The sequence below is a fragment of the Petaurus breviceps genome, unplaced genomic scaffold (genome assembly GCF_028583685.1).
Source record: "Petaurus breviceps papuanus isolate PSGF00001 unplaced genomic scaffold, PetGlider_PUasm1.0 91041, whole genome shotgun sequence".
NCBI lineage: Eukaryota > Metazoa > Chordata > Mammalia > Diprotodontia > Petauridae > Petaurus > Petaurus breviceps.
Window position 1 is genome coordinate 41183962 of NW_027187400.1, and position 69783 is coordinate 41253744.

The 69783-nt window shown below is 47.1% G+C and overlaps 3 protein-coding genes across 4 annotated transcripts; all 3 read left to right on the plus strand.

The window, feature by feature from the left end:
* The first annotated feature begins 28342 nt into the window (after positions 1-28342).
* Positions 28343-49503, plus strand: FCGBP (Fc gamma binding protein). Its single transcript, XM_069078681.1, has 20 exons — positions 28343-28444; positions 28740-28796; positions 35069-35418; positions 35965-36535; positions 36903-37507; positions 37871-38438; positions 38813-39405; positions 39633-40212; positions 40538-40737; positions 40935-41076; positions 41306-41634; positions 42505-43078; positions 43251-43858; positions 44769-45336; positions 45616-46187; positions 46646-47225; positions 47576-47775; positions 47859-48236; positions 48905-49176; positions 49324-49503. Exons 2-20 carry the CDS (start codon positions 28742-28744, stop codon positions 49331-49333), a joined length of 7755 nt encoding a protein of 2584 aa, XP_068934782.1. The 5' UTR covers positions 28343-28444; positions 28740-28741; the 3' UTR covers positions 49334-49503.
* Positions 49504-55735: 6232 nt separating this feature from the next.
* LOC138154116 (rRNA 2'-O-methyltransferase fibrillarin-like) lies at positions 55736-59809 on the plus strand. Its single transcript, XM_069078607.1, has 9 exons — positions 55736-55945; positions 56956-57108; positions 57219-57335; positions 57517-57611; positions 57981-58151; positions 58445-58577; positions 59175-59287; positions 59379-59524; positions 59679-59809. The coding sequence occupies exons 1-9, from the start codon at positions 55936-55938 to the stop codon at positions 59713-59715; spliced, it is 975 nt and encodes a 324-aa protein (XP_068934708.1). The 5' UTR covers positions 55736-55935; the 3' UTR covers positions 59716-59809.
* A 306-nt stretch (positions 59810-60115) lies between these two features.
* Positions 60116-65872, plus strand: DYRK1B (dual specificity tyrosine phosphorylation regulated kinase 1B). 2 transcript variants are annotated; one of them, XM_069078543.1, is made up of 11 exons: positions 60116-60317; positions 61634-61803; positions 62341-62460; positions 62551-62739; positions 63001-63148; positions 63251-63537; positions 63698-63844; positions 63940-64080; positions 64321-64639; positions 64893-64999; positions 65133-65872. In XM_069078543.1, the coding sequence occupies exons 2-11, from the start codon at positions 61741-61743 to the stop codon at positions 65538-65540; spliced, it is 1929 nt and encodes a 642-aa protein (XP_068934644.1). In that variant the 5' UTR covers positions 60116-60317; positions 61634-61740; the 3' UTR covers positions 65541-65872. The 2 variants fall into 2 exon arrangements, with proteins under 2 accessions (XP_068934644.1, XP_068934643.1); XM_069078542.1 differs by lacking the exon at positions 60116-60317 and adding an exon at positions 61203-61454.
* The last annotated feature ends 3911 nt before the right edge of the window (positions 65873-69783 follow it).

Genomic DNA, 69783 nt, shown 5'->3' on the forward strand with positions numbered 1-69783 from the left:
GGCATGCATTTGTGGACACAGCTACTGGCAATATTCAATAATCATTTATTATGTGCTTGCTTTATGCCAGGGGCTGTGTTAAGCCAGGGATACAGATGCAAAAAGGAAGGAAGGAAGGAAAGAAGGAAGGAAGGAAGGAAGGAAGGAAGGAAGGAAGGAAGGAAGGAAGGAAGGAAGGAAGGAAGGAAGGAAGGAAGGAAGGAAGGAAGGAAGGAAGGAAGGAAGGGGCAGGGAGACAGAGGGAGATCGGGAGAGAGAGAGAGAGAGACAGAGAGACAGAGAGACAGAGAGAGACAGAGACAGAGACAGAGAGAGAGAGAGAGAAAGAGAGAGAGAGAGAGAGAGAGAGAGAGAGAGGACAGTCCCTGCTCATATGAGAAGGTAACACACAAAGAAAGCAGGGGCTGGGGAGAGGTCTTTGGGGAGGGGAAGGTTCTCAATAGGAGCCAAAGAATTCCAAAATGGGTGCAGCCAGGTGGGAAATCAGGGGATGCAAGAGATGTCTGATGAAATGTGTCTTTGTTTTGCTTGGCTACCCTTATCTACAAGGTTTTCAGCCTTTCTTTCTCTCAGGTAATTGGAAGGGCCATCAGTTAGGGAGGGGATTAGCATTACCAATGCCCCCCCCCCCAAAAAAAAAAAAAGTGCCATTGAAACTTTTTTTTTGATGAATGGTAGACAGAAGGAGTTCAGAAGGAAGCACAGATAAGCAGATTTTGAAAGTAGCAGGTAGAATTTATATCGACTTAAAAAAAAAGATATGAAATGGAGAGTCATAGTTTCATGTAGAATTTTATTTTTGAATTCTACTTTGTGTAAAGAAATGCTTTTTAAAAATTTAATTTCAAAATAAAAAGTAAAATTAAAAAAAAAACTCAACCCTGTGGGAGAATACACTGGAATCCTGGGGACTCAAGCCATAAAGAAAGTCACTTCTGAACCCTCAAAGTTTTCACTAGAACCTGAAGGGGTGATGTAGCCAGCATTGCTCTGGGAAAGCAATTCCAAGGCATTGCTCTATCAATAATAATTTATTAAGGATAATATACCAGGCATAGCTATTAAGTGCTGGGGTGGGGTGTGTGGGCAAAGATACAAAGACAGAATGAAAATTATCCTTCACCTTAAGTAACTTACATTCTACTGGAATTCACACAGGTAGCAATGCCATAAATGGGAGGAGACACACACACACACACACACACACACAAAACTATCCTTCCCAACAAAAGAGAGTGTTTCCTTTTAACAAGTAAAGCAAAATAAACTGGCACATTGGTCTCATCTAAAAATATATGTCCCATTCTGCACCTCTAGTCCACCACCTCTTTGGCAAGAGGTGGGAAGCAGGCTTGTTTTTTGATCTCTGGAGTCATGGCTTGTCATTGCATTGATCAGAGTCCTTGTTCTTCCAACCTTCTTTTCCTTTACAATATTATTCTCATCATTCTGCTCACTTTACTCTGCATCAATTCATTAAAGTCTTGCCAGGATACTCTGAGTCTGTCTCTTTTTGTCATTTCTTCCAGTCAAATAATATCTCATTATATGCATAGACAATAATTTACTGAGCTATTAAGATAGACACTTGTTTCATTTTCAGTTCTTATCTTAAAGAAGAGAGTCACGATCATTTTTTATGCACATGTAACAGTTATACATATCAACCATTCTCATATATAGCTCGGCTCTCACTTGAGGGATGTGTGTGTGTATGTGTATGTCTACGTGCACACACTTACACATACACATACATCTCCACTACTTGACCTATTACCATATTCATTCTCATTATCTTGAGTCCTAGGATAATCCAGGGATATGTTCAGATATTTCTTCATTAACTATTCAATTATATCTCTCTCGACAATAAGTCAATTAGCTTGGAGTTCTCACCACAATCCAATCAATGTTGTTTATTTAATAAGCTGAGAAACAACTTTACCCGTAAGCAGTTGTTCATATTTTTATATATCAAAGCCTATAATCTCCTAAGATTAAATAAATATTGAAGTTACTGCCAAACAATTTATTAATGATGTAATCAATAATAAGGAAATCTATAATAATTATGTGTTAGCTGTGAGAATGAGTCAGTCATCTCTAGATTCAATGTAACTTCAGATGACTTCTCCTTCTGGAAACACCACTCCTTTCTTCATTTCAATCAGGATACTAAGCAAGTGTCTTCTAATAAAAACTATAAGAACTAACATTTATATAATACTTTAAAGTTTGCAAAGGATTTTACATCTATTGACTCATTTGATCCTAATAACAATACTGTTATTATTATCTCCATTTTACAGATGAGGAAACCAAGGCTAACATAAGTTAAGTGACTTTTTCAGGGTCACAAAACAAAAGTCTGAGGTGGGATTTGAAGTCAGGTGTTTTGGGTTGGGTTTTTTTTTCTCCTAGTCAAACACTATCCACTTAGCCACCTGAGAATTCTTTATAAGAATTCTCTTCACCTTCTTAGCAAGATAAAAGTTGAAACAGTTCCATCAAGAAATAAAATGTCTTAATCTTCTTTCTCTGCATCTTCTCAATTTATTCCATCACAGGAAAATGGTCTAAGCATTAGACTCAGAAATCTTTTTTATACTTTTTATTCATGAAATAACAAGATAATTTTCCCAAGAAAGAAATCTTTTATCATCTTCTTTCTCTTTGTTTTCTCCACAGTTTCTTTCAACCTATTTCCATTAACTTTCTTCTCTTTTTCTCAAAAATTGCCTGCTCCAATTGCCAAATCCAAATATTCCATTTGGATATTAAAGCTATAGTAACAGTAATTACAATACTTGTAGAAGAAGTTTTGGAAACAAGTGTTATATACCTACTGGGATTTTTTCCTCTCTAACTTTGATCTCTTTGGGATATTTGTCTCATAGTAGTTAAATGGTTTCAAATTGCTTTCCAGAATAGTTGAAAAACGTGGCTCTCCCACAGTCCCTCCAACAATTGTCATTTTATTTGTCATAATCTTTGCCCATCTAAAGGGTTTAAAGTGGAGTCTCAAGAGTAAGGAAGAAATTTAAAAGATGGGTACCAGCAATCTCTATTAAGTATAACTTGACAATGATTGTTTCAAGTGGTTTTGAAGGTTGTATGTAGGTTTTATTATATACTTTTTAAAAAAGTAAATATTATGAAATGAAGATTCATGGTTTCACTTTTTCTGCTCTGCTCTGTGTATGGAAATGTTTTGATGCTGAATTTCAGAATAAAAAATAAAATTTAATAGATAAGTAAAATATGCCTTCTGCCTCACAGTAGTTAGAGGATTCCTAATAAATAGCATTGCACATGTTATCAGATGTACCCATTCTATTAAAATGCTTTTACTTGTTTTTGTCTCAAGTGAAAATTCAGTGGTGGGTTTAGTGTAGACACAAGGGTTGAAATAACTGATGAAAAGACAAGAGGTATCAATAATATTTATTTTCAATTTCAAATTCTGCCCTTCCTTCCAACCCCTCCCTCAGCCATTGAGAAGGTAAGTAATACAATACCCATTATATGTATAAAGTCATGCAAAACATATTTCCACATTAGCCATATTCTGAGTGTGGGAGGAAAGCAAGAAAAACAAAGGAAAAAATATCTACTGTTCTCTGTGGGCAGCTTTTTACACCATGAATCCTTTGGAGTTGTGATGGATCATTGCATCAATCAATTATCAAGTTTTTCAGTTGATTATCTTTACAATATTGCTATTACTGTGTAAATTGTTCTCCTGGTTCCACATACTTCACTTTGTATAAATTAATGTTTTCCCAGGTTTTTCTGAAATCATTCCCTTTATAATTTCTTTTTTTTTTTTTAAGCAATCAGGGTTAAGTAACTTGCTCAAGGTTACATGGCCAGTTATTTCTGGGTATGGTACTAAGTATCTGAACCCAGATTTGATCCCCAGGTCATCCTGACACTGGGGCTGGTGCTCTTACTCGCTGAGCCACCTGGCCCGCCCTAAGCAATTGGGGTTAAGTAACTTGCTCAAGGTTACATGGCCAGGTGTTTCTGGGTGGGTGCTAAGTGTCTGAGCCCAGATTTGATCCCCAGGTCATCCCGACACTGGGGCCGATGCTCTTACTCGCTGTGCTACCTGGCTACCCCCCCTTTATAATTTCTTATAGCAAAATAGCAGTCCATTACATTCATATGCCATAACTTGTTCAGTCATTCCCCAGTTGATGGGCATTCCCTTAGTTTTCAGGTCTTTGTTACCACAAAGAGTTGCTATAAATATTTTTGTACATATAAGACCTTTTCCTTTGATCTCTTTGGGATACAAACCTAGTAATGGTGTTGGTTTTTTGTTTGTTTGGGGTTTTTTTGTCCTTTGATTTTTGAAGACCGATGATATCACTGATGATGTCTTGACTGTTGCACAAATTGGATTGAAGTGAGGCAGAGTTGCACAGGGTTTTCAGCCTCATTCTCTCTTCCCAAGTTATCAAAGTCCAGTGGCAGGGCATAAGTAAAATGACGAGTGATGGCCCAATGGCATCTTCAATGCCTGACTGAGCTCTCAGCTCCACAATGCCTGCCTCAGCCACCTTTGTGGCTGGTTGGAATGTGTTCTCATCCGCCCGTTCTGCCAGGGAAAGTCTTCACATGCTTGGGGTGGACACCCCCCTAACTCACTACCAGGTCGGAGGCCTGTCAGTTACCTTCACCCTGGCTTAGCCCATTTGCCAAAACAGTTTTGCCAGAGTGTAGCAACTGCACATGCTATAGCTTCTTGGAGCCACAGATAAGAACTGGATGAATCAGTTGGACACCAAAGATGTGTAAGCAGCTTTGAAAAGGGCTCCGCAAGCCCTCATACCAGTTCTTGAAGTGCACAGAGTGCCCAGGCTGGAGTCAGGGAGACTCATCTTCCTGAGTTCAAATCTGGCCTCAGACACTTCCTAGTTGTGTGACCCTGGGCAAATCACTTCACCCTGTTTGGCTCAATTTCCTCATCTGTAAAATGAGCTGGAGAAGGAAAGGGCAAACCAGTCCAGTATCTCTGCCAAGAAAGCCCCAAATCGAGTCACAAAGAGTCAGACATGACTGAATGACTAGTAGTGGTATTGCTCGTTCAAAGGACGCATGCCGTTGTATAGCCCTTTGGGTGTAGATCGAAATCATTCTCCAGAATGGCTGGACCAGTTCACAGCTCCACCAACAGACCATTAGTAAAACTATTTTTCCATATCCCTTCCAAGATTTATCATTTTCCTCTTCTGTTATGTTAGCCAATCTGATGTAGATGAGGTGGTCCCTCAGTTGTTTTAGTTTGCATTTCTCTAATCAGTAGTAATTTAGAGCATATTTTATGTGATTGTTGATAGCTTTGATTTTTTCCTTCTGAAAACTGCATGTTGGGGCAGCCAGGTGGCTCAGCGAGTAAGAGCACCGGCCCCAGTGTCGGGATGACCTGGGGATCGAATCTGGCTCAGACACTTAGCACCACACCCAGAAATAACTAGCTGTGTAACCTTGAGCAAGTTACTTAACCCCAATTGCTTTAAAAAAAAAAACTGCATGTTCATATCCTTTGATATGTTTATCAACTAGGAAATAGCTCTTACTGTGGTGGGTGAGAGATAGTGAGGAGTCCAGGATCACTCCTGGGTTGAGAGCCTGGGGGACTGGGAGGAGGCTGGTGCCCTGGACAGTACGAGGGACAGTGGGAGAAGGGAGGGTTTGGGGGGAAGATAATGAATTCTGTTTTGGACATAATGAGTTTTAAGATGACTGCTGGACCTCCCCCTTCCTTCAAATTTTTGCCATTGATTTCTTTCAGTTCAATCCAATAAGCATTTAAGTGCCTACTATGTGCTGAATACTAAGTGCTAGGGATACAAATAAGAAAAAAGAAAGACAGTTCCTGTCCACAAAGAGCTGACAATCTAGTGGGGGGAAAGGAAACAAACAAAAGGAGCCTGAAAATCAGGGTGGAGGGGTGAGAAGAGGACACCAAGTGTGTCATTGTTCAGTCAAATCTGAGTCTCCTGATCCTATTTGGGGTTTTCTTGGCAGAGATACTAGAGTAGTTTGCCTTTTCCTTCTCCAGTTCATGTTACAGATGAGGAAACTGAGGCAAACAGGTTGAATTGACTTGCCCAGGGTCACACAGCTCGTGTCTGAGGCCACATTTGAACTCAGGAAAATGAGACTTCCTGACTCTGGGCATTATGGCACCATCTCACTGCCCACACCAGAGGGCACCAGGAGTTAAAAGCAGGTAGAGCAGCAAATACAAAGAGGAGAGGACTAAAGTTCAATTTGTTCCCTCTATAAAGGAAGGCTTTGGGAGGTGTTTGGTCCCCCACCCTGCAGTTCTCCAGTCACAGGAGAGAAGAAGCTAAGGGAGGTGGTATCGATAAAGGCTGGGGATGAGATTAGAGAGGAGCTTCACCTGGGAGGGCTATCTTGTTCTATGGGGCTGAAACCAGGGGGAACAACAGATGTAAAGTGGAGGGGAATCTTGATAGAGCCGATCTTTTGTTCCTCCAGATAAACTTTGTTATTGTTTTTTCTAGCTCTATAAAGTAATTCTTTGGTAGTTTGATTGGTATAGCACTGAATAAGTAAATTAATTTAGGCAGTGTTATCATTTTTATTATATTGTCTCAGCCTATCCATGAACAATTAATATTTCTCCAATTAACATGAAGCATTTTGTAATTGTGATCACATAGTTCAGATTGGCAGATAGATTCCCAAGTATTTTATATTGTCTGCAGTTATTTTAAATGGAACAGCTCTTTCTATATTTTTCTGCTGGTGTGCATGTGTATAAATATATACACATATAGATACACACATACACATACAGATGTATATGTACGTGTGTGTATGCTGATGATCTGTATAGGTTTACTTTATATCCTACAACTTTGCTAAAGCTATTAATTATTTCAGCTAGTGTTTTAGTTGACTCTCTAGGGTTCTCTCAGTATACTATCATATCATCTGCAAAGAGTGATACTTGTGTTTTCCTTATTGCCTATGCTAATTCCTTCAGTTTTTTTTTCTTGTCTTATTGCTTATTGCTATCAATATTGCTAATATTGTCATATTGCTATCTTATTGAACAATATTGAATAACAGTGATAATAACGAATATCTTTGTTTAACCCCTAATCTAATTGGAAAAGCTTCTAGTTATCCCCATTACAGATAGTGCTTGCTCTTGGTTTTAGATAGGTCCTACTTACCATTTTAAGAAAAACTCTTATTTATTCCCATACTTTCTAGTGTTTTGCTTTGGGGTTTTTTTGCTTTCTTTTTGGAGGGCAATTGGGGTTAAGTAACTTGCCCAAGGTAACACGGCTAGTTTTTAGTGTGGCTGTGAAGTGTGTGAGGCCGGAACCAAACTTGGGTCCTCCCAACTCCGGGGCCAGCGCTTTACTTGCTGCGCCACCTAGCCGCCCCCTCTAGTGTTTTTTTTAAATAGGAATTTTGCCTGAAAAGAAACTTTTTCTGTATCTATTGAGATGATTATATGATTTTTTCTTGTTTTTGTTACTGATACACTCAATTACACTGATAATTTTACTACTATTGAACCAGCCCTGCATTCCCAATATAAATCTAGCCTGTTCACAACATATGATCTTTGTGATATATTGCTATAACCTCCTTGCTGGGTTTTTTTTTTTCATCAATATTCATCATGAAAATTGGTCTATTTTAGTTTAGGTATCAATACCATATTTGTGTCATAGAAAAAAATTTATAGGACTTTGTCTATTTTTAAAAAATAGTTTACATATAACATTGTAATTAATTATTCTTTTTAAAAATTTAATTTGTCTGATTTTTGTTATATTTTAAGTTTTGAATTGTCTCCCTCTCTCCCCACCCTGCACTAAAGAAGGTCACCATTTGACACAGATTTATAAATATATGTAAAACCATACTATGCATACTTATATTTATCAGTTCTTTCTCTGGAGATGGATAGCATCTTCCTTTGTAGTTACTTTGAGTATTTATAATACTCAAAATTACTTACTTGTTCAAAGTTGTTCTAAGAACAATGTTGCCATTGCTATATCCAGTATTCTCTTGGTTCTGTTCTTTTCACACTTCATTATTTCATGCAAGTCTTTCCACGGTTTTCTAAAGTCAAGCAGCTCATCATTTCTTACAGCACAGTAGTATTCCTTCACAATCACAACTACAACTTATTCATCCATTCCCCAATTGATCAGTTCCTTGCCACTGCAAAAAGATCTGCTATAAATATTTTAGAACATATAGACTCTTTCCCTTTTTGTCCTGATCACCTTTGGAAATAGACCTAATAGTGGTGTTGCTGGGTCAAAGAGTATTAACAGTTTAAAACCCTTTGGACATAATTCCAGACTGCTTTGAAAAATGGTTGGCTTAATTCACAGTTACACGAATAGTGTATTAATGTTCCAATTTTTCTACATCCCCTCCAACATTTGTCATTTTCCCCTTGTGTCATTTTAGTCAACCTGATAGGTATATGATGATATTTCAAAGTTGTTTTAATCTGCATTTCTCTAAAAAATAATGAGCATTTTATATGACCATATATAGTTTTGATTTCTTCATTAAAAAAAAACTGCTCATGTCCTTTAACTATTTATCAACTGGGGAGTGACTTATAGTCTTATAAATTTGAAAAAATTTCTCTCTATATATGAGATATAAAACGTTTTTCTGAGAAACTGTGCATATAAAATTTTCCCCAAATTTTCTGCTTTTCTTCTAATCTTGGTTGCATTGATTTTATCTATACAAAACCTTTTAATTTAATGTAATCAAAATGATCTATTTTACATCTCATAATGTTCTCTATCTCTTATTTATTTATAAATTCTTCTATCCAAAAGTCTGATAGATAATATGTTCTCCTAATTTTCTTATGATACCTTCCTTTATATCTACGTCATATATCCATTTTGACCTTATCTTGGTAAATGGTATAAGATATTGGTCTATACTTGGTATTGGTTATGTTGGTCAGTTCCTCCTAAACTACTTTCCAGTTTTCCCAACAATTTTTTTAACTAAATAGTGAATTCTTATCCCCAAAGCTTAAATCTTAACATTTGTCAAATACAAGGTTACTATAAGCATTTACTACTGTGTATTGTGTGTCTACTCTGTTTCACTGATCCACCTTTCTATTTCTTAGACAGTACCAGAAAGTTTTGATAATTATGCCTTATAACATAGTTTAAGATCTGATACTGCTAAAAATCCTTCCTTTATGTCTTTTTCATTAATTTCCTTGATATTCTTGACCTTTTGTTCTTCCAAATGAATTTTGTTATTATTTTTCCTAACTTGATAAAATTATTTTCAGATCATTTAATTGAGATGGAATTGAATAAGTAGTTTAGGTAGAATTGTCATTTTTAGTATATTGGCTCTGCCCACCCATGAACAATTAATATTTCTCCAATCACTTATATCTGACTTTATTTGTATAAAAAGTGTTTTAAAATTATGTGTTTGTGTAGTTCCTAGGTTTGCCTTAGCAGGTATATGCCTACAGTTATTTTAAATATCTCTTACTACCTCTTCTTGCAGAGTTTTGTTGGTGATATATAGAAATTCTGATGATTTATATGGGTTTATTTTATATCTTGCTACTTTACTAAAATTAATTGTTTCAACTAACTTTTTAGTTAAATTGCTAGGATTTTCCAAGTATATCATCATATCATCTGCAAAAAGAGATAGTTTTATTACTTCATTACCTGTTCTGATTCTTTCAACTTCTTTTTCTTCCTTTATTGCTATTGCTAATATTTCTTTTTTCTTATTGTTAGCATTTCTAATAAAATATTGAATAACATTGGTGATAATAGACTTCTTTGTTTCACACCTAATCTTATTAAGAAGGCTTCTTTCTAGCTTATCTCCATTACAAATAATATTTACTGATGGTATTAGGTAGACACTTCTTATCATTTTAAGGAAAAATTCATTTAGAACTATAATTTCAAGTGTTTTTAATAGGAATTAATGTTCTACTCTGTCAAAAGCTTTTCCTGTGTCTATTGATATAATCATATGATTTTTGTTACTTTTGTTCTTTATATGATCAATTATGTTGATAGTTTTCCTTTTGTTAAATCATCCTTATATCCCTGGTATAAATCCTAGTTGGTCCTAATGTATAATTTTTGTGATATATTGTTGTAGTCCCCTAACTCATATTTTATTTAAGATTTTTGCATCAACTTTTCTATAATTTTCTTTCTGTTTTTGCTCTTTCTGGTTTAGGTATCAGCAACATATTTGTCTCATAAAAGGAGTTTGATAAGGCTCCTTCTTTGCCTATTATTCCAAATAATCTGGAATAATTCCAAATATTAGAATTAGTTGATCTTTAAATGTTTGATAGAATTCACTTGTAAATCCATCTGGTCAAGATGCTTTTTTTCTTAGTAAGCTCATTTATGACCTATTCAAATTTTTTCCTAAAATAGGTTTATTTTGATATTCTATTTCCTCTTCTGTTAATGTAGGCAGTCTATATTTTTGTAAGTATTCTTCCATTTCACTTAAATTGTTAAATTTATTGGCATATAACTGGGCACAATAACTCCTAATAATTGCTTTGATTTCATCTTCATTTCATTTTTGGTACTAGTGATTTGGTTTTATTCTCTCTTTATCTAATTTTTTGGTTTATCTATTTTAGGTTTTTTTTTCATAAAACCAACTCCTAGTTTTATTTATTAATTCAATATTTTTTATATTCAATTTTATTCCTTTTTAGGATTTCCAATTTGGTATTTAATAGGGGATTTTTAATTTGTTCTTTTTCCTAGGTTTTTTTTTTAAATTGCAAAATCAATGACTGCTCTTTCTCCATTTTACTGATATAAGCATTTAGAGATATAAATTTTCCTCTGATTACTGCTTCTGTTGCATCCCATAAGTTTTAGTATGTTATCTCATTATTATCATTCTCTTTAATAAAATTATTTATTGTTTCTATGACTTGTTCTTTATCCCACTCATTCTTTAAGGTTAGGTTGTTTTGTCTCCAGTTAATTTTTAATCTGTGTTTCTATGGTTCCTTATTAAATATAATTTTTATTGCATTGTGATCTGAAAAGGATGCTCTTAATATTTCTGCTTATCTGCCTTTTAACTATAAAGTTTTTATGCTCAAATATGTGGTCAATTTTTGTAAAGGTACCATGTGCCTCTGAGAAAAAGGTATATTCCTTTCTATTCCCATTCAGTTCTCTCCAGATATTTATCACATCTAGCTTATCTAAGATTGTATTCATCTCCTTGACTTATTCCTTTTTTGGGCTGGGGGGCTAAATTTATCCAGTTCTGAGAGGGGGAAAGTTGAGCTTCCAAACTCAATAAAAATAGTTTTGCTATCTATTTCTACCCATAATTTATTTAGTTTTTCCTTTAAAAATTTGGATGCTATAGCATTTGGTGCATATAGGTTTAGTGTTGATATTACTTCATTATCTATGGTACTTTTTTTTTTTATCATGATGTAGTTTCCTAAATCTATTTTAGCTTTAACTTTGTCTGAGATCATTATTGCTACCTCTACTTTTTTTTTTTTTTACATCAGCTGAAATATAATAAATTCTACTCTGGCCTTTAATTTTTACTCTATGTGTATCTCTCACTTTAAAATGTGTTTCTTGTAAACAATTTATTAACAGATTCTTTAATTAATTTAATTAATTTAACAGATTTTTTAATACATTCTGCTGTTTCTGTTTTATGGGTGAGTTCATCCCATTCATATTCAAAGTTATAATTACTAGTTGTGCATTTCCCTCCATCCTATTTTTACCCTATCCCTCCTTAAACATCTAATTTACTTCTGACTACTGCCTCCCTATTCTTCACTCTTTCTAAGAATTCCTCCCTTATCTTCTCGTCCCTCACCCTTCTATTTCTCTATTTGCACACCCTTCTAAAAGTCCCTCCTTTATTCTATCCCCTCTCCATCCTATTTCTTTGTAAGTTAAGAAAACTTTTATAGGTATGAATGACATGTATATGTCATTCCCTCTTTAACCCAATTCTGTTGCCTCTACTGCAACAGTTCTTCTACTCATGCCTCTTTGTATAATTGTTCCATTTTACCTCTCCCTACACAATTTTATTTTTTAGAACTATCCTATCATACTTAACTTAATTCTAAGTTTTCTATTTACGTATGCTCTTTCAAACTACCAAAATAGTAATGACATTCTTAAGAGTTACAGATAGCAATTTCCTATATAAAAAGTAAACAGTTTGGCCTTATTAAATCATTTACAATTAGTCTTTAATGTTTACCTTCTTATGTTTCCCCTGATTCTTGTAGTCCAAATTTCCTGTTCAGTTCTGATCTTTTCCTCACAAATACCTGAAAGTTTTTTAATTCATTAAGTATCCATTTTTTTCCATGAAGTGCTATACTCAGCTTTATTGGGTAAGTTATTCTTGGTTACAAACCCAGTTCCTTTGCTATTTGGAATATAATGTTATGTTCCATGCTCTTCGGTGTTTTAGTGTAGAAGCTGCTAAATCTTGTGTTATTCTGACTGTAACTCCACAGTATTTTTTTTCCTAGTGACTTGTAGTATTTTCTCCTTGTCCTGGGAGCTTTGGAACTTAGCTATAATGTCCCTGTGAGTTTTCATCCTGGGATCTCTTTCAGGTGGTGATCAGTGAATTTTTTCCGTTTCTATTTTACCCTCTAGTTCTAAAACTTCAGGGTAATTTTCCTTAATGATTTCTTGGGGCAGCCAGGTGGCTCAGCGAGTAAGAGCACCGGCTCCAGAGTTGGGATGACCTGGGGATCGAATCCGGGCTCTGATACTTAGCACCACTCCCAGAAATAACTGGCCGTGTAACCTTGAGCAAGTTACTTAACCCCGATTGCTTTAAAAAAAACAAACAAACAAAAATAAATGATGCTGTTTAAAAAAAAAACCAATGATTTCTTGAAGTATAGTGTCTAGACTCTTTTTTAATCATAACTTTCTGCATTCCAACAATCCTTATGTTGTCTCTCCTCAATCTGTTCTCCTGGGCAGTAGTTTATCTAATGAGATGTTTCACATTCTTTTTTAACTTTTCATTCTTTTGCTTTTGTTTTATTATTTCTTGGTGTCTTGTGATGTCATTAGCTTCCCCTTACCCAATTCTAATTTTTAAGGCGTTGTTTTCTTCCATAAGTTTTTTTATTTCTTTCTAATTGGTTGGCTTTTCATAATTTCTTAATTTTCTTGCATTACTCTTATTTTTTTCCTTAATTTTTCCTCAACCTCTCCTATTTGATTTTCTTTCTATTTTTTAAGCAATCGGGGTTAAGTAACAGATTACTTCTCTCTTTTTTTCTTTTTTTTGCCTTTTGGAGGGCAATTGGGATTAAGTAACTTGCCCAAGGTTACATGGCTAGTTTTTTTTTTGTGTGGGTGTCAAGTGTCTGAGGCCAGAACCTAACTCTGGTCCTCCTGACTCCAGGGCTGGTGATTTACTCACTGTGCCACCTAGCCACCCCTACTCCTATTTGATTCTCAAAGTTATTTTCAAGCTTTTCCAAGAACTATTTTTGGACTTTTGACCATTTGTCATTTTTTTTTTTGAAGTAGAAGCAGCTGTTTTAACTTCACTATCTTCTTCTGAGTTTAAAATCAGATCTTCTCTGTCACTATAGTAGCTCTGTATGGTTGTCTCTATTCTCTTTTACTTACTCATTTTTTTAGCACCTTATTCCTTGGCTGTTAACTTCTGTGTTAGAGTCAGGCTGTGACTCCTAACTGTGGAGGATTATATCTCAACTTGAGGTTTTTTGTACTGTTGTTTTCTGAGCTATATCTGGGAGCCTAGCCTCGGGTTATTTACCTATTTACCCCTGAGCCATACTAGGGCTTCTAGCAATGCTGTCTTGCTCACTCCCTATGGTCCTTCCTGTGGCTGTAAGTTTTTGTTCACCCCTCTGTCCTGGAACAAAACTAGGGACCCTGCTCGCCTCTGAGTGCTCAAAGTCAGTGGAATTCCTTCCCCTCTGAAACTGCATTCACCAGCATATGCTCCCTGCATGCCCACAGCCACAGCCTGGAAACATATCTGGTCAGCACCACTGAGCCCCACACCCAGCACCACTGAAGGGCATGGCAATCTTCTCCTAATCAGCTGCCCAACCCCCACACTGTCTGTGGAGTGAAAGTTTCTGAAGCAAAGGCTGCTACACAGGTGCCCCCATAACTTGTTTGTTAATTCAGAGGGATTTGTCTGGAGGTATATGTACTTCAGACCAGATCACCACCCTGGGTACTGACCTTACAAATTGTCTTGGACTAGACAACTGCTTTACCCTGACTTTTAATTATTTCTGCTACTCAAAATTCATTTTGAGGCATTATTTTAAATTGTTTGTGGGGGAATTGGGTAGAACCAGCTAACTTCCTACCTCATTCCACCATCTTCCCAGAATCCCCTAATTAATTGTTCTTTAAATGTTTGGGAGAATTCATTTATAAATCCATCTGGTCCTGGGTTGTTTTTCTTCTTATGACTTTATGAGTTCCCTCAGGAGGAGGAAAAAAACACCCCAGGACCAGATGGCATAAGATTAATGGTGTCTTCAATTCCGTTTTCTAAGATAAGGTTATTGAAATATTCTATTTCCTCTTCTTTTCAGCTGGGCAATTTATATGTGTATGTGTGTGTGTGTGTGTGCAAGTATTAATTTCATTTAGATTGTTGGTTTTATTGGCATAAATTGGACAAAATAACTCCTAATAATTGGTTTAATTTTATCTTCATTGGTTGTGAATTCACCCTTTCCAGTTTTGATACTGGTAATTTAGTTTTCTTTTTTAAATTAATTAATTAATTAATTTTTAGTTTTCAACATTCACTGTTAGAAGATTTTGAGTTCTAAATTTCCCCCTTTCCCTCCTCCCCAAGACAGTATGCAATCTGATATAGGCTATACATGTACAATCATATTAAACATATTTCCACATTAGTCATGTTGTGAAAGAAGAATTAGAAAAAAGGGGGGTAGAGAGAAAATGGTATGCTTCAATCTGCATTCAGATTCCATCGTTCTTTCTCTAGATGTGGATAGCATTTTCCATAATGAGTTTTGGAATTTTCTTTAATCATTTCATTGCTGAAAAGAACTAAGTCTATCAAAGTTAATCATCACGCAAATGTAGCTTTTGCTGTGTACAATGATCTCCGGGTTGTGCTCACTTCACTCACAATCACTTCATGCCTGTCTTTCCAAGTTTTTCCGAAGTTTGCCTGCTCATCATTTCTTATGGAAAAAATCGTATTCTATTACATTCACAATTTGTTTAGCCATTCCCCAATCAATATACATCCCCTTAATTTCTCATTCTTGGCCATCACAAAAAGAGCTGCTATAAATATTTTTGTACATGTGTGTTCATTTTTCCTTTTTTATGACCTCTTTGGGTTACAGACCTAGTAGTAGTATTGCTGGATCAAAGGGTATGAAGAGTTTTATAACCCTTTGGGTATAGTTCCAAATTGTTCTCCAGAATGGTTGGATAAGTTCACAACTCCATACACAATATGTTAGCGTTTCAATTTTCTCCAACATTTATAGCTTTCCTGTTTTGTCATGTTAGCCAATCTGATAGGTGTGATGTGGTACCTCAGAGTTGTTTTAATTTGCATTTCTTTAATTAATAGTGATTTAGAGCATTTTTTCATATGACTACAGATAGCTTTAATTTCTTCATCTGAAACTGTTTGTTCATATTCTTTGACCATTTATCATTTGGGAATGACTTGTGTTTTTATAAATTTGACTTAGTTCTCAATATATTTTAGAGATGAGACCTTTATCAGAGATATTGACTGTAAATTTTTCTCCCAGTTTTCTGCTTCCTTTCTAATCTTGGTTGCATTGACTTTGTTTGTGCAAAACCTTTTTAATTTAATGTAATCAAAATTATCTATTTTGCATTTCATAACGTTCCCTATTTCTTGTTTGGTCATAAATTCTTCCCTTCTCCATAGATCTGACAGGTAGGTTTTCTTTATTTATTAGAAAATCAAATTAGTCAATGGTTTATTTATTTTGTTGTGTTGTCTTTTTTTTTTAATAAAACCAACTCCTAGTTTTACTTCATAGTTCAATTTTTTTCACTTTCAATTTTTATTAACTTCTTTGATTTTTCAGGATTCCTATTTTGGTGTCTAATTAGGGGTTTTAAATTTGTCCTTTTTCTGTTGTTGTTGTTTTTAGTTGCATGCCCAATTCATTGATTTGCTCTTTCTCTCTTATTGATGTTAGAATTTAGAAATAGAAATTTTCCCTTAAGTACTTCTTTGGCTGCATCCCACAAATTTTGGTATGTTGTTTCATTATTGGTATTTACCTTCAACAAAATTATTGTTTCTGTGATTTGGTCTTTGACCCCCTCATTCCTTAGGATTAAATTGTTTAATTTCCGATTAATTTTATCTGTGATTTGAAGGTCCTTTATTGAATGTAATTTTTATTGAATTATGGTCTAAAAAGGATGCATTTAATATTGCTGCTTTTCTTCATTTGTCTGTAAGATTTGTATTTCCTTATATATGGTCAATTTTGTGAAGGTGCCATTCACAACTTAATAATAGGTATACTCCTTTCTATTTTGATTTAATATTATCCAGAAACCTGTCATACCTAACTTTTCTAAAATTCTATTCATCTTCTTAATTTCTTTCTTGGTTATTCTATGTTTAGATATATCTATATCTAAGAAGGATAAATCAAGTTTCCCCATTAGTATAGTTTTACTGAATAATTTCCTCCTGTAATTCACTTAACATTTTCTTCAGTAATTTGGATGCTATGCCATTTGATGTATACATGTTCAGGATTGCTATTAATTCATTGTCCATTGTTTTTACCAAACAAAATGTAATTTCCCTGATTAGCTCTTTTAATTAAATCTATTTTTTCTTTTCCTTCATCTGAGTTTCATTGCATAGGTTATTCTTGGTTGTAATACTAATTCCTTTGCGTTCTGGAATATCATATTCCAGACTTTCCACTTCTTTAATGTTGTAGCTTTTAATCTTGTGTGATACTTGACTGTGGCTACATGATATCTGAATGCTTTTTTTCTGGTTGCTTTCAATATATTCTTCTTGATCTGAGAGCTCTGGAATTTGGCTATAATATTCTTGGACTTTTCACTTTGGGATCTCTTTCAGGAGGTGATCAGTGAATTCTTTCCATTTCTAATTTGACCTCTGGTTCTAAGATATCAAGGCAGTTTTCTTTTATAATTCTTTCAAATATGATGTCTATGTCATTTTATTATCATGGCTTTTGAGTACTCCAGTGATTTTTAAATGATCTCTCCTTTATCTATTTCTAGGTCAATTGTTTTTTCTATGAAATATTTCACATTTTCTTCTACTTTTTCAATCTTTTGACTTTTTATTGTTTCTTGTCATTGCAAGTCACTAGCTTGCACTTGAATAATTCTAATTTTTAAGGAATTATTTTCTTCAGTGAGTTTTTGTACCTCTTTTACCATTTGGCCAATTTTTATTTTTCAGGAGTTATTTTCTTCACTATTTTTGTGCCTTTTTTTTATCAAGCTGTTAATTCTCTTATCATATATTTTTTGCATTGCTTTCATTTCTTTTCCAATTCTTCTTCTACCACTCTTATTTGGTTTTTTATTTTTTTCTCTTTCTTAAATTCTTTTAGGAATTCTTGTTGGGCTTGGGTCCAATCTGTATTTTTCTTTGAGGCATTGTTTGTAAATGTTTTCAAGTCATTGTCTTCTTCTGAATTTGTCTTGAGTTTCCCTTTCAGTATCATAGATATTTATAGTCAGGTTCTTTGTTGTTGTTTGCTCATTCTTCCAGCTTATTTATTGATTTTGATCAGGATGTTAGACTTGGGCTCTGCTCACCTCGGAGTTAGAGAGAATATCTGGCATGATCTTGTGACTTTTATGTCCTGCTGTTTTCACATCTAGGTCTGGGGGCCTGTAAGTTTTCAGTGCTTCCAAGGTGTTGTGATCCAGGGAGAGGTCTGGTCACTGCCCTCCTTATTTGTTTTCTGGTCCTTTCCTAGGCAGGTCCCTACTCCCTTGGGACCACAACTACTCCTCTCCACCCTGGAACTGTGACCCCAAACTGGGTAATGGGCAATGGGGTTGCCAAATGGTACCCAATCCTATCTAGCAGAGGGATCCCCTGGAATCTCTTTCTGACCAGGTGTTCAGTCTCCTCACTCTCACTGTGCACTAAACTCTCCAGTGCTACTTCTGCTGCTATGACTGTCACATCATACTCCAGGCCATCCCTTAACCCTGTGCCTGCAGACCTCTCTTCCTATCTTACTGAGTTGCCCTAGGATGGAAAAAATGACTTGTGACTTTTCATTGGTTTTCCCATTCAGAATCCAGTTTGACACACTTTTTAAATTACTTAGGGGGATTCTGTATGGGGATAGGCCAGAGCCTAGAAATGTGACCTCAAGTCTCACAGTTAATGTAAACTCTCTTGAGTAAATGTAAACAGCAAAAAACAAAAAAAAACCTTTAGCTATCTGGGAAAATTTGGGAAAGTTACAAACCTTCCCATGGGAAAACTTACACGTGACCCTGGGTTATCCCTGGCACTACACCTTCTTTTCTCTGTACCTAACCTGGCCTGGGGTTGCTATGGGGATCCACAATGTTACTTTATCCTGCTGCTACCCAGGACAACTGGCTTCTTGTGAGTCAACTCCCTTAATTAACCTAATTAACCCTAATAAAACCTGCTAATAACCAAGCTAGTATGAGCCCCTTTTTCTTTGGTGTCTCAGTATCTCTTGGGGAGGGATGTCAGCCTACAATTGACATAATTAGGGCAGAACAGATCTGCCTTTTATTTTGCAGGTTATCAGAGAAAGGGGATTGGGGAATGAGGCTTTCCAGAGGGGTAATACTGACCATCCTCATCCCTGAGGGAGAGGTGGCATGTTGGCCACCCACAAATGTAGAAGTTAGGCCTGAGATGCGGGAATATGGGGACACCTGGAAAATGCACATTGACTTCAGCCTTAATAGGCTTCCATGTCTGGCTATTTATGTTACTTAATGAAATATTGATAGCTTAGGCAAAGATTAGAACTTCAGTTGCTATTAAGAGAGACCTTAAAGTGGTAATTGCCCTCTGTATATAGGATAAAGCACAGAGATAGTTTCTCTCCTCTCTCTCTCTCTCTCTCTCTCTCTCTCTCTGTCTCTCTCTGTCTCTCTCTGTCTCTCTCTCTCTGTCTCTCTGTCTCCCTCTCTCTCTGTCTCTGTCTCTCTCTGTCTCTCTCTGTCTCTCTGTCTCTCTGTCTGTCTGTCTCTCTCTCTCTCTCTCTCTCTCTCTCTCTCTCTCTCTCTCTCTCTCTCTCTCTCTCTCTCTCTCTCTCTTTCCCTCCCTGTGCAGAGGAGGAAAAGCTCAGTAAAGTTAAAATTATTTGAGATATGATTGATAAAGGATGTGTCATCAAAATATGCAAGAAACAAGACAGGTCCAATTTTAAAAGGGTAATAATTTCTTAGGCTGCATGTATTTGTATGTGTGTGTGTGTGTGTGTGAGAGAGAGAGAGAGAGAGAGAGAGAGAGATAGCATGGCCTGGAGATATCTAGTAAGGCAGGCAAGGAGAAATAAGTTTTGATATTGGGGCCACTGTCTCACAGTTGTCAATCTGTTTGTGTTTTTATATGCCTATGTTTGTATCTCTCAGAATCTAAAATGGTGTACACAAAGTTTAGAAGGGAAAAAATGTACTCATAAATCTGTCTCTCTATGTCTTGTTAACTAACGTGAACCTCTGTAAGTTTTCAGAAAGATTCTTTCTTTTCTTTCCCATTTCTGAACTGTGGCCAGGTTCTGGACTGTAGAAGAACAGGTAAGAAAAAAAGAAGGAATTTTCCCCTTAGACCTATATTGTAGTTTGAATTTTTTTTAATCAGTGTTGAAATAAATGCTACCAAATATTTAGTTAATATTTTTAGAATTTGTTTTAAGAGAATTAAGAACATTTCCCACCCCCCAAAATCACTAAAGAAGAAGTTCATCTCACTATAAAGAGATGTGTTTGGGGGTGGTACCAGTGAAGTTTCAGAGGAAAAAAAATTAGACCAGCACTTAGAAACTTCCTGCTTATATTAACTCTTTCATGGCTAACAAAAAAAAAAGAGAGAGAGAAAAGCTTTGTGAATCAGGGAAACAACCAAAAAGTAATTGAGTTTGATTTGAACATTTAGTTAGGTAATAAGGGAGTCTTACAAACTAAATTTAAGTACTGATAACATTTTTAAATTGGTGCATGTCTTCGAAGTTGATGACATTGCTGTAATTATATGAGATTCCCACCCATTTTTGTAATAGATTATGTTCAATTTGAATTTTAAAAACTATCTTGCTTCCTCCCTACAAAAAAAAAAAAAAAGAAACTTATTTAAGAGAAGTGGAAGAAGGCGCAAGCCCTCCTGAGAACTCCCCTATAGAAGAGCTACAATAGCTTGGTGAAAATTCTGCCAGTCATGATCCATGATCCATTACTGAGTGATGACACTATATTAAGGACTGGAAAAATTATGAAAAGGAGGGGAGGGGGTTGGTAATTACTGTATTAGAAAAGGTACAGAGTCTTCTGCCATCCATCTTCTTCAGCCCATCATTGCCCTTGGCTAAGCCCCTTGACTGAGGGATCCCAGCAGCCTGGACATCAGAGAAGCCCCGTTGGAAGCACAACCCTGCCCTTTGGTGAAAGTCCTGAAAACCCAAAGAACTTTCTGCAAAGGAGCATGGCAAGCACCAGCCTCACACAGTGATGCAGTATGAGAAAGGCAAGGATGCCTTGTGCATGTAGGGGAAAAGGAGATATAATCAAAAGCAGAGTGGCTATAGGGGTCAAATAAAACCAATTTTCCAGAAAAAAAGACAAAGACCACAAAAAAGATTGTACTGAGGCTTGAATGTGTAAAACCCAACTGCAGGTCCAAGAGGATCCTTGCCGTAGAGAGATTGTAAGTATTTTGAACTGGGAGGAGTGTAGCAGCAAGCACCCCAGTGTCCCCAGGGTGCCTGCTCACACAGGTTCTTGGATCTGCTTTGTTAAAGGAAAGCAACTCAAAATGGGTTAACAAGCTTACTTTAATCAGTCAGACATATATCGTTTACCTTGTTCAGGAGAAAAGGTCAGCACCCTGAACCTCAAAGTATACAGGCATAATTATCAAGACAGAAACATCAAGTAGACAGATTTCCAAACTGTCCAACCATTACATCCATACCCAGTCAACATCTGGGTTTCCACATTCTGGGTTTTTCAAAGCCGGGGGACTCTCAACATCGGCTTCCCAGAATTCAGATCAAATCACAGAACACTTCTCAAAGTGAGTCCCAAAACAAAGCTACACATCAGGGCTTATATAGCCTTCTCCTGGCTCAGAGAATGTAACAACCTTTTGGACTCACTGGCCAATCAAGAAGTATCTACTGAAAAACAATCCTCCCCCCCCAGGCTCCAGGTGCACTCTAGCCTAGGGGCAGGGAAGATCTTTAAAATTTACATTTCCATTACAAGGAGATAAGAGGAGAAAGGGCCAAGTGATCCAGTTTCATTGTTTTCATCTTAATAGGAAAAAAAACATTCCATTCTGTTCCTTGGTTTTGTGTTTTCTGTCTTGGAAAGGAAGAGGCTTGAGTAAAACAAAGTCTGATATAATGTGAAGCTTTTCCCATGTAGGAAAAGTTCTTGAGGAAGTGACTGAGTTCAGTAACTTTAGTCATCTACTTAATGAGATTTAATCATCTGCTTAATGTCATGGAGAGAAAGCCCAGATGGACATTTCTGGAGGGTCTGGGCAGCCTTGGTTATTAGTACTATGACTAAAATAGTTACTGACAGCCTAGATCCCCAGGAAAATTGGGACTGGGGGAATTAGGGATACAAAGTCATAAAGATAGGGACAACTAGCCCCTATTTTATAGGCTTTCAGCAAATCAAAAGTAATTAAACCATCACCTTCAGGGGTTGCCCTGTTTTCAAAATATTAATGAAGTGGTTTCCTATATCTCTTTGGGTTGTTAGGAGAACTAACTAATAATGATTTTGAATTGCCTGGTGATTAAAGGGATGCCTTATTAATTGAAAACTCATTTATACCCTGTTTTCAAAGTATTAATAAAGTAACTTCCCGTATCTATTTGGGTTGAGTTAATCCTCTATGGAGAACTAATTAATAGTGATCATTAAGGGAATGGCCTGTTAACTGAAAACTGATATTAATTAGGTTTAGGGGTAGGTGGGAATGACAGCTGGTCAAGACTTGGAACAGTAAAGAATGGAGGTTATTGTTCCTTTATTTTACATTTTTTTTTAATATTACATAAACTCATATTAGACTTTAAGCCCTCTTAAGGATAGAATGTTTGTCTGTGTCAATCTTTGTATCTTGGCATGGTGCCTAGCACTGTGTCTTTCACCCTAAAGATGTTTAATAAATATTGAGTCTTCCTGAAAAAAAAAAAAAAGAAAGAAAAGGTAGGAAAAAAAAGACTTTGTAGAATCCCTTTTATCTGTAAACTGAAACCATTTCTTTGGGCAAAGTCATCAGCCCTGGTAAAAGAGCTTGTTGTGGGTTATAGAGTTTTTTTTTTAAAGCAATCAGGGTTAAGTAACTTGCTCAAGGTTACACGGCCAGGTGTTTCTGGGTGGGTGCTAAGTGTCTGAGCCCAGGATTCGATCTCCAGGTCATGCCGACACTGGAGCCGGTGCTCTTACTCGCTGCACTACCTGGACACCCCGGGTTATAGAGTTCTTAAACAATGAAATTGGCTTACCAAAAATTTACAAGTTTGTGTATAACATAGAAGTGGTTTTTAACGATTGATCTTTATAGCAGAATGAGCCTAAGCTCAAGGAGAAGATAAACAAGTAAAGAATGTTAACTGAAATCTCTTATGTGTGTGCAAGTCCTGTTAAACTTTTATTGCTTATTGCAATTCCATGAGAGTGGAAATAATTGTATCTAGCCCTAAGCTAGGATTAAAACCAAGAATCACCTACCCAGCAAAACTGAGTATAATAATGCTACAGGGGAAAATATTGTCATTCAATGAAATAGATGACTTTCAAGCATTCTTGATGAAAAAACCAGAGCTGAACAGAAAATTTGACTTTCAAATACAAGAAGCAAGAGAAGCATGAAAAGGTAAACAGGAAAAAGAAATCATGAGGAACTTATTAAAGTTTAACTATTCACATTCCTACATGGAAAAATGATCATTGTAACTCATAGGACTTTTCTTAGTATGAGGACAGTTGAAGGGAATATATATGTATATGTAAGAATGTGTAGAAGTGTGTAGGTATGTACAAATATATATGTGAGGGTGTGTATATGTGTGTACATGTATACACAGAGGGCACAGGATGAGTTAATATGAAGGCATGATATCTAAAAAATAAAATTAAGAGGTGAGAGAGGAATATATTGGGAGAAGGAGAAAGGGAGAGATAGATTAGGGTAAATTATCTCACATAAAAGAGGCAAGAAAAAACTGTTACAATGGAGGGGAAGAGCAGGAAGGTAAAAGGGAATGGGACAACCTTATTCTCATTGAATTTGGCTTAAGGAGGGAATAACACACACACTCAGTTGGGTATCTTACCCTACAGGAAAGTAGGAGGGAAGGGGAAAAGAGGGGGATGATAGAAGGGAGGGAAGATTGGGGAGAGGGTAGTTAGAAGCAAACACTTTTGAAAAGGGACAGGGTCAAAGGAGAAAATAGAATAAGTGAGGGATGGGATAGAATGGAGGGAAATATAGTTGGTCTTTCACAATATACCCACTCTGGAAATGTTTTGTGTAACTACACATGTACAACCTTTATTGAATTGCTTATCTTCCCAATGGGGGTGGGTGAGGAGGGAAGAAGGGGAAAAGCTGGAACTCAAAGTTTTAAAAATAGATGTGTATATTTAAAAAAAAAAACTTTCCCAAGATTACACAGATAGTGTTCTCATCAGAGAGAGATTTGAATCCAGAACTTTGGACTCCAGAATTAATTTAATGAGTTTAAATGCAATCAGCCTGATGATATGATAGGATGCCAACTTTTGCCTAGGCTGGAAGAATGTGAAAACATTCCTCTCCCCCCACTACAAGCACACATTAGCTCCCAGTGACCCAAAGAGCCCCTATGATGTTGGTGACTAAGAATGGTGGGCAGACCCAGGGACCACCTTAAGTCACACCCAATAAAAGTGTATACAACTTCTTTTGCTTTCCATTATCTTTCTTTTCCTTTCCTCTTCCAGAGTAGAGCAGAATGGGGATTTCCTTTTCCCTCCTCAGACCCAGAATCAAAAAATGAGAACATAACTGGAGAAGGCTGAGAAGGAAACTCCTATACCCCTAGTTCCTGGCTGTCTTCTTCCCCCTGTTTATTTTTCTGAGCCTAGATCTGGCACTATAGTTCATTTTTCCCATCTTTGGAAATTACCCCAGATTTGAAAGTTTCGAAATCCTAGTATCTGGGTGTTGGCCTCCAAGAGAGAACTTTCCTCGATAGCAGCTTTCTGGGGGAGCCAGAGATCTTGGGATGGAGCACTGAGGGAGAAGGGTGATGGTGTCACAAGATCAGTGTCTTCCAAGAGCATTGTGTGGAAGGATCACTGTAATTGGCCTCAGAGGTCATAACTATGAACAATGTTTGGGAATTACTGAGAGATAGTTTCTCTCTGATGCCAAAAAACACCAATGTTTTCTTTTAACAGTATTTGTTTTTATTTTGAGTTTCGAATTCTCTACCTCTCTCCAGCCCCTCCTCCCAAGCCCCAACTTTTAACAATGGAATGTGTTAGGGGCGGCCAGGTGGTTCAGAGAGTAAGATCACCGGCTCCAGTTTCAGGATGACCTGGATCAAATCCAGGCTCAGATACTCAGCACCACACCCAGAAACACCTGGCCATGTAACCTTGAGCAAGTTACTTAATCCCGATTGCTTTAAAAAAAAAACAATGGAATGTGTTGCTTAGAGAGGTCATGGGTTTCCTTACTCAAAGAAGAGGCTAGATGTCCACTTTGGGGGACATAGTGGGGCTTCCTCATTAGGTATTTATGGACCAGATGGCTCTCCTGACTCTGATACTATAATTTCTAACTGTAGTGCAAAGGACTATAGAAATTGCCACGTTCTCTGTGGAATGAGTTTGCTGTCTAAATCCTAGGTCACTTATGATGAAAAATGCTATCCATCCCCAGAGAAAGAACTGATAGAGGGTGAATTTTTTTTTACTTTATTTTTCGTAGTGGTTTTTTGGGGGTCTATATTTTCATTTACAACATGACTAATATGGAAATATCTTTTGCATGCTTATACATGTGTAATCTATATAAAATTACTTGCCGCCTTTTTTTTTTTTTAGCAATCGGGGTTAAGTAACTTGCTCAAGGTTACACAGCCAGGTGTTTCTGGGTGGGTGCTAAGTGTCTGAGCCCAGGATTCGATCTCCAGGTCGTCCTGACACTGGAGCCGGTACTCTTACTCGCTGTGCTACCTGGTGGCCCCACTTGCTTGCCTTCTTAATGAGGGGGTAGGGAAGGAAAGAAAATTTGGAACTCAAAATCTTAAAAACAAATATTAAAAATTGTTTTTATATGTAATTGGGGAAAATAAAATACTAAATGTAAAAATAAAGATATAGAAAAAATTCTTAAGCAAAACAAATAAATGAATGGGACTGAAAAGAGCCCCGCCTCCCACTTCATCCCTCTCTCTGGGACCCTCATTGGAGACAAAGAAAAAGAGAATGGGACTGAGGTCAAAGGTTCCAGGGTCTGCTGGGGCAGTTTGTAGTGGGGAACACCAGAGCAGACATTGCCCCTCCTCCCTGCCTTGGGTTGGAGCTCAGGCCTGGGTGAATAGGTCTTTCTTCTTGAGGCTGCAGTTTCCTTGACCATAAGGAAATGTCCTGGCCTCTGTATGTGAGGAAGCTGAGGGTTGCTGTTTCTGAACCCAAGTGTGATTGGGTGGGATAAGGGGAGGCCTGCAGGGTACAGGGCCTACCCCATCCCTGCCTTTCCCTGAGGTCCTGGGCAGTGAAGAGCACACTATCTTTGGACAGGTATCAGTCAGATACAAGGCTTCTAGAGGAATTTGAAAGAGTCCTGGATGCCGGTGGGCAGAAGGAAAGAGAATTCCGGGGTGATGCTGCTCTCTTAGCCCCAGAAGTTCTCTTGCCTTCTGTTTTCTGTTATCTCTGCTTCTTTCAGCCTTTTCACAGGTATTTACTTTACCTAATTTTCCTCATTGACTTTGGGTCCTAGTCAACTCTGGTCCTTTATCAGTAGCTAATGGAGACCCAGCCCAGGGTGTGGGGAGGGAGCAGCCCTCAGGGGCCAAGATTCCTTAGCAGGAAGACACGATGCCTACCTCAGCTAGTGGGTAATAAGTGGAGAGGAACTCCTAGGGCTGCAGCTGCCAGGGAGTTGTCCCACACTGCCCTACCTTACCAGCTGGCTTCTAATCAGCAATGGCTCCAGCAAGGGACGCCTCCCTAAGGAGACCCCCTGGCATCTAGACAAGCCCTCTCAGGACCCCAGTATGCCTAGCAGCCCCTTCCTGCCCCATGGTTCATAATTCTCTTTTCCCAATCTCATCCCTGTTCCCAGGAGATTGGAGCAGGTCAGGGAACAAAGGAAGAAGGAAGAGGGGGTTTAGAACAAGCAAGACCAGTTCTGTTGGTCACAGATGGATGGAGTGGGCCTTAAATGCCCTCCTGAATGCAGTTTAAACAAGAGAGATCACCTAACTGTCCTGATCTCTTCCTGCACTCCAGCCCAGGGCAGGCCTATCCATCTTGGGGTCTGAGGACCTGGGAAAAATCCAGATCTGGAAGCTATAACTAGAATTACTGGATGGGTGCAGGGGTGGGGGATAGACAGACAGAAAGTGATGGAGGGAGACAGAGACAGAAAAAAACAGGGTGTGGAGGAAGAGATAGAGACAGAGAGATGTATATGCTTGGAGAGAAGACAGGGGCTGTAGGCCAGGGACACAAAGAGCCACTGGGCCAAAATATGCAAAGCTACACCTGGTCAGGACCCCCAGGGATTTAGAGTTTCCAAGTCCACTCCCTCATTTCTCAGAGGAAGAAATTGAGTCTCAGAGAGGCTGACTTGCCCACAGTGATGCACCTAACCCAACGGTGTCAGAGGCCTTCCTGACTCCAAGCACAGCAGTCCTGTGGGGTTAGCCACAAGGCCAGCACGGATCAGTCCCAGCTATGTCCTCTGGTTCACCAGCTTCTCCCAGGGTGCTGGCAGGTCAGGGGGGGGGGGGGGGGAGGAGGAGAGACAGCTACAAGGGTGCCCTGCCCCCTCTCTGGGGGACACATGGGCCTCCCTGTCACTTTAGAGCCCATGCTTAGCTCCCTTAGTGCACCAGCAACAGCTCCTCCAAGACCCTTGGTGCAGAGTAAGCCTCAGACCCAACCCAAAGGAAAGGGGTTCAACCCAATTCAGTTCAATTCAGTTCAGTTCAGTTCAACTCTAATTAACAAACATTTGTGATCAACTCTGTGCTGGGCACTGGGCTAAGTGATACTGGGGATACAAGACAGAAATTAAGCAGGTGGTGCCCTTAGCAAGCTTATATTCCACTGGAGGGAAAAAATAAGTAAAAGCAGACAAAATCAATGCCAGGTAATTTTAGGTGTGAACGCTAACTGGTCAAATGAAGAGAGAGGAGAGGAGAGGAGAGGAGGGGAGAGGAGAAGAGGGGGGGGGGGGGGAGGGGAGGGGAGGGGAGAGGAGAGGAGAGGGGAGTGGAGAGGTCCCAAGACAGAGCCCAGGTTGAGGACTGTACAGTCTGGTAAAGTGCCAAGACCCGGATATAAGATGTTGTAATGTTGCTGGCAGAAGCCAAAGGAAGCTTGTGTAGGGCCAGCAGGTAAACAGGGCCAATCACCCACCTTCAGCCTTTCTCCCTCCTCAACCCAGGACCCACCCACTTCCCATATGGCATTCTGGCCTCTGGGTGTCTCGTCCTCTGTTCCCCAGCTGTCTAGGCTCAGCTTCCCTATCTTCTTCAGTAGCTGAGGCAGCTACCTCCTCAGTCCCTCTGCCCCATCCTTCCTCAGATCAAGGTGTGTCACTTGTGCCCTCCCTCCAAATTCTTACTCATTCCCGTACTTCCCCAAGACAGCCCCTCCTCACCCTCCCGCCTAGACCTCAGCTCCTGCCTTGGACTTCACTTCCATCCCAGGATTTTTGTTCACCACACCCCACCTCCTGGTCCTGCCCTGCCACTGACCTAGCATCCCCCTCCAGGAAATTGGCACTATCTCTGGGACAGCTGACCCAAGGTGTGGCCACTGAGCTCCATTATAAAACCTCATCGATGGGATTGCTTTGGAGCTCCTGGGACCTGAAGGTGAGATTGTCTTGTGCCACACGGAACCCCTGCCTTCTTCTGTTCTCCTTCAGGGATGCAGACATCCCATTCTCCAGTTCTCCCCTCCCTCTGGGGTCAAAGCATCCATTCCCTGTCCCTGCTGGGGACTGCAGCCCAGCATTCCCCTTGCCCAATTCTGCCTCCATCTCTCCCACCCCAGAAGTTGGCTTATGGTGGCAGAAAGGTCTGCAGCTCCCGAAAGAGAGGGTCCTCCTTCAGTGCCCCCCACTGAAAGCATTATGCACCTCTAAATTTTTTTCATTGTCCCTTACAGAGATGGGTGCCTGGGGGAGCTGGTGGGTGTTCTGGGCTGGAGTCAGCTTCCTGCTGGGTGAGTATAAGCTGGTCTCTTGGGATCAGCCTATGTTTCTTCCCTGCCCACCCCCCCCCATTCTCCCCGTATTGTCTGCCTAGAGGCTTTTCTCAAGGTTGCCTCATTGAGAGACACCCTCCCCCTTCTCTCCTTTCCTTTTCCCCATGGAATACTCCTCTGCCTACAGCCTTGATAAAGGCCTGTGCCTGATCTCTACAAGAAGAAGTGGTTCTCCCAGAATTTCCTGGGGGAAACTGAGTTATGGATAGGTTTTAATTCAATTCAATAAGCATTTAGTAATCACAGGATTGCAAAGGGCAGAGGTAAGAAGAGAGAGTATTCCAGGCATGAGGGACGTGTGCAAAGATGCAGACCAAACCAGGAGTGTGTGATGGGGAGGAATGAGTGGCTGGAGTCACTTGTGATGCATTGCAAAGGCGAGAGAGGTGAAGTTTTATCTTCCCCTAGAGGCAGCCAGGGCCCCGTGTAGAGGAGGATCCTGAGGAGACTGGGCCTTTAGAAATCTCCTTTCTGTGGTTGTTTGGAGGATGGGTCTGAGAAGGGAGAGGCTGAAGCCTATTAAATAGTCTTGGTGAGAGGTAAGAAGGAGCTGGCCGAGGCTGGTGGGGGTGTGAAGCGAGATAGGGCAGAGATTGTGGAGGGAGCGTTAAGGAGGCTGGGGACTGATTAGAAAGGGAGGAAGGGAGAGTGAAGATGTGAGGAAGCCTCTGAAGGTGGGAACCTGAGCATCTGGGAGGGTGCCAGTGCCCTCCAAGGAACAGGGGAGGCAGGAGGGGGGCTAAGTTTGGGGAATGATAATGAGTTCAGTTTGGGATAGGATGAGTTCAAGACGCCCAATGGACTTCCAAGTGGAAATTCCAGCAGGTACCAACTGATATAGGAAGAGAAAGGCAATGCAGGTAGACTTGGGGGTCATCTGTGTGTTTACATGCACACGTGTGCATGTATATGTATGGGCAGACCCATTTATGTGCATGTTTATATGGGTGTATGCTGTGTGTAATATATTCACATAGTTAGGTGTCTATGCGTGCACTTTGTGTGTGATGTGTTTAGACACATGTGCATATGTTTATAGTGTGTGCACTGTGTGTAATATATCTCTATGCATGTGTGTATGAATACACATATGTTTGGATACCTCTATATGCAGACTGTGTGTAATAATACACATGAATGTAAGGATGTTTGTGTACACATGTGGGGATTAAAATTGTCCAACCTACAGTAGACTGAGCCCATGGCATTTTATTAAAGGGTCCATGGTCCCCTCTAATGAGGGGGACCTCAGGTCTTTCCCACCATCTGAGATGCCCCCTGCTTCCAGGATCTTGTATTTATACAGTTTGATACCCAAATATACAAAAAAGGCTGGTAAAATATAGAATCTCGTTGGTTGACATATAAGCTAAAATAAGCAAAAATTATATGTCAGCAGGTCATGAGTTAGTGAAACAAGGAATATCTTGGCTGATTAGGTGGTCCCAAGATGGACAGGGTCCTCCTTAGGTTAGGCAGGAGGAGATGGTACAAGATGAATATTCTCCAAGAACAATTGGGAGCAGGGGGAACCTCTCCATGCCAGGCCTCCCCCCATGCTTGGTCTAGTCTGAGCAAAACAGAATGGAGATATTTCTGCCAGCATTGTGTGGTTGTGCAAGTGAGCTCCAGAGCTGCTTAACAGGTAGTGAACATTATATTAATGTCTGAGGCCTATTATATGACCCTTCCATGAGAATACAAATTCTATGTGACTTACACAAAGTATGGATTAATATACTGCATATTCTTATACCTATTAATAGGTGATTAATGCACATTACTAGATGAATATATTAAAATAATTACTGACAACCATTACCCCTTATAAAATCATAACGAACTGATTAATACTGAGTAAAGTCCGGGTAGGAGTCCTCAGTGGATCATTTCTCTCACATGTATTATGAATACATACACGTGTTTGATATGGTATCATATATTTATACACATGTATTTATGAAGGTACACCACATGTGTTTGTGCATGTATATGCACACAGTGGATCATAAATTTATACACACGTGTCTGTGTGTTTATATACATACATGTATGAATACATACATGCACTGTTTATCTACGTGTATGTGTGCACACTGTGTAATATTTATGGTTTTATGGATGCATGTATACATAGCTGTCCTTATGGCATATGTATATTGGCACATATTGTGTAATGTAATGTACACATATGCATGGCTAGCCAGATGTTCGTGGAGAGCTTACAAAGTCACTGAGAGAACAAAGGTACAGAGAAAAGAGCCAAGGGCCTAGGACAGAACCAGGAGCTGCCCCTGTGCACATCACGGACTGCAAAGGACAGAGGGGGAATGGTCAGACAGGTAAGAGGGAGTAGATTCCCCAAAACCCAGGGAGGAGAAGATTCTCCAGAAGGAGGGAGAGGGGTGAGGGCTGGTAACTATTTGCAGAGGGTATCAAGAAAGACGAGCCTTAAGAAAGGCCCCCTGGAATTTGCAATAAGGAGATCACTGGTTAACCTTGGGGAAAGCCGCTTCAGTCAGGGGATAAGGCTGATGTGACTGCTGAGGGATGAGAAGGGAGGTGTGGGAGGCAGACAGTGGACAGCTTTCCTTGCCTGTTTGACAAGATGACAATTCAGGGGGAAGTTTTGTTGTGTTGTTTTTTGTTTCAAAGAACAGGGAGATCTAGAGATATTTATAAGTAGCAGAGAAGGAACCGCTAGATAAAGGATGAAAAATTAGGGTAATGAGGGACTGGTGGCATCAAGAAAGGGAAAAGACAGTCCCTGCCTTCCAAGAGCTCACGGTCTAATAGGGAGACAACATGGGGGCCTCTGTGTCCGACCAACTCTACACAGGTGAAATAGGATGTAAGGCATAGATTGGGAAAGACATCATCTAGAAGTTCAGATTTTAGCTGGGATCTGAAGGAAGCCTTGAAAGGAAGGTGGGGAAGACAAGCATTCCAGACTTGAAGGACAATTAAGGGAAATGCCCCAGGCAAAAAGAAGTGGAGTTTTTGTTTGTTTGTTTGTTTGTGGAGCAGTAAGGAGGTTGGGTATACTGAGGCAAGTGAAGTTCAAGAAGATCTGAAAGGTGCCAAGAAGGGCTTGAAACACCAGAGCATTTTATATTTAATCCTAGAGTTTTGTGAATGGGGGTAGAGAAGGGAGGGTAGCAGGGGTAGACCTGAACTTTAGAAGATTTGATAACTAAGGGGAGAATGGATGGGAGTGGGGAGAGACTGGAGACAGGCAGACGACCCCCCTCCCTGCAGCTACTGCAACAGTCCAGGGGTGAGGTGACAAGGACCAGCCCCTGAGGAGGGGCAGTGTCAGAGAAGAGAAGGGGCGTCTTCAAGAGCTGGGAAATTGGCAAGACCTGGCCACAGATAGGATGTGATGTGGCTTGTGAGTCTGAGGACCTGGGATCATAGTGTTATCCTCTACAATAACAGAAAAGGTAGGGAGGGGGTCTGTTTCAGAAGAAAATTGGCAAGTTGTGTTCTGGATGTGTTGAATTTAAGGCATCCTGTTCAAGGCAGTTGGAGATTCAAGGCTGGCCTGAGTCTTCCCTCAGTCTCTCCCCATGGGGTGACCCTAAAGCTCTCTCCCACTCCCTAGAGCAGGCTCCCAGGGCCTCTGAAGGGTGGGTAAGGAGAGCCAGAATTCCTCACCATCTTCCTGTAGAATTATGAACCTGGCTACAGTTCAGCCCACCTCCACCTCCTTCTCTCCAGCCTTACCAATAGCCCTGCCACTGTTACCATCCTCTGGGACAGATGGCAGGGCACAGTGTGCTAAGGCTGGAACTACCTTTGGGCGGCTGACTCTTGGGCTGGCTCCTCCTGTGGAGTTTGGGATGGCAGCTGCAGTGGCCAGAATGAGCCATGGGACTTCACTCCCTAAACTAGACTCTCATCCCTTAGTGGTGCTGGTGGGAAGGACTCAAACCCCTCAGTCATCCTTCTCATCCCATCTCCCCAGGCCATGTGATCTTTTATGCTTCCTCATCACCAGCAGCTTGACCACCAGGTGATGAATTTCTCCAGACATAGCAATTCATCAGAGCGGACTACAGACCACTTGGACAGAAAGAGGAAATGGATGAGGAATTTGGCAATCAGATCACAAGTCTGGCAATAGGTGTGGTGTAGTAGTGATAGGAGACTTCAATTTTGTAGACATTTACAAAAGCATCTTCTTCCTAACTTGCCTTAATGACTATTTAATCCTTCAAAAGGAATCAATAAGGCAGAACTCTATATTGGCTCGAACTCTTGTCTGTCAGTGGTAGGGTAGAAGTGATAGAGAACTGACCACTGCTGCCTGGGGTTTGTGATGGAAAAGGAGAAGAAAGCCAGGCACATTCTGGCATGTAACCTAGATTTTATTTTATTTCTTTACATTTTTTAATTTAAATTTTGATTGAGATCTCTTATTTTCCCAATATATCCTTTTAACCAGAGAACTATCCACCCCTCATGACACAGAATGAAAAAGAAGGGGAAAAAACAGGGAAAATTGACAGGTGAGTCACATTAGGTCATATACACAATGTTCCACACCCTAGATTTGAAGAAAGTAGGTTTCAAAGAGTCCAGAGAAAGGATAGGTAGGCTTCTGTGGATGAAAATTCCACAGGGGATGTCTGACTAGAAGAGAAAAACTCTCAAGAATGAGATTCTAAAGGCACAAAGGAAAACAAAATCCAGCGAGGAGAAAATAAGTTATTTGAAGATATCAATGTGGCTGAACAGGGAGCTTGTCAGCTAACAGATTTCTCTCTCTCTCACACACACACACGTGTGCATGTATATGTGCATGTGTATATATGTACGTGTGTGCACAGTGTGGATGTGGGTATGTGTGTACACATGTGTGTACGTGTGCACACACATACATATATACAGTAGAAGAAAGGAGAGGTAAGAGACCTGAGGTGGGAGTGAATGAAGATTGACACTATAATAATGTGGCGTCGGGAATGTCAAAATTAAGAATTAAGAGACTAGTGAGGAGAGCTAAAAAAAAAAAGTTATTAAAAAGGTTTTAGAAATTTGTTTTAAGCTAAATTTAGGGGAAGAGGAAGATCAAAGGAAAAGAAACTGCCTGGGATGGAGGGAAGCTAGGCAGATTAAATGAAATTCTCGTCTCAGTTCTACTTTTTGCTGCCAAGGAGAGGAGTTTCAGACTAAAAAGCAGGAAATGGCTGGTTGGGAGCTGGTAGCCCAGCTAAGCAACAATCTCAGCAGAAAGTACCTGCTGCCCTCCAGAAGCTTGAGTCATTCCCAGATGAATGTGTCCCTCAAGGGCTGATGCAGCTGGGAGGAAGGATCACCAACCGCTGTCAACCATCTCTGAAAGACCATGCACTCAGTTTTGGGTCTAAAAAATTCCCACACAAGTACAACAGGGTCAAGATCTGGTTAGATTGAGGTTTGTCTGAAAAAAGAGCTGAGGGTTTAAGTAGACCACAAGCTCAATGGGACTTAACAGTGAGAAGTGGCATGCAGGAAGGTTGGGCTGCATTGACAGGGCAGAATGTTGGACTGAACTGAGTAAGATCACAATTAATAGAGGCAAATGTAAAGTCTTACCCTAAGGTCTAAGAACATCCTTCACGAGAGGGTAAAGATCTGGTGAAATAGCAGTTTTCTGAGAAAGAGCTGAGGGTTTAAGTGGACCACAAGCTCAATAGGAATCACTAGTGATTTGCAGCAGCCAGGGAGAGGTCACTGAGGTAAGCAAAACTTCCAAGGATAAGGAGACATGGCTCTTCTTCCCTTCTCAGACCAGGTCTATGGTATGCGGTCAGTGCTGGGTGTCATGGTTTTAGAAGGACATTGAGAATGTGGAGAGCATCTAGGGGAGGCCTCTGGTGCATGGCATATAAGAATTGACCAAAGGTCCCCTAAACTGGTCAATAAGCTTCACAGCAAGGACTGTTTCTGGTTTGTTTGTGCTTTTATAATCTCCAGCCTCAGCACAGTGCCTAACACACATTGATGCTTGTAGAACTAATTTCCATGTTCTCCTTTCCCAACTGTTTCTTGCCTGACTCTTCAGCTGCCCTTCTTTAATCTTGTGCTTCCCTTTTCTTCCCTAGCCTCTTATCCCCAATCCCCCCTCCCCAAATTCTCCCTTCTGCCTACTCCCCTCTATCTCCATGCCTTCCCCTCCCAGGGCAACCTCTCAGCCTCTCTCCCACCCTCGATTATCATTCTTTTGTCCTTCTCTCTCTTCCCAGTCACCATGCCCACCACGGAGGCATCTTGCTCCGGGGTCAAGTGTGGGTCCCAGGAGCGCTGTCAGATAGTGAAGGGGAAAGCAGTGTGCTTGGCTGCCTCAACAGCCACATGCCGGGCCCAGGGGGACCCACACTACACCACCTTTGACGGCCGTCGCTATGACTTCATGGGCACATGCACGTACACCATATCTGAGCTGTGTGGCTTTGATGAAACCCTGCCTGCCTTCAGTGTCGAGGCCAAGAATGAACATCGCAACAGCAAGAAGGTGTCCTACGTGGGCCTGGTGACCGTCAGTGCCTACAGCCAGGTGGTCTCCTTGGCTCGAGGGGAGCAGGGCTTTGCCCGGGTAAGCTGGGCACCTGGGGGTGGGGGTCAGGGCCCCGTGCCAGGCATGCCATCCATGGTCTACTCCTTGAATCCAACCCTTGGATAATGCAATGGAAGAGAGAGAAAAGCATAATGGTAAGGTCTCATATTTAGAGTAGGAAAGCATTTCAAAGGTCATCTAGCCCAACTCTCTCATTTTACAGAAAAAGACACTGAGGCCAGAGAAGAGAAAGCAATTTTCTCAAGGTCACACAAGGTCATATGGTTCCAAAGTCTTCTCGCTTTTCTGCACATATCCAATAGGCCTCCCCGCTGAGGGGGGAGATGTGGTCCCCTTCCCTAGCCCGGAAAACACAGTTCTGGTCTCAGGGGAAGCCCCTGGACATCCTTGCTGTCCCTGTACAAACCTGAGCTTATAATTCCTGAGGGGACCCAGTTTCAAGGAAAAAGGAAGAGTTACCCAGGGGGCCTTCCTGGAGGCAGAGAGCTCTGAACTGGGCTTTGAATGTGAGGAGGGATGTTGCGGGCATCCGTGGAGCTGATGAATCCCCGTTTTCCTCTGCAGATCAACAACCAGAAGTCTCGGCTGCCAGTGTCTCTGCAGGATGGGAAGCTGAGGGTGTTCCAGAGTGGGTCCCAGGGTGTCATACAGATGGACTTTGGGCTCCGCGTCACCTACAACTGGGACTGCCAGCTGACTCTGACCCTGCCGTCCCGCTTCCAGAACGAGGTCTGTGGTCTCTGTGGAAACTACAATGGGGATCCCTCAGATGACTTCCTCACCCCAGATGAGACGCAGGCGGCCAATGCCGTGGAGTTTGGGGAGAGCTGGAAGCTGGATGATGGTGACCAGTTCTGCTCCAATGACTGCCAAGGAGGCTGCCCTAGCTGCTCTCCCGGCCAGACCCAGCACTATAAAGGCGACCGGGTCTGTGGGATGCTGACCCTGGCAGAAGGCCCCTTTGCCCTCTGTCATGACATCCTGGACCCCCAGTCCTACCTAACCGACTGTGTTTATGACCTGTGTGCCACCGGTGGTGACCGGCCCAGCCTCTGCCGTGCCCTGAATGCCTATGCCACGGACTGTAGGGAACAGGGGGTCTCCATTGGGGACTGGAGGACACCTTCTGGCTGCCGTGAGTATCTGGGGGAGCTGAGGGGGGTGTGGGGGAGCAGAGGAGAGAGCATTGGAGGGGCTAGACAGCAAAAGACAGGGAAGAGCCCTGCAGGCGGGATGGCAAATGGCATTCTACTGCCTGCATGTCTGGGCCCAACCTGGTTCATTCCCCAGGGTCAGGCTCCCTAGGAGCAGACCAAGGTGCCTGGGACCACGGGGGCCATGTCCTGGCTTAGAAAATTGACCCCAGCTTCAATTTGAAGGGGGAGAGAAAGGAACAAACATCCGTAAGCACCTACCAAGCCAGACACTGTGCTAAATGGGTTATTCCATTTGAGGGCACGTAAGATGGTCCTGCTGATACCCTCCTCGTCTTCTCCTGGCAGCAATGACCTGCCCTGCCAACAGCCTCTACTCCGCCTGTGGCAATGCCTGCCCATCCTCCTGTTTCGAAGCTTCAGCCCCCTCGGATTGCGACTCCCGGCCATGTGTGGAGGGTTGTGTGTGCAAGAAGGGTTTTGTGCTGAGCGGGGATGCTTGCGTGCCCAACTCAGAGTGCGGCTGTCAGTACCAGGGCCTTGTGCTGGCCCCCGGGGACAAGGTCTGGGGAGACGACTTGTGCCAGCAGCAGTGTGTGTGTGATGGGAAGACTCAGCAGGTGCAATGCCAGGACACGGGGGGCTGTCCTACTGGGCAGCGCTGCCGGGTCCAGAACGGGATCCAAGGGTGTTACCCAGACAGCTATGGGACATGCCAGGCCTCGGGCGACCCCCACTACACCACCTTTGATGGGCGACGCTTTGACTTCATGGGCACCTGTGTCTACCTGTTGGTGGGGTCTTGTGGCCAGGACAAGACACTGCCTGACTTCAAGGTCCTGGTGGAGAATGAGCACAGAGGCAGCCAGGTGGTGTCCTACACTAAGGCTGTGCGTGTACAGGCCCTAGGGGTTGAGGTGGCTGTCCGCAGGGAGTATCCTGGAAGGGTCCTGGTGAGTGGAGGGCTTTGTGGAGGGAGGGAGAGACACATGGAGTTGAGGCAATTGGGAAGAGTGAACTGAGTGGGGGTGCTTGGATTTGGGGTGCTCTTGGCTTGGGTTTGGGTCTGGGCTGTGTAATTTGCTTGGAGGTTTGACACGCTCAGAGTGGAGTTTGTAGGCTAATTCATTCATTCAAGAAGTATCTTTCACGTGCCAGACGTGCTAGATGCTAGAGATACCAAAAAGAAAAAAAAAGTAGCCAGGTCCCCTTGCCATCAGGGAGCTTACACTGAATTGGAAGAAAGGACAGGGACAGATGGGCCACGATTCTGACCTCAGTGGTCTCATCTCTCTTCCCCCTTCCCCTGCATCTAGGTGGATGGGGTGCTACAGTACCTGCCCTACCAAGCGGCTGGGGGCCAAATTCAGATTTTCCAGAGCGGATATAATGCCGTGATCCGAACTGACTTTGGCCTGACAGTTTCCTATGACTGGAATGCCCTGGCAAAAGTCCAGGTCCCAACCAGCTATGCCAACGCTCTCTGTGGCCTCTGTGGGAACTTTAACAAGGACCCCAAGGATGACTTCACGCTGCGGGATGGGACCCTCACTGACAACGCCTTGGCCTTCGGGCAGAACTGGCAGGAGGAGACTCTCCTTGGCTGTGGGGCTGTTACTCCAGGAGAGTGCCCTCAGCTGAATGACCTGCTTGCGCAGCAGTCACAGAGCAAGAAGGAGTGTGGGCTCCTGATGGACCCAGAAGGGCCCTTCCGGGACTGCCAGGCTAAGGTGGACCCCGAGGGCTTCTTCCACGATTGTGTGTATGACAGGTGCCTGCTGCCTGGCCAGCCTGATGTGGGCTGTGATAACCTGGCTGCCTATGTTGCTGCCTGCCACGCTGCTGGGGCCACTGTCCACTCCTGGAGGAGTGAACAATTCTGCCGTGAGTAAATAACTCAAGGGAGAGGGCCCTGGGGAGAGAGGAAGAAAGGAGGGAGAAGAGGGGGAACCCACTGGTTAAAAGAAAGGGATCTGAGTTCAAATCCTGCCTCTGACACTTCACACTGTACAACACTGGCCATGTCACTGTACTTTCCTGGGCCTCAGTGTCTCTCTCTGTAAGATGAGGAGTTTGGGTCGGATGGTCTGTGAGGGTTCTTCTGATGCCACCTCTAGGATTCTATGACCCTGGTCCATCCACAGAGAGACAGAAGCTAAGCCTCTGAGATACAAGGGGGATCTGGGCCCCCAGACCCAGAGACTCAGGGGAGCGAGAGACTTGGGCCTCTGGCGACCCCTTCTTTCTTCTTCCCCTAGCTCTGACCTGCCCTGAACACAGTCACTATGAGGAGTGCTCCCGAGGCTGCCCCACATCCTGCAAAGATGTCTCCGTCCCTGGAGGCTGTGGCTCAGAGTGCCAGGAGGGCTGCGTGTGTGATGAGGGGTTTGCTCTCAGCGGTGAAGACTGCATCCCCCTCGCCCAGTGTGGCTGTCTGTTTCAGGGTGCCTACTATACCGTGGGCCAGTCCTTCTACCCTGGCCCTGGCTGCGACTACCTCTGCCAGTGTGGGGAGGCGGGCATTGTCACCTGCTTGCCCTCCACCTGTGGGACCCATGAAGACTGCCAGGTGGCCAACGGTGTCCTGGGCTGCGTGGTTGTGGGCTCAGCCACGTGCTCAGCTTCTGGGGACCCCCACTACACCACCTTTGATGGGCGGAAATTCGACTACATGGGTACCTGTGTCTACACGCTGGTCCGTACCTGTGGTTCCCACACTGGCTTAGAAGACTTTGAGGTCCTGGTGGAGAACGTGGCCTGGGGCAATGGAGCTGTCAGCGTCACTCGTGCAGTCACTGTCATTGTGGCTGGTGTCACCTTAGTGCTAGAGCAAAACCAGTGGAACGTCAAGGTGAGACAGAGTTCAGAGTTCCGCAAGAGGGGAGGGCAAATGACTGGATGCCTTGGGTTGGGGCTAGGGAGGCAAGACACCTCTATTCATAGTTGGCATCACCTGCCATGTCCCAAGGCCAGCCTCAGCCACTGGGTATCTACCTTTCTTCTGGGCAGTACTGTAGGATGTGGGGAGAGAGACCTGTATCCTGCAGTGGACCCTGAGGCCCTCTTCCCTCACCCCAGGTAGATGGCGTGGCCCTAAACTTCCCCGTGGTCCTGCTTGGTGGCCGAATCCGAGCCTACCAGAGCGGAATGGACGCTGTGATTGAGACCGACTTTGGTCTGCGGGTGGCCTATGACCTCGCCTACTATGTCCGGGTCACTGTCCCTGGCAATTACCACAGCAAACTCTGCGGTCTGTGTGGGAACTACAATGGGGAGCCTAAGGATGATTTCCAGAAGCCTGATGGTGAGCTGGCCACTGGCCCCGGTGCCTTTGGAGACTCCTGGGAGGTGGCCGTCCCCGGCTCCCCCTGCCTGCCTGTCTGTAACCCCGACTGCCCTAGTGATCCCGAGTGCAAACCTGAGCTGTCTGAAACCTATGAGCAGGAGCGCTACTGTGGCTTCATCACCAGCACCCAGGGGCCCCTGGCCGCCTGCCACGCCCTGGTCAGTCCCAACGGCTACTTTGAAGACTGTGTCTTTGACCTCTGCCTGGGCGGGGGCAGCGACAACATCCTATGTGACAACATTCATGCCTATGTGTCAGCCTGTCAAGCTGCCGGTGGCACTGTCCAGCCTTGGAGGAGTGACAAGTTCTGTCGTGAGTGATCTAGGCAGGGGGAGGATGGACAGACAGGAAACCAGGAAGACCACTGATGGACAAAGGGGGAGGCTGAAGGTCAGAGGTGGAGAACTGAGGGACAGAGAGAAGGGGCGGCGAAGCTACAGGAAGGGAGACTGAGGCACAAAGGTGGGGGAGAAAGAGTTGAAAGATGTGAGCAATCGGGAGAAGTGAGGGAGAGGCTGAAGCCCTGTTTCTTCAGGGGGAAACCCTTGGGGGGACATTGGCGATGAGGACCCCGGGTGAAGCCAGATTACTTCCCTCCCAGCCCTCGACTCTGATCTCTCTCCTTCCCTGTCCCCAGCTTTGGAGTGCCCCCCCAATAGTCACTATGAGCTGTGTGCAGACACCTGCTCCCTGGGCTGTGCAGCTCTGAGTGTGCCCCCCAGTTGCCCCAGCACTTGCTCCGAAGGCTGCCAATGTGATGTGGGCTTCGTCTCAGATGGTCAGGCTTGCATACCTGTCCAGGACTGTGGCTGCTATGAGGATGGCAGATACTACGAGGTATGTCCCACAGCTGCCTGGAGCCTGCCTTGAACCCACAGACCTCCTGGCCCAGCCAGACCCTAGACTTGCCTCTGCCCCACAGCAGTGGCTCCCCCATACCCTTCTCCCTCCTCTGTCAGAACACCTCTGAGCCCACAGAACAGGCCCTGGCTTCCCCAGGGTACATGTGAAAGCCCCATTATTTCATCCTTCAGCCCAACCAGTCTGTGCTCCTCAACAACTGTACCCAGAAGTGCACGTGCCATCCTGGGGAAGGTCTGCTCTGCCAGTCCCATGAGTGTGGGGCTGGCCAGGTGTGTGAGCCCTCAGGAGGCCTCCTGAGCTGTGTCACCAAAGGTAAGCAGCTTCTGCTGGGAGGGAGGGAGACCCTGAATTCACCAGGCTCCTAGGAAGGTCAGGGGAGTGAATGTAAGGGCTCAGTGAGGGCTGGACCCTGCGGTCCCAGGGGGAGTGGGGCCTGAGTGGCTAAAGGGAATAGATGTGTGGGGGCTCTGGAGGGAGGCCCAGAGGATTTGGAGGGGACTGCCTGGGTCTCTGTTCTCCTCAGTCTCCTTTGTACCCCCAGATCCATGCCAGGGTGTGACCTGCCTGGAACAGGAGACATGCCAAGTTCAGAACGGCCAGGGTGTCTGCGTCCCTAACTACCAGGGCACCTGCTGGCTGTGGGGCGACCCTCACTATCACTCCTTTGATGGCCGAGAATTTGACTTCATGGGCACCTGCTCCTATGTCCTGGCAGCCCTGTGTGGAGGGCCCTCTAACCTCCCCGCCTTTACTGTCACCACCAAGAATGAGAACAGGGGAAACCCTTCAGTTTCCTATGTGCGCCAGGTCACTGTCTCTGTCTATGGTACCAACATCTCTATCTACAGAGACGAGATTGGCCAAGTGCGGGTGAGTGCCTGGCAGAGGGCAAGGCTCCCCCAACCCTGTTGCCTCTCTGAGCTGGGGGCAGGGCAGAGCCAAGCAGTGCTTGGAGAGACCTCCAGTGTGGAGCACACCATGAGGGCAATCGATTCGGGGATATAGATACTTTATGCCCAATCATAGTAGACTGAACTCACAAGTTAAGACCTGTGTTCATGTCTGACTTTTGGTGCTGAGTGGCTGGGTCACCATGGGCAGACCACAAGGCCTTTCTGAGCCTCAGTTTCCCCCATCTGTAAAATGGGGATAATGCTACCTGTGCCTCAAGGAATTATTAAGAGGTTAAAATCAGGGGGCGGCTAGGTAGCTCAGCAAGTAAGAGCACAGGCTCCAGTGTTGGGATGACCTGCAGATCGAATCCTGGGCTCGGACACTCGGCACCACACCCAGAAATAACTGGCTGTGTAACCTTGAGCAAGTTACTTAACCCCGATTGCTTTAAAAAAAAAAAAAGAGGTTAAAATCAGAATCCTCTAGGAATGTCAGCTATTATCAATGAAATTACCATAGACCCAGGAGCCTTGTGCACAGAAGCTTGTGTCTGAGTGGGGGAGCCAGGCACAAAGGGGAGGAAATACCTGGAGTCATAGGGTCATAGGTTTAAAGCTGAAAGAGACCTTTAGAAATCATTGAATGCAGCTCTCTTATTCTACAGATAAGGAAATTGAGGCTGAAAAGGTAGCATTTGAATCTGTTTTCCTGACCCTAGGCCCAGCATTTTCTCTCTCTCCCAAGCATGGCTTTCCTTGGGGTAGGGAGTGAGGGAGCTCTGGGCTTGGCTGGGAAGCCTGCTGCCCGGCCTAATGTCTCCTCCCTGCTCTGCCCACTGCCCCCCAGGTGAATGGTGTGTTGACCACTCTTCCAGTGAGTATGGCTGGAGGGCGCCTCTATGTGTCCCAAGGCCCAGGTGGAGCCGTGCTGGACACCGATTTTGGCCTTCGCGTCACCTATGACTGGAACTGGAGAGTAGAGGTGACCCTACCCAGCAGCTTCCACGGGGCTGTGTGTGGGCTGTGCGGAAACTTTGACGGCAATCCTGACAATGACATGGCCTTTCCCAATGGGACCCTGGCATCCTCCATTCCCAGCTGGGGCGGCAGCTGGCGGGTTCCCGAGTGGGACCCTTTCTGCTGGGATGAGTGCCAAGGGGACTGCCCGACCTGTGAGGAGGACAAAAAGGAGCAGTACCAGGGACCCGACTTCTGTGGACCCCTGGCCCCTGGAGCTGAAGGCCCCTTCTCTGCCTGCCACGCCCACATCAAGCCCGATAACTTCTTCACTGGCTGTGTCCTGGACGTCTGCCTTGGGGGCGGCTCTCAGGACATCCTCTGCCAAGCCCTGGCCTCTTACGCTGCTGCATGCCAGGCTGCTGGCATCACCATTGGAGACTGGAGGACCGACTCCAAATGCCGTGAGTGTGAGGGGTCCCCAGCCCCTGGCCCTCATTCTCTGTAGGGACCCAGTCGTTCTACACCATGCCTGCCTCTCCAGGCCCTATCTTCTGCCCCTCTATCTCTCTTGTCTTTGTGTGTCCCTCTACCCAGACCTCCCCGCCAAACACCATTTCTGTGTCTCTCTCACAGCATACCCCTGTGGGGCAAATAGCCACTATGAGCTGTGTGGTTCAGTCTGCCCACCCAGCTGCCCAGGTCCATCTTCCGCCCCACCGTGCTCTGGAAACTGCACCGAGGGATGCCAGTGCAACGATGGCTTCATCCTGAGTGGCAGCAGCTGCGTGGCCCGTGAGGATGGATGTGGGTGCTGGGCAAATGGTACCTACCACGAGGCTGGGGCTGAATTCTGGGCCGACGACAGCTGTTCATCCCTGTGCCGCTGTGACCCTGCCGAAAGCCAGCTGCTCTGCTCGCCAGCAAGCTGTGGGCCAGGCCAGGAGTGCGCCATCCTGTCCACGGGCCTCCGTGGCTGCCGCCCCCTCAGCAGTGCCGTATGCCAGGCTTCTGGTGATCCCCATTATACATCCCTGGATGGAAGATTCTTTGATTTCCAGGGTTCCTGTGAGTATCTACTGAGTGGGACCTGTACTGACCCCAAGCCCGGAATGGAGACCTTCTATGTCACTGTGGCCAACTCCCACCGTGGGAACCAGGCGGTCACATATACCCAGGACATCACACTGCATGTCTATGACCACACCTTTGCCCTCAGCAGCTCCTTCCCCCGCAAGATGAAGGTCAGTGATATTCGGAGGGCACCAACCTGAGTGCCACAGTAACCCAAACACCTTATGTCCCTTGGACCAACATCTGTGCTGGGCACCATGCCAAGCCCCGGGGACCCAAAAAGAGAGACTTCAATCTCAAAAACAGGCCATCCCTGACCTCAATGTGCTTACATTCTGTTAGAGGGATATTTGGGGGGGGGGGGGGGTCTTTCAATCTCATTGCTGTAAAACCTCTCTCCTGAGCCAACTCAGCAGTTAAGTTGGACTTAGCCTTTATTTCCAAGGATGCCAAGGAGTTAATCCACCTGCCCACAGGTAGCTAGCAGCCGCTAGACCTTAACCCAGGTCTACCAGATGCCTCTTTGTTGGTGGTTCAAAGGTTAGAAACACACAACCTGTAAATAAATGGCAGTCCAATGGGGGAAAGATTTACTGACTCAGTCAGAGGAGGGGAGCTTGGAAGCCAGTTTGATTGGACTGAAGATGCTGGGGAGGGGTGAGATAGAAAGAGTCTTGAATGCTGGACTAAGGGTTTCATGCTAGAAGGTGACATGGTCAGACCTGGGCCTCAGGGAGATGATTCAGGATCACTCCAGACCCACACACAGTGCCCACCCTGCTGACTCTCTAACATTGCTCTCCTGCTAACCAGCCATGCTGACCTTTCTTCTTCCTCCCACCCTGACCCCAAGCTGAGCTTGCACACTGACCAGCGATGCTGACCCTCTCCCACAGAGCCCCTCCCCAGAGTGGATCTCCAATTTGCCACGTTTCACTCCAAACACTAACCAATCACACTCACCCCTCCTCACCCCCACTGAATGCTCAACGCTTTAGTCTCCATTGACATCCCACTGACCAACCCCCATGAACCTCCACCATCAGCATTTCTCATGCCCCTTCCTTCTCTTTCCCCTAGGTGGATGATAAGCTGGTGGCCCTGCCCTTCCAGCTGGACACACGTCTCCAGGCGTACCTCAGTGGTTCAGATGTGGTGATAGAGACTGCCTTTGGCCTGACTCTGATCTTTGACGGGGACAGCTTTGTCCGGCTGCAGGTCCCCTCTCAGTATGCCGGCACTTTGTGTGGGCTCTGTGGGGACTATGATGGAAACCCGGAAAATGACCTCACTCCAAAGGGTGGTCAGCCAGGCAATGACCCCGTGGCCTTTGGTAACAGCTGGAAAGTAGGAGGCAGTGTGGACTGTGGTGTTTGTTCTCCCAGTGACTGCCCAGAAACCTGCAGTGAGCAGAACCAGGCTCAGTTCGGAGGCCCTGAGGCGTGCGGGGTGATTTCGGCAACTGACGGACCCCTTGCCTCTTGCCATGACCTTGTGGATCCTACTCCCTTCTTCAAAAACTGCTTGCTGGACACCTGCCAGGCCCAGGGCCATCCCAGCGGCCTCTGTCCTGCCTTGGCCACCTACGTGGCTGCCTGCCAGGCTGCTGGTGCCCAGCTGGATGAGTGGAGACGGCCAGACTTCTGCCGTAAGAGCCCCCTCCTGCCACCCACTTTCATCTTTGGACACTTCCCCAGAGCCCACCCCTCTTTTCCTACACGAACACTCTCTTCTGCCCCTGGCTCTTTTGACCCTCATGCCTTTCCGTCACCTCAAGTCCCCTGATCTTTTCACTTCTCTGCATCTGTCACCCCTGACTCCTTTATTCTATCTCTGCCCCTCCCTCTGATGCCCCTTCCCCCTTCTCCTCCTCCTCCTCATTCCCTTCTTGCCCTCCTCCCCTCTAACTGGTACCTTTCTCCCCCAGCCTTCTCCTGCCCCACCAACAGTCACTATGAGCTCTGTGGTGACTCGTGCCCCATCAGCTGCCCGGACCTCTCAGCTCCACAGGGCTGCGTGTCTGCTTGTCGTGAGGGCTGTGTGTGTGATGCCGGCTTCGTCCTCAGCGGGGATACCTGCGTGCCTCTGTTCCAGTGTGGCTGCCTCCACGAGGGTCGCTATTATCCCCTGGGGGAGACCTTCTTCCCTGGGGATGACTGTGAGCGGCGCTGTGAGTGTGGCCATGGAGGCGTGGTCACCTGCCACGAGGGCTCTCCCTGTGGGCCTTACGAGGAGTGCCGGCTGGAGGCCGGCGTCCAAGCCTGCTACCCCACGGGCTGTGGCCGCTGTCTTCTGTCCAGTAGCATTCACTATGTGACCTTTGATGGCCGGGTTTTTGATTTCTACGGCTCCTGCTCCTACGTGCTCACCAAAGTGTGTGAGCCCCTGCCTGGCTATGATAACTTTACCATCGTCCTGCAGAAGGATGCCAGCGGGAACCTGTACCGCCTGCTGGTGAAAGTGGGTGACCAAACTGTGGGCCTGGGCCCAGGCCTGAAGGTGAGGGGCCCACATGCTGGCAGCGTGGGGAGGAGGGGTCCTCCTGTCCATAGATGAGAGCAGAAACCAAGAACACTCAGAGAGAACAGGTGAACAGGAATGAGCTGAAAAGATACTAGCTGTCCAGTACAATGGGAAAAGCACTGCCCCGGGAATCCCTGGGTGCAAACCCTGTGTCCCGGTGGGCCTGGTAAGCCTGGCACTTTAGGTAACCCTTTGCCTTCTCTCCTCCCGCAGGAGGAGATCAGACTAGATCCTTCTCTGTTTCTAGAGACCCCAGAGACCATCATTTTACAGATGAGGAAACTGAAGCCCAGAGATGGGTCCCTGAGTAAAAAGCAGTGACTTAGTAAATAGCAGACCCCCAGCCCAGTAGTTTGAGTAGATGGGATTCAGTGGCAAGGGCTCCTAAGAAGGGCAGCAGAGCTGAAAGGCCCCTATGGGTGATGTGTCTACAGGTCACTCTGGATAGGGAGCTGGTGGCACTGCCCGTGACGGCTGGCTCGGTGACGCTGACCCAGGAGGGCCGGAATGTGGTCCTGCAGACACCCCAGGGGCTGCGGCTCCTCTTTGACAGTGATGCCCACTTGCTACTCTCCGTGCCCAGTCCTTACCATGGTCACCTCTGTGGGCTCTGTGGGGACTTCAATGGCAATTGGAATGATGACTTCCTCCTGCCAGAGGGCACAGTGACCTCAGATGTAGATACCTTTGGGGCAGCGTGGCGGGTGCCAAGCTGCACCGGGGACCGGCCCTGTGGGGAGGGGGCAGAGGCAGGTTGCTGCCCCGTGTGTTCTGCAGAGCAGACAGCTCCCTATGAGAGTCGTCAGGCCTGTGGGCAACTCCAAGACCCCCAGGGCCCCTTTGCTGCCTGTCACGAAGTCCTGAGCCCCTTGGAATATTTCCGCCAGTGTGTGTATGACCTGTGTGCCAACCAAGGCAATGCCAGCTCCTTGTGCCGCAGCCTGGGCACCTACACTGCAGACTGCCAGGCCGCTGGGGTCACTCCGAAGCCTTGGAGGAGTGATAGCTTCTGTTGTGAGTAACCATGGTCAGGGGTCTGGAGCAGGGGGAGGAGACTATGGATGCCAGGCAGGTCCTTGGTGAGGCAGGGAGTACCCCAAGAAGTAGCTCTTCTCTTTCTGGCGAGGAACCATGTATGATGTACTTATTGAATGTAAAGAAGGCTTTACAAGCATGAAGCAAGGCTAGATAGCAGTATGTCTGAAAAGGCTCCAGGGGTTCCAGTGGACCACAAAGTCGATATAAGTCAGCAATGTGATGGGGCAGGCCACAAAAGCTTCCCGGCATCCCATTTCCATGTGGTGTCTGTGGGGAGACAGGAAGAGTACTCAGGCCTCACCTGACCTCACATGTCTCTCCTTCAGCACTTAGCTGCCCAGCTCACAGTCACTATTCGATCTGCATTCATGGATGTCAGGCCTCTTGCTCTGGGCTCTCTGGCCTAGGGGGCTGCACTGCCCGCTGCTTTGAGGGCTGTGCTTGTGACCAAGGGTTCCTGCTGTCCCAGGGGGTCTGTGTACCTATCCAGGACTGTGGCTGTGTTCACCAGGGCAGCTACCTCCCGGTAAGGCCCCTGATGCCTGGGTCCTGGGGAGGGGCAGGAGAAGAGGGACAGTTTGTCTGAGCCCCTTGTCCATCTGTTGACAGAGCAACTCATCCGTGGTGTCTGCGGACTGCTCTCAGCAGTGCACCTGCGCCCTGGGAGGCAAACTGAGCTGCCAGGCCATGAGCTGCCCCAAGGGCAGTGTGTGCCAAGTCCAGGAAGGAGCCAGAGGCTGCAAGGGCCCAGCTGGCATCTGCTCTCTCTCCACCAAACTCAACACTTTCGATGGGCTGGAGACCCTGGCTAACTCCCAGGGCATCTATGAGCTGTCCACCCTCTACTCCAAGGCCTCCCCAAATGAGTTCCACTTCCGGGTGCTGGCTGACTTCCAGCCTTGCCTCAAGGACTCCAAGTCTGTGAAACGGGTGCACATCTTCTTCCCAGACAGTCTGGTCACTCTGGCGCCATCTGGCCCAGTGTGGGTGAGGCCGCTGCTTCCCTGTTCTGGGGCAACCCTCCTGTCTCACCTATCTCTCTGTCTCTCAGCGGATCCATTCTCCCACATCTCCCTCTTTTTACCTCTAGATCTGCATTTTTCACTGTCTCTATACCTATATCTATATAATAGTAGCTGGCCTTTATATAGCACTATAAGGTTTGCTTTGCACATAGTTATCTCATTTGATCCCCACGACTACCCTATGAGGTAGGCATTATTATTATACCCATTTTACAGATAAGAAACTGAGGAAGATAGAGGTTAAGTGACTTGCCCAGGGTCACACAGCTAGTAAGTGTCTGAGGAGGGATTGGAACTCTGGCCTTCCTGACTCTAAGCCCAGTTCTCTATCTGTTGCACCATCTAGCTACCTACATTCCACCTACCTGGGCCTTGGTTTGCTCATCTGTAAAATAAGGGGGTTTAAACTAGATGGTTCCTGAGAGTCCTTCCAGCTGTAGGGAGATAGTTTTGCCTTTTTAAACAAATGTCCTGTGTTTCCGTCCATGTCCCCATGTCTCCAGCTCTGCCCCCCTCCCTCTGATCATCAGACTCTGTCTCCATTTCCCTGGTTCCCTGACTCTCCCAGTCTCTGTATGTCTTTGTCTCAGTTTCTCAGCCCCTCCCTTTCCTCTTCTCTCTGGCCTGCAGGTGAATGGACATCAGGTGAGCCTCCCAAGTAAGGGGCTCCTGTCTGTGTCTGTGCATAAGTCTGCCGATGGGTCCCTCCAAGTGCGTCAGAAGGGAGGGGTGCACGTACAGCTCAGCCCAGCTGGGAAGGTGGATGTAATGGTCGATGAGGCCCATGCTGGGAAGCTGTGGGGTGCCTGTGGGAACTTTGATGGGGATCAGACCAATGACGCAAAGGATTCCAAAGGGAAGGCGGTGCTGGAGGACTGGGAAGCCGAGGACTTCTCCCCATGGTGAGGAGTTCAGACGCTGGGGTCCCTAGGGACCAAAGTCAAGACACCAGGGTCTCTGAGGGGAGCAGGGATTGGAGGTCCTGGGGAAGACTAGAAAGGGACTAAGCTTAGGTGACTGAGGTGACTGAGCAGGTGTCTTTCTTCCAGCTCGGCCTGATTCGTGGAGCTCCCTGCATCACTACGGACCCGTTGGCATCCACAGGACATTACCACATTTCCAAGATGGTTATTGCACCTGGTAGCTGAGGGAGCGGGTTAGACAACAATCCCCCTTCTCCCAATAGTCAATGAGATCATTTCTGAGAAATGTTAATAAATCTCTAAATACAGTCTAGAACAAATCCATGTGTCGTATGTTTCCTCTACCCTAAGCCACTGAACAAGTTTAGAGGGAGCATGTCTGTCCCATGATGACTTTTGTCTCTGTACCCCATCTCATGGCCTCACCCAGAGCTAGGGAAATTCCAGGGGGAAAAACTATGGGAGCAAACTCCCAAAGGAGACTTCATCCTTGGCCCACTTGCCCTTCTGGGGTCTGCTGTTCCATCCACCTGCCTTGGAGGAGAGACTCTGGGAAACTGGTCCGTGCCCACTTTGTTATCACCTCTCTGCCCCAGGAGCTGTGGTATCTAGTTACAACTCTGCCTTCACCACTAGTTCTCCATGGCAGAAAGGTTTCCCAATCACCTCCACATTGTGGATACACAGGCACACTCATACGCTGTTGGTGGAGCTGTGATCTTGTTCAACCAGTCAGTCAACAAACATTTAGCACTTCTAGCTCCAGGTACTGTGCTAGGTGTTAGAGGATACAAAAAGCAAAAACAGTTTCTGCTGACATTCTCATGCAATAGACAATAGACATAACTAGATCCATACAAGATACATACATACAGGATAAATTGGACGTAATCTCAGAGGGAAGGCACTAACATTAAGGGGGAATGAGAAAGGTTTCTTGTAGGTTGGCTTTTAGCTGGAAGCTGAAGGAAGCGAGGAAAGACAGGAAACAGAGATGAAGGGGGAAATAATTCCAGGCATGAGGCACAGCTAAGGAAAATGCCTGGAGTCCGGAGATGGAGAGTCTTGTTTGAGGAATGGGAAGAAAGCCAGTGTCAGTGGACCTCTGAGTACAGCTCGTGGAGGAAAAGAGTGAAAAGAATGGAAGAGTAGTAATGGACTAAGGTATAGCAGATTTTAAAAGTCAAACAGAGGATTTTACATTTGGTCCTGGAGGTAATAGGGACACATTGCTGTTTATTGAGTAGGGGAGTTCATAGACAAATCTACATTTTGGGAAGCATAATAGCTGAGTGGAAATCATTCTGGAAAACAGTAGTAAGACAGTGACTACACTGTCCATGTGCTGGAAAGAACAGATAATCAGCAATAATAATAGAGTTCGAAGGTTCACAAAGTACTTTTACACATATTAGCTCATCTGGCATTTATTAGCTATGCACACTATGCCAATGTTATTGGGGAAAACCCAGCAGTTTTTAAATATCATAGAGATATCCCCCATTGCCCTTTGAGGAAAAATTGTTGTATTCCTAAAACAATCTACACAAATAAATTTTAGCTCATGTTTGATTAAAATAAAAATGGGACATTTGATTTAAAATTCATTCAAATGGTAACTGATTAATCGTTCCTGAGTTATTTTAATTTTTAAGTTGGAGATATTTTGGGAAACCAGGTCATAGAGAAATATAGCAGATAACGCTGCCCTTTTAATGTCATACTCAAAGATTATTTAACTTTGTGTTCACATGATTCATGTGAAAATGCGGCAAGCAGCTAGATGGCCCAAGTAATCTGTGTTATGACCCCGTGCCAATTGGCTGATGGTTACAGCAGTAGATTACTCCCACGTGGAAATTTGTCCAACAGGCACCAACACCAATTTGACCTTATTTGTGTACACGCTGTATTATGTAATCAAGAGGCTGCACACCATCCCTGCCAGACAGAGCAAATTCACCAGGATTGATCTCAATTTTGTTGAAATTGGTTTGAATTTTTTTTTCCATTAAAAAAAGTGGATTTTTTCATGTGACAATTGAAGTAAAAAAATATTCAATAACATTGACAGTACTTTGTGCTTTGTACCTGGCTTGCTTTTTTGACTCTTCCCTGGACTGGGAAGACCTTGCAATCTGGAAAACTATGCTTTCTGGGGAACAAGAGATGGTGGGAGTGTTGGGAAGAGGTTGTGAATTCCATTTGAGACTGAAGTTACATGCTTGGACTGTTTAGTTTTTTAAAATATAGTTCTGAGGTGAAATTTTCTTATGTCCCAAAGCCGAATATTCTGGTTTCAGAAATAAACTTCATCAGATTTATTCACCATCTTTGTGCATCTCCCAGAGGACCCCTGCCCCCAACCAGTGTTTCCTGCTTGGGGAATACAACACCTCCAAGCCTTTTTCTCCCAAAGGAGTCCAACTTGCAGAAACTCAAGGCAATTGACTCATTCATGATTCACAGATTTCATGTCTCCCATGTTCTTTCCTCACCAAGTGTCTTCCCACCACTCAAATCTGCTTAGTTGTGACTCAGACTTTTGTCAAGGGGAAACTCAGATTCAGCTCTGGATCTATTTAGGGAAATTAATGTAGCTGGGGGTGTCATGTGTGGCTCACAGGAAGGAATGGATAGACATGTCTTGTGTCTCTTGCCCCCACCCTTCTCCAAGAGCAACTTGGAATCTTGCAGGAGATTGGAGCCACAGGCTGGCCTCCCTGCTCTTCTGAGAGGGAGTACCGGCCAAAATTCTCTCTCTTTGCTCCCTTAAGTGTTATTGGTCTGGACCAGAGGTTTCTAAACTTATTTGATCTATTGCCCCCTTTTCAAAAAAAAAAATTTACTCAGCACTCCCCCCAAAACCTATTTTCTTTAAACCTTTAAGTTTTTTTTAATTTGCACCATTTCAAAAAAATGTAAAATATTTTTAAATGACATCTTAAATTTAATAATTTATCATAAATTTGTGGAGTTTTTCTTTTTCTTTTTTTTTTTAGGGCAATTGGGGTTAAGTAACTTGCCCAAGGTTACATGGCTGGTTTTTTTGTGTGGGTGTTAAGTGTCTGAGGCATGAACCGAACTCAGGTCCTCCTGACTCCAGGGCTGGCACTTTATTCACTGCGCCACCTAGCCACCTGTTGTGGGGTTTTTCTACATTGAAATTTTGATGATACAATATTGCATCACGTAACCATATAGTATCATATTGTAAGCAAGTCATTACATGCATATATTCCTGCCAACGAATGCCAGACTTCCTGACAATGCTTGACACCCTCACCTGCCAACACTTGCTTGTTAAGACCTATTAGCAGACTTGACCACTGATGGGTTATAGCTTGCATTTTGTGTGTTTATTTGGAAAATAATGTAATCACGATAATTTCAACTCTGCTACACAACAGATGAAACATGTATGAATCGGTTTTTAAATTTTTCTTCTCCTTTCTTTATGTTTCCACCACCCTCTTCTTTTTATTCAATGCTCCCCAATTGCACCTAAGGCTACTACTGCCCCCCAATCATTCCAGTTAGAAAGACCCATCTTCTTTCTCAGAGGTAGAAGCCAGAACCCAAAGAGACTGAAGACTTAATTTCTCTTCTCTTTTGGGCTCACCAGTTCCACCCTGCCCCTCACATAAGTACACCACATTAATTTTCACCAATTAGGAGAGAGTCTCATACCAATAGGCTTTGGGACTCAGGCTACATTCATAAAATAAAATAATCCATAAGTCTCTCACATTACTCTCACCAACACAATGACCAAGTACAATTCTAGAGGACTGATGATGAAGAAAGTTATCTACCTCCTGACAAGAGATGATGGATTCAAGATGCACAATGAGATACAGTATATATTTTTCAACACAGACAATGTAGGATTTCATTTTGCTTGACTATGCACATTTGTTATGAGGATTTTGTTTTTCTTTCTTTTTAAATTTGGTGGGAGGTAGTAAGGAGTAAAAATTTAAAAATATTTTTTTCAAAGAATCTACCTTTTAAATAGGACCCAGAGGACCCCAAGCAGGATCAAATCCTGGCAATTTTTGACTAAGGTCCTGAACCTCTGTCTCTATCTATTTGTATATGCATATATAAGGCATATAGATGCAACATGCCAGTTACTATCCCTTCTGGTTTTCACAGCTCCCCAAACATAAATCATGTAGCATGCTGACCAGATCAGTATTTGTTGTCATTGTTGTTAAGTTGTTTCAGTCTTTTCTTTAATCTTTGTAACTCCTTTTTGGGGGATGTTTTCTTGGCAAAGATACTAGGGTGGTTTGACATATCCCTCTCCAACTTATTTTACAAATGAGGAAACTGAGGCAGACAGGGTCAAATGACTTGCCCAGGGTCACACAGCTAGTAAGTGTCTGAGGCTGGATTTGAACTCATGAAGATGAGTGTTGCTGATTCTGAATCCAGTGCTCCATAGAGAAGTTTAATTTTTTTCCTTCCATTTTTGCTATGTTCAATAAATTAGATGTTCATAGCATACAAAATGACTCAGTCCTATGAGTGGAGGTTTGAGGAATCATAACGAGAGACGGGCCAGCTATGGAGTTGGCACTCTATAAATGGATTTTTTTTTTTAAAAATATGTTGAACATGATCTCATTTCATCCCCTAGATCAGCGATTCTCAAAATACAATCTGCAGGCTCCTCAAGATCACCCAGGACCCCTTTCAGGGGATCCATGAGGCCAAAACTGTTTTTATATTAATACTAAGATGCTATTTGCCTATTCAAAAGCCTGTCCCTTTTCCAACTATATATCTGGGTAAAGCCAATTTTTCTTCATATACTTCAACCAAAATGAAATATCTGAACAGACTGAATGTAGCTGATACAGAAATACAGGTGTCTTCTATTAAGGCAGACATTAAAGAGATATATAAGTATATATATGTAAAACAATGCCACCCTTCTCCCTAAATTTTTTGGAAAAATAAATATTTTTCATAAAAATATTTTCGGCAACATATGATGGGTTTATTACTGCACTTCTCTGGACTTCATCATACTTGACACCAGGTACCTACCTACTCTACTCTTCCTACTTTTCAGCTTCCTTTCCTGCGTTGTCTCGCCCATTAGATGGTGAGCTCCTTGAGGGCAGGGACTCTTGCCTAACTCTGTATCCCTAGCACTTAGTAAAGTGGCTGGCAGATAGTAGGCTCTTAATAAATGTTTACATATTTTTTATGTATTTACCTATTATACTATGTAATATAATATACACATGCTATATTTACCTATTATTCTATATAAATACTTACAAGTATATACTTATAAGTTGACCAATTTTTAAATTAATACATATTTTAAACATTTATCAGTTTAAATTACGCATATGGTAAATATAAATAGATCTGAACCAAATCATCAAAAGTTCTTCGGGGTGCTGGTGTAGTGTAATCGTGTAAAGACCAAAAGTTTGAAAACCTGGATAATTCCGAGCCTCAATAGCTGAGCCCAAGGCTGCAGCCCGTCTGGACAGTGAAGAGCAGTAGGTATTTGCAGGTCTAGAGCCCTCTGGTGGCCGGCGGAGAATCTCACCCACATGCCTGATGGCTCACTCCCTTGCTGGATAATTAATATGAGACATACCACCTTTCTCTGGTGGGTGGAATGGAGTGAGGGAACCGTTCTGGACGGCATGATGGCCCCAGTGCCACACGACTGTCCCACGCTGACACAAATGAAACAGTTCTATGCGTTCCACTGGGCTGACATTCCACTGGGATTTCATCAAAGACAAAAAGAGGCGGGGCTGGTTCCCCAGGCTGGGACATCAGTGGACAGCTGTTGTGCTTTGGAGGCACTCCCTTGTAGCAGATTTGCAGCATCTGGCCACAAATCACTCGGGACGGGCACAAACTGGTGGGTTACATCATGGTCCAGCTGGGAGATGAGTGGAAAGTCATGTCCTTGAGGGCAGGGCCTGCCTCCATTTTGTCTTTGTCTCCCCAGTGCCTGGTACCCAGTAGGCGCATAATACAGGATCGTGGAATTTAATAGAATCAAGCCTGTTTTTCACAAAACCTTGAGGAGCGCGGCACCGCCTGGAACCAGAGGAAGGGAGGAAGGCAGCGAGCGAAAGCGCCACCTTGCGGCCTCCCCACGCACTGCGGTAGCAGGCAGCCTCCACCTTCACGCGCCCACGAGTCACTTCCGGACCCATTCACGACGTCTCCTAGGAGACAGACTGGCGCATGTTCGGAGAAGCATCTATCCAAAACTACACTTCCCATCAGGATGCCGTGGCCTCCAGGCGCCCTCGTGATGTCATGACGCTCTACGTGACCCTCCCCGCCTCTCTTCCCTTTCCCCACCTTCTTAACCCCGGAAATGCTGCGGCCGCGGCCTGGGACTTCATAGGACTACTTTTCCCAGGACTCCACCGTCCCCTGCGAGGTGACGTATGGGATAACCGGGGAGGAGGGGACAAGGGAGAGGGTACTGGGTAAAACTAGACTGCGCAGGCGAGGAAAGAGCGCGCCTGCGTACTGCGTGCGTACTGGTGTGTGCGTGCTGCGTGCGTGCTTACGTGAGGACACCAGGCTCCGGCACACGCCAATCCCTTCTTGCCTCCCTTGGTGTTTGTAGCCCGGGCTGTTGAAGGCCCGGTGGCGCGTGGGAGCCGCGTGTCCGCCGGCGGCCACCTTACGGACCGACCCCCGCCGCTGCTTCCGCTTCCTCCGCAGAGCGAGCCGCGTGCCATGAAGCCAGGTGAGCGCGGGGCCCGGGCCGGGGAGGCTTCGCGAGCCCGAGACCCCAGCCCAGATTCGGGTCCCGGCCAGGGCTCGTCCCTTCCCCCTCCCGTGACTCACTTTAGTCGCCTGGAGCAGGAGGGCAAGGGGCCCTTTCTGACCGCAGTAAGCGGTCATGGCCGCTCGCACTTCTTAGCGCCTTTTAGTTGTCTCATTTTTCAAATGCGCTCCGCCACCTGAGGGATGAGGATGCGGCTCTGTTACCATCCCCGTTTTACAGGCGAGGAAACTGAGGCAGGTAGCGGTGAAGTGAGATGCCATGGGTAACACGGGTAGGAGGAGTCTGGGGCAGGATTTGAACTCAGGTCTCGAAGTCAGGCGTTCTCCCCCCTGCTTTTACGAGCCCTGAGGGCTGGATTAGGGGGGCCTGCCTGATTGGGGGCGCTGAGGAGTTGGGGAGTCCTGACACACATACTCCCAAAGCAGAAGATGGAAGCTGGTCTCTGACCTGGCAGTTATAGGGCGCCCGTCTCACCCCCCTTGTTTGCCCCCAGGACTGGGCCTTCCCTAGGACCCCCTCTTCAGCCAAGCTTAGTTTGCTCTCACCCTCGGCATGCAGCCCTGGCTGGGGGGTGGGGGGGCGGTCATGAGCCAGGGTCCTCTTCCTGACTCCACAAACACACAGGCGTCTCCTTCTTTGTCGCTTCTCCATGCAGTTTAGGAGCCCTAGTGGGGGTGGGGGAGGGGCCTCCAGCCTCCTCATCCCCCCAAGCGCAGGTGTACACCCCGACCTCCCTGGGCCTCAGTTTCCTTCGAGGGTCCCGCCGTGGTAGGGGGCTGTGGCTTTTTTTTCCTCTCAGTTGTCCTGACAACAGTTTTGGAGATGAGAAAGGGGCTCGTGTTGTAGGCCTTTTTTATCTCCCCCCCACTAACATAGACATGGACTTGGAGGTTCTCATTCTTTTCTGGGATCCGGGTGATTAGGAGAGCGTCAGACTCTTTTGACCAGTTTTGTTTTTTGGTCTACAGGATTCAGCCCCAGAGGGGGCGGTCGGGGCGGGTTCGGAGGTCGTGGAAGAGGTGGTGACCGAGGGGGCCGAGGAGGCTTTGGGGGCCGAGGAGGCTTTGGGGGTCGTGGCCGTGGTGGCTTTGGAGATCGTGGGGGCCGAGGAGGTGGCCGAGGTGAGTTGAAGGGCTCACTGGGCTAGCCTGGGGTTGGGGAGAAGGAACGGTTCCTTGGGTATCTACACTGGACAGTTGTCTGGTCAACAAGGAATCTTTGCCTCCTGCAGGAGGGTTCCAGTCACCTGGTGGTCGGGGCAGAGGCACCCCCCGGGGCAGAGGCCGGGGAGGTAGAGGAGGTTTCCAAGGAGGAAAGAAGGTCACTGTGGAGCCCCATCGACATGAGGGTGAGTGATGACATGGCCTTTGCCATAGTTCTTAGCAAAGAAAACAGCAGCAAAACAACCTTTGTGTAGCTCTGATTTCTCTGTTGCCAGTTTTTGTCATTTCGGGAATAGGATGTGCCTGAGGGGGAAAAAGGGGCTGAAGGGTGTGCCTGTGGGTCACACTGGCCCTTTTTCTTTTCAGGAGTTTTTATTTGTCGAGGAAAGGAAGATGCCCTGGTCACAAAGAACATGGTTCCCGGGGAGTCAGTCTATGGTGAGAAGAGAATCACTGTGGAGGTGAGGACAGGAGAGATGTGGGACAGGTTCCCATTCAGTTAGTCATCAAGCAACTGCTGACAGTCCAGTGAGAGAAAGGACATGCAATTATCACATATAAACAAACCGAAAAGGAACAAATTAGAGAAATTAGAAGTGGTGCCTGAGGGAGACAGTGTGGGAGGGGCATGGAGGGAGAGCCTGGAGGGGGGGGAGGCCATGACCCTTGTCACCATTGAAAATGCCTGGATTTGGGAGATGGAGCATCTTGCGGAACAGCAAAGCCACCAGTATCACTGAACCTAATTATGTTGGGAAAGGGAGTAAGGTGTAGAAGACAGGGAAGGGCCAGATTGTGAAGAGCTGACTCTTGCTTTCCACCCCCTTCAGGATGGTGAGGCGAAGTTGGAGTACCGAGCCTGGAACCCCTTCCGATCAAAGCTGGCTGCAGCCATCCTGGGTGGAGTGGATCAGATCCACATCCGCCCTGGGGCCAAAGTGCTGTACTTAGGAGCAGCATCAGGCACCACTGTCTCGCATGTCTCTGACATCGTGGGCCCCGTGAGTCTGGGGGAACCCTTCCCCACTTTTGGAAATAGAATAAGAATAGGGAGGGCCTCCTCCTAACTGCCTGTGAGGTGGGACATTGAAGGAGATGCTTCAGCTGAACTCTGAACAGAGGGGTTTGAGGGCGGGAAATGTGGGATGACCCCTGGGGATTTTAGCTTGGCCCTTGCAACTCCCCAAATCTTCTCTGGCCAGCTGTCAAGCAGGCCCTCTGGGTCTTAGCATAAAGGGCTTGGTGGTGGGTTCTTGGATGTGACCGGTGGGGAAATGAGTTGTCTGCTGCTCAGGAAGGTCTGGTCTACGCTGTCGAATTCTCTCATCGATCTGGCCGAGACCTCATCAACGTGGCCAAGAAGAGGACGAACATCATTCCCGTCATTGAAGATGCGCGACATCCCCACAAATACCGGATGCTCATTGGTGAGGGCCCAGGGCATCCCTGTTTCCATAGACAGAACTCTGGTGCAGTGCACACTGAACCAGAGGCCAAGGAGGCTGAAAGTGGGGCAGGAATGATCTGCCCTGTGGCTACAGAAGGCTACAAAGTTGGGACTTGGGAGGTCTCGAGTTCAAATCCCACCTTAGATATTGACTAGCTGTGTTGCCCTGGGTGAGTCATTTAATCTGAAATCTGTCGGGCCCTTGATTTTTTCATCTATGAAAAAGTAGGTAACAGGAACACCTTCCTAAGATAGCTATGAGGATTAAGAAAGATATTTGTCAAGCATTTTGTAAACCTTAAGGCACTGTGTAAATGCTATTTTTACTTGTTAGAAGGGAGTGGGGACTTGAATTTCTGGGAGGCAGCTGGCCTCAGAGTTTGACCTTTATCTTGAGGATCACAGGGAACGTGGAAGGTGGCCAAGCCACAGAATCGTGTGTTCAGAGCCCTCCCTTGAGATTGGATTAGCAGTCTGCAGGGTGGGGTGGAGGGGTAAGGGATGGGAGGAACACAGAGGGAAGAGCCCAGCTCTCTGGGCCAACCATGGCTGGTGCCCTTCCTTCCTCTACCTCCAGGGATGGTGGATGTGATTTTTGCTGATGTAGCCCAGCCAGACCAGTCCCGAATTGTGGCTCTCAATGCACACAACTTCCTGCGCAACGGTGGACACTTTGTGATCTCCATTAAGGTAAAGTGCCTAGGCCAGATTCGGGAGGGGAGGAGGTCCCTGAGGCCTGAACAGAGGTTGTCATCTTTCTCATGACCACCACCTTTCCTAGGCCAACTGCATAGACTCAACAGCTTCCCCAGAAGCCGTGTTTGCCTCCGAAGTCAAGAAAATGCAGCAGGAAAACATGAAGCCACAGGAACAGCTCACCTTGGAGCCTTATGAGCGAGATCATGCTGTGGTGGTGGGTGTGTACAGGTGAGCATTGGGGGGCAGTGCCTGGGTACAGCTGGGCCCCATTGGCCTGGGGTGGGGGTGCCTGGGCACAGCAGGGGGCCGTGGGCCTCCTGGGGATCGCCATTGGGGTTATCCAGGTGCAGCCTGGGCTCAGAGGTCTCCTTTCTCCCCACAGGCCGCCCCCCAAACAAAAGGAAGTAGCTGCCAAGTAGCTGCCGCCGCCCTGCCCCCTCCCCCCCCCTCGTTTTCTACTCTAGCTGTTTTGTGTCAGATCTTTGTATTTTCTATTAAAAGGTGTGACCCCATGTGACTCCTGGATTCTCAAAGGGTTAAGGGGCGGGGGCGGAAGGAAGGCCAGGCCACGCGCCTGCGCGCTGGGGCGAGCCACTGATGTTCGCCCTGTGGTTACCCAGAGAGGTCGGGCGTCGACCTCTGCGACGTATGCTTCGTCGTACTGCCTTCTGCGTGCCTGGGGCGGGACCGAACTTGGATGTCGCGCATGTCTCTTCCAAAGTTGGCGCAGGCGCACGGAGCGGCAGCCCGGTGCCTGAGTCACGTGTCGAGGGAGAATGGGAGGGGGCAGGGGGCGGAGTCCAAGCCGGGGGGGCCGGTTTGTTGTGGTCGCCATTTTGCTGGTTGCATTACTGGGTAATTGGGGACCCCGGGCCGCTGCCGATCTGACTGGAGCTACCCGCCCGCGCCGCCGCTGCCAGCGTTCCCGCGTGGGGATGAACCCGGGGCGCTGAGCCGCCGCCGCCTGCCCCGCGAGTTCCGCTCCGCCCCTCCCCCTACGGCCCGGCACCCCCGCCCACAGGTAACGGCCGCGCGCGCGCCCGCTGGGGCTGGGGGAGGGGAGGGGGCGCGTGCTCGTCCTTACTCCGGCGCACCGCCCTCCACCCCCGCGCCGAACGTTAGACCCGGGGAGGGGGGTGGGAGGGAGTGCGGGATGCCCGTTACGGCCGCCCCTCCCTGGGAGGGGGCACGCGCTGTCCCGGGGCCGGTGGTGTGGGGGAGGGGCGCCGGGCCGGACCAGGTGCCCGGGGGGAGGGGAGGGGGCGGGGCCGCTATTTATAGCCGGGTTCCTGGAAGGGGCCGGCCCCGGGGGAGCGCGGCGCGGGCCGGGGCGGGGCCGGGCAGCCGGGCCGGGGGCGGAGCCGCGGCCTCTTCGGCCCCTTTCCCCCCTCCCCTCCCTGTCCCCCTGGCTCTCCCGCTCTTTGTTTGGGCAAGAGTCGGCGCGGGCCCCCACCCGCCGCATCTCGGTCGCTTGGCAACAGCGGGTCGGCTCCCCGCCATTGGACGGCTCGCTGAGGCCCTCGGGCCAATGGCAGGCCTGTTGCCATGGCAGGGGTCATGTTGCAGCCGCCTCGTGCGCGCCGCGGGGAGCGGGAGCCCGAGCCCGGGAGGCGGGAGGCGGGGCGGGGCGGGAGCCGGAGCGGGCGCCCCTCGAGCTCAGCACCTCCTCCCCCCCTCCCCCGCCGAGGGGGGCGCTAGGGGAGGGGGGGCCCGGGCCGGGCCGGGCCGGGCCGGTGGGGTGCTATGGGCGTCGGAGGAGAGGCTTCTCTGGCCCCCGGTGCGATCCCAGGGTTCATTAGCAGACAGGCTGGGCTGGAAGTTGGGGGGAGGCCGGTGCCAGGCCCAACCCAGCAGCTGTAGGGTTAATCCCATCCTCCCTCCCCTCCTCCTTTCCCCCCTTCCACCTGCTCAGCTCCCCCACTCCAGGCAACCTCGGCTGACCCCCCTCCCCCTCCCAGCGGCTGCTGCTGTCACCCAGCGGACGGGACAGGGCAGGGCAGGGGCCGGAGGGCCTCCCCTCCCTCAGACGGGTCACCCTTCCACCTCTGTGTCCTCTTGGGGCTCCCACCCTCCCTGCCCGAGATGCTGACTGCCCGGCTGCCAGACTGGGGACCCCGCCGGCCACCTGCCCGTGGCTCCCGACAGCCCCCCAGCGTGGGTATGAGAGGGGGAGGGGCGGAGCGGGCTGCCCAGCCCCCCTTCTCCCGTGGGTGCTGCCGCCGGAGGAGGGGGCCGAGGGCCTCAGAGCTACAGCCGCCCCCCCTGGTGGGGGTGGGGGGAAGGGCTATCCGGCCCCCAGTGCCGGCCAGCCCCCACATCCCCTGTCCGCTCCCCCAGGTCCCGGCGGTGCTGGAGGCAGCAGCTGTAGTGCAGGATGCGAGAAGTCGCCCCCCAGCCGGGCTCCTGCTCCGGGCCTCGCTTCCCTTCGGCCCTCTGAGCCGGACATGGCCGCCCCTCCCAGCCATGGCCCTTTCTCCGGCTTTCCAGCCCCCCAGGAGCACACCCAGGTAGCACCCAGGCTGGCTCTTGCTGGAAGGAGGGGCCTGGGGGGAGGGGGAGAAGGGTTCAGCCTGAGGAGGTTCCAGGCTGGAACGGCGGGAGATGTAGGAAGCACAGAGGGAGAGCGAAGGCTGAGGCGGAAAGGGGAGCCAAGTTTAGGGTCTGAGGGTCACAGGCTCACGGCTTGCTCAGTTTACAGAGGTTAAGCCATTTGTGCAGGGTCACACTGAGAGGAAGGAGCGAGCTGGGATTTGGGCCCAGGTCCTCAGGCTCCATCCAAATCCAGCCCCCTTTCCACAGTCCGTGCCCCAGTTTCAGCCATCAGACACTCCAGGGTCTGTGGGGAAATGGTTCGAGGTTAAAGTTTAAGAGGCAAAGTGTGGCAGGGAGGTAGATGGAACTGGCTGTCAGCTGTAAGCTGGTGAGAAGGTCCTGCCTAGAGCACAGGGGGGCTGTTCTCTAGGACAATGGAGCTGGGAGAGTGGGAGGGATGGAGAGGTCAGGGGATGAGGGGCCTGGCCCTTCTGTGTCCTTCCCCCTCCCAGGTGGTGCCAGATGTCAGGCTGCTACAGCGCCGGCTCCCGCTGGCCTTTCGGGATGCCACCTCCGCCCCACTTCGAAAGCTCTCTGTGGATCTTATCAAGACCTATAAGCACATTAACGAGGTGGGTGAGGCCCTGGCTAGGAGCTGGGGGTGAACTGGGGGAGACTCCCAACAACTCTCCTCACCATCCTCTACACTACCCTCTCCGCAGGTGTACTACGCCAAGAAGAAGCGTCGGGCCCAGCAGGGACCCCCAGAGGACGCAAGCACAAAGAAAGAGAGGAAGGTTCTGAACCATGGCTATGATGATGACAACCACGACTATATTGTTCGAAGCGGGGAACGGTGGCTGGAGCGCTATGAGATCGACTCGCTTATCGGGAAGGGCTCCTTTGGGCAGGTGGGGGCCCGAGTGAGGCACTTGGGGGAGGGGGAGGCTGCCCATCCTCTGAAGGAAGAGAAGGCAGACTTTCCTGCACCCCACATCCCGAGGCCTACTTGTATCCCTGACTTCTCTTGGCTGCTCCTCAAGCTATACTTGTTGACGCTTAGACCAGAACGTTGCCCAATTATGTCTCTTCCCCTTGGGATCCATCCCGGGGCCCAAAAGTCCTGCTGACTCCATCCATCCCCTTGAACCTGGGCCTTTTGCTGCTCCCAGGTGGTGAAGGCCTATGACCACCAGGCCCAGGAGCTGGTGGCCATCAAGATCATTAAGAACAAGAAGGCGTTTCTGAACCAGGCGCAGATCGAGCTGCGGCTGCTTGAGCTGATGAACCAGCACGACACGGAGATGAAGTACTACATCGGTGAGGCCCGGGAGCAGGGGTCACGTGGTGGGGCAGGGCAGGGAGTGGAGCTGGAGCCGCGGTCCGAGCCACTGCCCTCTGTCCCTGCACCCTCTCCTGCAGTGCACTTGAAACGGCACTTCATGTTCCGGAACCACCTGTGCCTGGTCTTCGAGCTCCTGTCCTACAACCTGTATGACCTTCTGCGCAACACCCACTTCCGGGGCGTCTCGCTGAACCTGACCCGGAAGCTGGCCCAGCAGCTCTGCACGGCCCTGCTCTTCCTCGCCACCCCAGAGCTCAGCATCATCCACTGCGACCTCAAGCCTGAGAACATCCTGCTGTGCAACCCCAAGCGCAGCGCCATCAAAATCGTCGACTTCGGCAGCTCCTGTCAGCTGGGCCAGCGGGTACGTGGGGCGTGGCCAGCAGCAAAAGGCCTGTGGCTGGATTCCACAGAGGGGAAACTGGGCTCACTCGCCCTTGGGAAACCACCTCCCGTTCTACTGGGCCAGGGGCAGGCAGCCCAAGGTGCCAGGGAAGCCTTGACAGAGGTTCCTTTCTTGGCAGATCTATCAGTACATCCAGAGCCGCTTCTACCGCTCCCCTGAGGTACTCCTGGGGACACCGTACGATCTGGCCATCGACATGTGGTCTCTAGGCTGTATCCTTGTGGAGATGCACACAGGAGAGCCCCTCTTCAGTGGTTCTAATGAGGTGAGACTCAGGCTGGGGGGAGGAGGTGGGCCCAGGAACTCCAGGTTGGGGGGGGGGGGCGAGCCTGACAGGTCTGTGCCTGCCCTTTGGCCCAGGTGGACCAGATGAACAGGATTGTGGAAGTGCTGGGACTGCCCCCGGCTCCCATGCTGGAACAGGCCCCCAAAGCTAGGAAGTACTTTGACCGTTTACCTGGAGGGGGCTGGACCCTCCGGAGGAGCAAAGACCTCAGGAAGGTGAGCCGCTCTGCTCTTCCCGTGCCAGCCCTGCCTCGCTCAGCCTGTCTGAAGGGCCCTTCTCCCAGTAGCTTGTCTGCAGTCCCCTCGCCAGCACCCATCTCTGCTCCCTCCACACATTCTTTCTCCCATCCGTTTTTTTTGGCTTTCATGTTACAGTTACGAATTCATTTCTTCCCATCCTGTGCTTCTCGCTCTGCCTGGACCCACCCCCATGACACCTCTGCTCCTCCCTCCTAGGAGTACCAGGGCCCCGGCACACGGCGGCTGCAGGAGGTGCTAGGTGTGCAGACAGGCGGCCCCGGGGGCCGGCGGGCAGGTGAGCCAGGCCATAGCACAGCCGACTACCTCCGCTTCCAGGACCTGGTGCTGCGCATGCTGGAGTATGAGCCAGCCGCCCGCATTAGCCCCCTGGGTGCCCTGCAGCACGGCTTCTTCCGTCGCACGGCCGATGAGGCGACCAACACGGGGCCCTCGGGGAGCAGCACCTCCACCTCACCTTCTCCAGCCCCTGACGCCTCCCACTCCTCCAGCGCGGCCAGCTCCGTCTCCAGCTCTGGTGCGGGGGCTACAGGGATCACCCCAAGAGGGCCTGGGGGAGAGAACTTGGCCCTGGGCCTGGCATGTGTGCCCAGGGCATGAGCACTCAATGCCTGCGTGAAGCAGGAGAAAATCTTCTCTCTGAGCCTCGCTTTTGCTCATGTACAATCTGTGGCCTCTGAGTTTGAGCCAGAGGTCACTCTCCTCTCCCCTTGGGCTCTGGGAGGGTCAAAGGAAGAGATGCCTTGCCAGCTTATTGTTTCCTACCTTAGGTGGCTCAAGCGGATCGTCTAATGACAACCGGAGCTATCGCTACAGCAACCGCTACTGTGGGGGCCCGGGGCCCCCAGTGACGGACTGTGAGATGCACAGTCCCCAGGTATGGGCTTTGGCCACAAGGGGAGGGAGTGTCATCCAGATCCCCTGGATGTGCCCTGTTTGAGCCTGCCTCCTAGAGGCTGGAGGCCACTGGATGTGGTTGATTGTAGCCTGTGCCTTTCTTCTGCTGGCAGGTCCCACCTTCCCAGCCGCTGCGCCCTTGGGCAGGGGGAGATGTGGCCCACAAGCCTCCCCCAGGCCCAGCCCCAGCCTCCTCTTCCTCCTCCTTCCATGGGGCCAGTGGCCGGACTCCAGCCCAAGCTGGCTCTTCTTCATCCTCATCACCGCCTCCCCCTGAGCTGATGGACGTGAGCCTTGGAGGTGGCCCCCTGCTGCCTCCGCCCGCCCCACAGGACTGTGCCCCACTCCGCCCCGCTCCCCCTCTCCAGCACCCGGCCACTTCGGCCTTCCGGACTCGGACCACAGGGGGGGGCGGCCCCAGGGGCGGGGGCCGGCCGCCGATCCCCCCACCTGAGGACCCAGCCCTAGGCCCCCGCCTGGGCCTCTGCGGTGTCCCCCAGAGTACGGCCGCCAGCTCGTGATCCCCTGCCCCCCTGGGGCCCCCCGAAGCCATACCCCTTCCCCCTTGGGGCCCCTGGGCTCATGCCTTCCCTCCCCAGCCCTCCTCCCCTCTCAACTGGAATTGCTGCTACCCAGTGGGGGAGGGGGGGCACCTGCACTGACCTGACTGGGGGCTGGGGCCGAGAAGAGGAGGGGGTATGACCCCTGCCCCCCCTTGTCCCCCCCATGGACTGGCTCCTCGGCCCTGCTGGCCCCTTTGTTTTCTATTTATTGTACCAAAGACTGGCAGCCCTGGGGTGGCTCCCCTGCTCTCCACCCTGGGGCTGGGGGGGGTGGGGTGGGGAGGCATCCGCAGGAGTCTGGGGCGCCCTGTGCTGTACCCAAGTAAAGAGCTTTCTCACATGGCGGACAGCTCCTTTGCAGGGTCGCTCGGCCACTCCCTCTCTAAAACACACAGAAACCCCCAAGAGGGAGGAGCAGGGAATGGTGGGAGATAGACATGACCTGTCATCACTGGGCCTGCAGGGAGTGAGGGAAGAGGATGACCTTGACACGCCCAGGGCACCCCAGCCAACCATCCCTGAATGGGCTTACTCCCCACAGGGAGCTGGGCCGGACCTGCCCCATACTCCAGCAGGCAGTTTGTGCTGGCTAGGGCAGGGCCAAGACCTGCACTGGCCTAAGTGGGGCGGGAGGATGTCCCCTAGTGTCCTCACTGCCAGCAATGACCTTGTGGGGGAGGGTGGGCAGCCGTCATCCCAGGTAAGTGTCCGGGCCTTTTCTCCCTCTCCAATGGGAGGACGGAAGTTTTTTCTAATGTCAGTTCCCCATCCCAGTGATGGTTTCCATAGTGATTAGAGAGGGTCCTAAGGACGAGCTATTCATCTAAGCCCATGGGGAGGAACGGCTTCGCCCCAGGGGGCCTAGGCCAGAGGTAGGAAGGGGCCAGCTCCTAGTGGGGATACGGGCTGGACTGGCAGCCCTTGCCCAGAGGCCTTTGCGAAGGCCGTAGCTCTTCATGTGCAGCCCCTCAAGCACCTGTCATCCGGAGGAGGGGAGGGAAGGGGTGCAGCAGAGGCTCCATTTTAGAGCCAAGGGCACAAACTCGAGAGAGGGGAAAGCGCCTTTCCCCGAGCCACTCAGCTAGCGAAGCTGGGGCGGGCCCTGGCCGCTCTCCAGCCAATCAAGCTCCGCTCCGGCGAGAATAGGGTGTTCCCGGCGTCCTTTTGGAGTCTCCGAAGGACACAGGCCACCAATCAATGTCTCGCCTTCTCTGAGATGGCCAATGGCCAGGCCAGGAAAGAAAAAGGTGGGGGAAGGGGGGAGAAAAGTGAGATGAGAGGAATTGATTAGTGCAGGCTGGGCGGGTGGGACGGAGCGCTCAGAGGAACCGAGGATTGGCTGGGATAGTCGTCGGACTACGGGGTGGGAGGGACAGGGCGGGTTCTGGCCCCTAACTGCCAGCTCTTCCCTGCACTCGGGTCTTCCCGGCTTCCCCCGCTCATACCCTCTTGGGCCTGGAGATCCCTGAGCCGGAACCCCGCCCTACCGGGGAGAACCGGGCCCACGCCGCAGGGGGCCCGAGCGTGGACGCTTCCTGCCGCCTCAGCTTCCCCGCTCCCCGGGGCTGTGTGGTGAATGTCAAATCCGGAGCTTTTCGAGCCTCTGTGGTCAAGTTCATCAGGGCCACGCTTTGGCGCGTCTTTGTTCAAACCCCTTCCCCCCGCCCTTCCCGCGCGGGATGCTCCGTGACGTCGAATTAAGACCCACGGTCCTGAGAGCATTTCCACTTACGTCCTCGCACCACCAGAAACCAGGCCCCTCAGCGCGGCTCCACCTTTCCCCCCACAAAAAGTGTCAGGCCGGCGCCCGGGCTGTGAGAGGGGTAACAATGTTGCCATGACTGAGGGGGAGGCATCACCAGAAGCCTCCTCCGCTCCCCTCCCCTCCCCAGCCACACAATGGAAAGTCCGGAGGAAGAATTTTGAAAACACCGACAAACCCTCCTAAGGAACAAAGGGACCCCCGGCTGCCATGTCCAAAGAGGTGTTTCCCGGTACCTCTCGTCCCGAGAACGGGCAGTGGGCTTGGTCGTTGTCACGGCAGCCACTGCCAGGCCCTTGTCTTTCCCGTGGTGCTTTCCCTAGATTAGTTCTGTTCTGTCCGAGATCCCCCGTAACCCTCTTTTGTCTACTCGGGGCAAACCAATATTCCGTTATATTCGCATGCCACAATTTGTCAGCCTTCCCCCAGCCATTAAGGGGAAATTTAAGGAAGGCTAATAGAAACCTAAGTTCTAGTTCTTTATTTTCCTCCACCTTCACCCCTTCTTTAATTCCTCCTTCAAAATCAGAAAATGTGTGGTATTTGGGGGCAGCTCTCTCCTCCGTGTTATGCTCCCCAAACCCACACCAAATGCTTGCTTGTTCTGTATCGAGTTTGATTTCTTTATCCCCCAGACTGTTTAGCCCTCCGCTGTCCATTGCACACAAGGGCGAGGTTCATCTGTGCCTTTCCTGCATGCTTGTACCCTCATGAGAAATAACAATTTCATCCTTTCTTCCTCCTTTCCACACTTAACCTCCCCTCTGCCCTCTTCCCCCATCCCCTCCCCTCCACCCCATTTACCCTCCCTTCTCTTTTCTGGCTTCAAACTGTCAGAACAAAACTGTTCTACCCCAACAGAACCTCTGTTTTTTTCTCAATTACCTCAATACCCCTTGAAGACATCAAGGTTCAAAAGGGACATTTGTTTCCTCTTCCCTTATTAGAATGCTAGCACAGCATCATCATACAGCTCCTTCAAGTTACTCAGATATGTTTACCTTTCCAGCTTTCTCTGGACTCTTGTGTTTGCATTTCAAAATTCCTACTCATCTCTGGTCTTTACAGCAAAAATGCTTGAAAGTCTCCATTCTATCGGGCGGCTAAGTGGCACAGCGAATAGAGTACCGGCCCTGGAGTCAGGAGGACCTGAGTTCAAATGCAGCCTTACACACTTAACACACACACAAAAGCTAGCCGTGTGACCTTGGGCAAGTCACAACCCCAATTGCTCTGCCCTCCCCCCTCTAAAAGTCTCTATTCGAGCAAACTATCCATTTTTCCCATGTAGGATTATCTTTTGCATGGTAAATCATTCTTGGCTGTAAGCATATCTCTTTTGCCTTTTGTAATCTCTTATTCCAGGATCTCTCTTGGTATTTAGTAGAAGCTGCCAGGTCTACTGAACTCCAGCAGTAGTTCCATGGTACTTGAATTATGCTCTGGGTGCTTGCATTATTGTTATTTTTTTTTGTTACATGGGAGTTCTGGATTTGGCTGTGACAGTGGGAGTTTTCCTTTTGGGGTCCCTTTTAGGAGCTGATTGGTGGATTCTTTCTAGCTTCTTTACTTTGCTCTCTGGTTCTAATAAATCTAGGCAGTTTTCACACTGATGGTTTCTTGAAATATAATGGCTAGGCTTTTTTTTTTTTTAATCATGGGTTTCAGGGAGTCCAATGATTCTTGTTTATCTTGACTTGTTTTTCAAATTATTTTTTATATCACATGTCTTACATTTTCTTCTCTCTCTGGATCTGGATTTAATATTTCTTACTTTTTCAATCATTGGTTTCTTTTTGGTCTATTATAATTTTTAGGAACTCCATTTCTTATTTTCTCGTTTAAGCGATGTATTTTATTCACCTTTCAATTTTTTCCTCCAAAACTTTTACTTCTTTTTTTTAATCTCATTTTTAATTTTTTTTCCAATTATTCATATAGTTCAGGGCTTCTTAATCTGAGGTCTGTGGACTTAGTTTCTAAAAATATTTTGATAGCTTTTTCATATATATATTTCAATATATTGGTTTCTTTCTAAATAATTTTATTTTGTGCATTTAAAAATGTTATTGTGAGAATAGGGCAGCTAGGTGGCACAGCAGACAGAGTGCCGAGTCTGCAGTCAGGAAGACCTTCAGACAGTAGCTGTGTGATCCCGGGCAAGTCACTTAACCCTTTTTGTCTGTTTCCTCATCTATAAATTGAGTCGGAGAAAAAAATAGCAAACAACTTTAGTGTCTTTGCCAGGAAAACTCCAAATGGGGTCATGAAGATCCATAGTCTTTGCCAAACTGCTGAAGGGATGAACAAAGTTTTCTGATGGAACTTTTGTAGAAAATCCATTAAAGGAAGGAAGGAAGGAAAGAAGGAAGGAAGGAAGGAAGGAAGGAAGGAAGGAAGGAAGGAAGGAAGGAAGGAAGGAAGGGAAAGAAAGAAAGA

Bases quoted from the DNA above. Each gene is read 5' to 3' on its own strand.
- FCGBP (XM_069078681.1), top strand. From the start codon at position 28,742: ATGGGTGCCTGGGGGAGCTGGTGGGTGTTCTGGGCTGGAGTCAGCTTC. The intron at 36,536-36,902 runs GTGAGTATCTGG...TTCTCCTGGCAG, and splicing joins GAGGACACCTTCTGGCTGCC to CAATGACCTGCCCTGCCAAC. The intron at 40,213-40,537 runs GTGAGTGATCTA...CCCTGTCCCCAG, and splicing joins GAGGAGTGACAAGTTCTGTC to CTTTGGAGTGCCCCCCCAAT.
- LOC138154116 (XM_069078607.1), top strand. The intron at 57,109-57,218 runs GTGAGTTGAAGG...TGCCTCCTGCAG, and splicing joins GGGCCGAGGAGGTGGCCGAG to GAGGGTTCCAGTCACCTGGT. The intron at 58,152-58,444 runs GTGAGTCTGGGG...TCTGCTGCTCAG, and splicing joins TCTCTGACATCGTGGGCCCC to GAAGGTCTGGTCTACGCTGT.
- DYRK1B (XM_069078542.1), top strand. From the start codon at position 61,379: ATGCTGACTGCCCGGCTGCCAGACTGGGGACCCCGCCGGCCACCTGCC. The intron at 62,740-63,000 runs GTGGGGGCCCGA...TGCTGCTCCCAG, and splicing joins GGAAGGGCTCCTTTGGGCAG to GTGGTGAAGGCCTATGACCA. The intron at 63,149-63,250 runs GTGAGGCCCGGG...CCTCTCCTGCAG, and splicing joins GGAGATGAAGTACTACATCG to TGCACTTGAAACGGCACTTC.